Source organism: Zonotrichia leucophrys, chromosome 26, assembly GCF_028769735.1.
Source record: "Zonotrichia leucophrys gambelii isolate GWCS_2022_RI chromosome 26, RI_Zleu_2.0, whole genome shotgun sequence".
In the NCBI taxonomy this organism is placed as follows: Eukaryota; Metazoa; Chordata; class Aves; order Passeriformes; family Passerellidae; genus Zonotrichia; species Zonotrichia leucophrys.
The window spans coordinates 5841172-5910126 of NC_088195.1; the positions used below are offsets into that span (position 1 = coordinate 5841172).

Below are 68955 nucleotides of genomic sequence, written 5' to 3' on the forward strand. Positions count from 1 at the left end.
GCTCACTGCTAAGCCACAGGGCATGGATCCCCTGCCAGGCAGCAGCCCCAGCTGGGAACTCCCAAACCTCTACATGAAGACATTTCTCCATGTGAAGATCCTGACATTTTTCTCTCCATTCATGTAAATGAGTGTGTTCTGAAATGTTCCTCTCCTGGCATCCTCATATGAGGAACCCCCTGAACTTCTTCACTGTGCAGAAAGAGCACAGCCTGGGAAGCCCCTGAGTGCCTCAGCAGTGTGAGGAATCCATCTCACTTCTCCTTACAGCTCATTTTCATGAGTGGTTCTGTTGTACTCCACTGTTTGTTGACTTCAACCTCTTTGGCAGGCAACCACCTTTTGTCTACTCACAAACCACTTGGACGTTGGTTGTTATGCCTTTAGCAAGTTGTTCCTCAAAAAAAACCAACAAAAAGCTGGCTTGCCTGACCGTGGTTTCACATTTCACTTGCCCAGGTTCCCCTCCTTGGTGTTTGGACACGGTTTTGGCTTATTCAAAGATATCACTTTACCTCCAGCCAGCTCCCACGCTTGCTGTTCACAAACATTTGCTGTAACTCTGCTCCAACCTCTATGAACAGACAAACACGCTCACTTTCTGCCTCCAGGGTCATATTTACACAACATCCAGCAGGTTATAAAGGCAGGAGATAAAGCTGTTAGAGAACAGCCAGAGGAGGGCTAGGAGGGTGGTGGAAGGGCTGCAGGGGCTGAGGGCATGGTCAGACCTGAGGTCAGAGCCCACTGGGGGCTGCAGCTCTGATCTCTGCTCTCTGTGACAGTGACAGGAGCTGAGGGAGCAGCTGGAGCTGGGCCAGAGGAGGGTTAATTAGATATTAAAAAAAGGTTCTTCCCCCACAGGGTGATTGGGCACTGAAGAGGCTCCTCAGGCCACAGCCCCAAGGCTGCCAGAGCTCCAGGAGGATTTGGACAACACTCTCAGGGACAGGGTGGGATTGTTGGGGTGTCCTCTGTATGGCCACTTCCAGCTCAGAAACTCTTCTGATTGCTAAATTTTAATTTCTTAATTTCCTTACTTTTTTTAGTTTCTTAGTTTTCATAGTGTCCCTCTTTTGCACCTAACTATTGCTGCTGGTTTTCCTGTCCTAGAGATCTTTGTGGTCCTCAGAAGAACATTTTGGCCCAGGTTTGTCGTCCTGCGGGTAAAGTCAGGTTAACATGTACACTGAGCCTGGGATGAAGGAAGTGTCTGTGTGACTGGCTGGGTTTGGAAGTACCAGAAGGAACTTTAAAGAGGAAAATTATGAGTGTGGCTTGCACAGGGCACAGTCAAGACCAGGAAGATGCTGAGCAATCTGTTGTTTGCATCAGCCCAGATGGCTGGACTTTGATTTGGGCTGGGGTGTTGGTAACCCCAGCAGGAGAGCTGTGCTTTGATAATGGGAGGATGGCCATGAGATACAAACACGTCCCTTTCATCATCCTCCTCCCCTGACACCATCATAGCACCTGTAAAGGCACCACAGCAAGGAAACCAGCCAGAGGCAAGAATCCAGCCTGGCAGGTGGATCAGACACTCCATGATAATGAAGTTCCTGCAGGGTGTAAGATGAGCTCTTGGCACCGTGTGCTGTGGCCATAAAGAGAACCCATGACTGTCGCAGACATCCTTTATGGAAAATCCTTTCCCTAGGATTTTTCCTCCTGAGAAGCTGGAGGCCTCAGGACAAAATGTAAACAATGGTTATCTGCTGCTGTGGAATGCAACAGGTGCATCTGTGATTGGTCTCATGTTGGATGTTTGTAATTAATCAATCACAGCCCAGCTGGCTCAGACAGAGAGCCGAGCCACAAAACCTTTTATCATTCTTTGCTATTCTATTCTTAGCCAGCCTTCTGATGAAATCCTTTCTTCCATTCTTTTAGTATAGTTTTAATGTAATATATATCATAAAATAATAAATCAAGCCTTCTGAAACCTGGAGTCAGATCCTCATCTCTTCCCTCATCCAAGAACCCCTGTGAAGACCATCACACATGAGCCACAGTGAGGCCCCAGCTAGCACCATCCTCATCCCAGGGCTGCACTGCTCTCCTGGTCACACCTGTGCAGGTGAGTGTGAGGGACACTGGGGATACACAGTGGCAGTGACTTAAACTAATGCTGGTTCTTTTGCTTCTTTTCTGCCTGGGTCAGTGTTGGGATTGAAAGTGCTTCAGATGATAGTTCATGTTCAGACTCAGATGTTTATTAGTTCTTATCTCTGTCATTTTTTATGTTCCCACACATGGCTGGACAGGCTTCACCCAGGAGAAGATCCCTGTGGTGTCACCCCAGTGCAGGGCACAGGAAAGGGGCTGCTCAGGGGACACCACTACCCAGCAGAGATGGGGCTCACAGCAAGGTGCAGGTGTGTGGGGGAATGTAAGAAACCCCTCAGAAACCTCCAGGCTTTGCCCTGGAAAGATCTACTGTGAGTTTTCCCTACCTAGGCTGAGAGAGAAGACTTCCCCCATGGTGCTGTGCAGCACTATTGCCAATCTACATTAGATTGCTTCCCCCACTGGCCAGTTGACCCTGCCCACCCCAACTGTTCATCCCCCATTTCCCCTACACATTGCTGCCCTTTGCCCTGCCCTGTGCCCTCAGGTCATTGCCACTGACCCCACACTTAAACCAGTGCACAGCACATGGTTGTGTCTTTGTCCCTATTTTCCCTTTGGTGTGCTGGAATAAACCTTCACTGGAATTTATAATGCAAAAGGCCCTTCTGCCTGTCTGTGCTGAGCTAGCCATGGTGAGTGTGGTGTGTGAACCTGACTGCTCTCTCTGAATGTTTACCCAAGCAGCTTTTCCACAGGAGATGCTTATTGGGAAATAGCAGCAACCACCATCCAAACCCCACGTTGCTACAGGTGTGAGCATGAGGGCTTGTGGCCGTGTCACCTGCAGGGAAAGACATCACCCACAGCCTGGGAGATCCCCTGCATCGTGGGTCGTGTTGTTGTCCTTTTGTTGTCCTTGCCTGCCACCCCATCCCGCCTGCATTCCTGCAGCCTGACTCAGGGTTTGCAGATACTGCCCACGCCTGCCCGGCCACACCGAGGGCTCAGCCCCTCCTCCTGGCACAGCAGCTGGGCACAACTCGGTCAGCCAAGGTCACAAAGGTGTTTGGAATCAGGGAAAGGGGAGGGAGGAGTATGGGAACCATCATGGAAAACCTGGAGCTGCAGCAGATGGGTTTTGCAGGGCTGCTGTGAGAGGAGACCTCTGCAGTGACACATCAGCATCATTCTGTCAGGATATCCCAGGCTCAGCAGCCCTCCAAAGGAGACTCCAAGGAAACCACAGCAACACTGAGTGACTGGCAGCCAGCAGTTAATGCTCCTTGTCACTTCTCCATCCCTGAGTGGGAAAAGACCAGTGGGATTGGAAGGGTCCTTCCATCTTCCAGGCTGAGGTTAGAAAATTTCAGCATCTGCAAATACTGACAAGAAGAAAAGGGAGCAAATAGTGATAGGGAAAAGAGAAAAGGTCATTTCAGCAAATTGTTCCATTTCAACAAAGCTCAGAGGAGGAGATGCCTGAAGATGGGTCTCCAGCTTGAACAGGATGTGGGACCAGAGGTGTCTCTGCCAGTGGCACAGGAGATGAGATGGGATGAGAAAGGCACTGTAGGCTAAAGGCCATGTTGGACAGCAAAAATTGCAGAGCTTTCCCCAAGTTCCAGGGACTGTTTGTGTCTGATATTGCCCCTAAAAGCAGGTATTGTCCCCAGTGAACTGGTGACCTCCTAACTGGGACCATGGCACTGATCAAATTATGCTGGTGAACATCAGAGCAGAAATGCAGGAGGGGCAAGGACTTCCTTCCAAGCACGCACCAAAACTCAGGGCCAGACCTTGATGTCAGGGGGTTTCTATTTTGAGTGGAACTGACTCAGTCTCTCACACTTCTCCTGGTCTCTGTCAGCCTCTCTCCACCCCCAGCCTGAGGTGTTTGCACAAGGGGCACGGCTGGGCCTGAGGGCTGAGACACAGCACAGGGCTGCCACGTCAGGTCTGCTCTGCACGGGCTTCTCTCAACTGGCAGCGACAAAACAGGGCTGGGGAAGGTTCTGGATGCATCAGTTATTATTGTTATTACAGGATCTTTCACCTCCAAACATTGCTCTCTTCACCTTCTACAATACTCAGCAGAGCTGCTGCTTTTTAGCTGTTCATTCTCATTGTGGGTGTCTTTTCTGACTGCTGTCTGTTAAAGTGTTGGGAAAGGAGGAAGACATGGGAATCTGCTGGCATCTCCTCATGCTGCAGGAGTGGGCTGGCACTCTGGGCTGGCACCAGTGTCCTTGCACTGCCTGGCAGCATTGGCACCACCTGGCAGCACTGACACCTGCCTGGCAGCATTGGCACCACCTGGCAGCATTAGCACCTGCCTGGCAGCATTGGCACCTACCTGGCAGCCTGTCCTTTCCCTGGTCCTGGAGCCTGACACAGCACTCACTGAAATACCTGCCCATGGTATCTTATCTGCCAGCCTGCTGCACACTGGGATGTCCCAGATATTCCATTCCATGGGTTCCCTACATCCACGGGCACACAGGGCAGGAGCAGCCTGGCTGTGCCCCCTGGCTCTGCTCAGCACTGGCCCTCTGCTCTCCTGTCCCTTTTTGGGGGATCACTCAGACAAAGGGATGTGAGGTCCTGAGGTGCTGGAAATCCTGCAGAGCTTTGTCATGTGATATTCATGGAGTATCAGCACTTGGATCCTTCTCTGCTGCTGTCCCTTCTGACCTTGCTCCCTGCTGGAGCCCCAGGATTGCTCCTGCACAGGGACAGCACAGAAATGTTTCAGTGTTCTGAGTGTTTCAGACAGGAGAGAGAGAGCTGCCAGGCTGGGCAGGACATGGCCACCTGCATGGCCACCGTTAGGACTTCAGACAGCCTGGTGGAACCAAGGGAACCTTCTGCCCCAAATACAAATCATCCCTGCTGGGTTTGCAGCCAGCCCTGGGCCCTGCTCCAATACAGAACCAGAGAATCTCCTGTGCTGGAAGGGACCTACGAGGATCATGGAGTGCAACTCCTGGCCCTGCACAGACACCCCAAAATCTTATCCTGTGCATCCCTGAGAGCATTGCCCAAACACTCATTTACAGAATTCACAGAACTCACATAATCACAGAATCACCAGGCTGGAAGACATCTTGAAGATCATGGAGTCCAACCCAGCCCCAACACCTCAACTCAGCCCTGGCACCCAGTGCCACATCCAGGCTTTGTTAAACACCCCAGGGATGGTGACTGCACCAACTCCCCAGGCAGAACATTCCAGAACTTTATCACAGAGCTCCTGGAGCTCTGGCAGCCTCGGGGCTGTACGCATTCCCTGGGGAGCCTGGGCAGTGCCAGCACCTCTGGGGAAGAGCCTTTCCTGAGATCCAGCCTGAGCCTGCCCTGGCCCAGCTCCAGCTGTTCCTTCAGGTGCTGTCACAGGAGAGGATGTGGTGCCTGGGGCTGGCTCTGTCCCCAGCTGGTGCCCCTGGCTCTGAGGAGTGGGCAGGAAAGGTTCCTGCAGGATTTGTGGGCAGCAGACTGTGCTCAGGCTCTGCTGTCAGGGACAGGGACACAGGGTGAGGAGCCTTCCTTGGAGGTCAGTGGCTTCTCCCCGGGAAGAGGAACCCAAATCCTGGCAGGCATTGGACATGTGCCAGCTGAGTGATCTCTCAGCAGCTCCTCAGCAAGTGCCCAAAGCTGAGAACAGCAGAGACCTCCCCCAGCTGCAGTCACGAGTGCTGTCAGCACCGAGGTGCAGTTGTTGCTGCATTGCCTCACATCACCCATGGTGCTGCCACACCTGGGACATTCCAGCAGCATTTCGTCACCTGGTGACTCAGGGCCTGGCTTGGCTCTGAGCTGGAGCTGTGACCTGACCCTAGGGACAGTCTCTGCATGGTGCTGGCCCCTGTGGCACTGAGGAGCTCCAGGCCCCTGTGGGCTGCTGGCTGAAGGCCCTGTGGGCCAGAGAGTCAGTGCTGAGCAATTCGCTGATGGGGCTGAGTCACTGCAGAGAGGGGAAACTGCTCAGGAGGCCTGGGGATCTCTGCATCCTCTCCCTCTGGCTCTTGTGCTGCCACAGCCATGGGTGACAGCCCTGTTCTGCAGCTGGCAGGGCTTGGACCTGGCATGGATGGTGCTGACAGCCTCAGGAACCCCAGTTGCACCTCTGCTGATCCTGCAGGTGTTGGGTAGAGCAGCTCCAACACTGTGGAGCACATCCTGCCCACCCCTGGGCAGGTCCTCATGGCTGTCAGGTGGGATCCCACAGTGCAGAGAGTCTGCAAGGTAAAAAGCTTGGCAGGGAGGTTCTTCCCTTCCTGCATCATCCTACAGGCATCCCAGGCAGAAATAGAGCTTTGTAGGTAAAGGCTTAGGATATTCCCTTCCTGTCCTGTGCCCTGCCCTGAGCCTGGTCTGTGGGTACCCTCAGAGCTGATGGTGCTGATGGTGTGCAGCTTTGGGCTGAGCCTGGTCTGTGGGTGTCCTCAGAGCTCATGGTGGGCAGCTTTGGGACCTCAGGGGGCTCCTGCTCCCCAAACCATGCAGCACCAGCACTGTGCAGTGCCCTGCAGTGGGCACAGGTACCAAACTGCCATGGCAGAGCACAGATGGATGCCTGTGTCCTCCCATGGCCTCCAAGGAGCCTGGCATAACCCTTCCCCACACTTGTGCACAGCAGTGGGGATGGGACCTGCTCCATGCTCTGAGCCCTGACTGGATGTGGCTCCAGCAAAGCCTCTCTGGCCCCAGAGCAAGGGGGTCTGTGTGGCAGGGCCACATACTCATGCAATTATTCAGATAATAATGACAATATTTAGAAATAATTACTCCTTTCTTGATTTTAACCAGTCCTAGCTGCAGACAAAGTAGGCAGAATGTTTCAGTCTATAACACCAGTTATCATTACAATTAATAAAATGTGGACATTTCTATGTATCTTATTTCTTATGAGCCCCCCCAGGTCACAGCCAGGCTGGGACACAGCCATGCCCTGTGCCAGGACACCTCCAGGACAAGGACAGGTTTTGTGGGGCCAATATATGTGATGGTGACCTTAGTGGGGGCAGAATGGAACCCCCCAGCCTGGCTGAGGCTTGGAGAAGGGAATGCAGTGCCAGGGTGTGGGCACAGCTCCCCACCCTCATTTGCATGTGTGCAAAGCAGGGAATTTTCCACCAGCCAGCAGCTGAAGTTTCTGCAGGGTGACCTTTGTCCCAGGCAGGCTGGGAGCCCAGGGCAGCTGACAAATGTCACCGTGGTGCCCTGTCACTGTGCTGCCCCAGAGCTGGGCATGCAGGGCACTGTGTCCTGTCCCCACACCCTGGCACTGCCAGCTCAGCTCAAAACCAGCAGGACCCCCCAGATCTCCCCAGGGAGGGCCCCCAGTGCCCCCTGCCCACCCTGTACCAGCCCCTGGTGCTGCCCCAGCCCTGCAGGGAGGGCTGAGCTGTGGCACAGGCTCTGTGGGTGGCACGTGAGGGACAGACTGTGTCACTCTGGGGTCACTCAGTGCATCACAGCATCGGGGGCTGCCCGTGGGTGCAGGATCTGGGCAGGATGGAGAAGGTGAGCTGTGTGCTGGAGGGCTGGCAGTGGGACAGCCAGGAGAGGCCACTCAGGAGATGAAGAATGTGGGTTGGAGGTGTGGATGGAGCCCCTGCAGATGGGACACCTGGGGTCACCACCCGAGGGGCTGGTGGGCACTGCAGGCATGAGGTGCTCATGGAGCCCCTGGAGGCACCTGGGCCCCTCCCAGAGCTCCCAGCCCACCTGGCTCGGTGCTGGGCACAGACCCCTCCTGCAGGGCAGGTGTGACACTGGTGTGACATTGGTGCCCCTGGTGCCAGCTGTGCCCCCAGTGCCAGCTGTGCCCCCAGTGCCTTTTGAAGTGTCCCTTGCCCTGAGGGGCACACAAAGCACAGAGTGCCCTGCACCACCTCCCCTCACAGCATTCTGAGGAAACACAAACAACAGTGTTCACAAAGGACAGTGTTCCCAAACAACAATATTCCCAAACATTAATGTTCCCAAAGGACAGTATTCACAAATCACAGTGTTCCCAAAGGAAAGGACAGTATTCTCAAATTACAGTGTTCTCAAAGGACAGTGTTCATAAAGGAAAGGAAAATGTTCACAAAGGACAGTGTTCACAAAGGAAATGTTTCCCAAATTACAGTGTTCTCAAAGGACAGTGTTCATAAAGGATAGTATTCCAAAATTACAGTATTCCCAAATGACAGTGTTCCCAAATGACAATATTCCCAAACATCAGTGTTCCCAAAGGACAGTATTCACAAATTACAACACTCCCAAACAGTGTTCCCAAATTACAGTGCTCACAAAGGGAAGGACAGTGTTCCCAAATTACAGTGTTCCCAAAGGACAATGTTCCCAAAGGAAAGGACAGTGTTCCCCAGGGACAGTGCTCACAAAGGACACTATTCATAAAGGACAGTGTTCCCAAACAACACTTTTCACAAACGACACTATTCCTAAAGCACAATGTTCCCAAAGGACAGTATTCACAAATGACACTATTCCCAAAGGACAATGTTCCCAAATGACACTAATCCCAAGGGACAGAGTTCCCACACGAGTGTTCCTGGAAGCACAAATGTCCTTGACTTTTGCCCAGAGGCAAGACCAGCCAGGGCAGAGCGTGGCTGGCAGCAGAGCCGTGCCTGGCTCAGAGCTCCATGGCAGCGAGCTTTCCACAGGAGCTCCATGGGCAGAGAGCTTTCCACAGGAGCTCCATGGGCAGGCTGGTTCCACAGGAGCTCCATGGGCAGAGAGCTCTCCACAGGAGCTCCATGGGCAGAGAGCTTTCCACAGGAGCTCCATGGGCAGAGAGCTTTCCACAGGAGCTCCATGGGCAGGCTGGTTCCACAGGGGCTCCATGGGCAGGCTGGTTCCACAGGGGCTCCATGGGCAGGCTGGTTCCACAGGAGCTCCATGGACAGAGAGCTCTCTACAGGGGCTCCATGGGCAGGCTGGTTCCACAGGGGCTCCCCCAGTGCCAGAGCAGGTGGGGTGCAGCAGCACAGGTGACCCCAGCCCACACCAGCTGAACTCAGCTGAACCAGCTCTGCCCCCAGAGCTCCCCGTGGTTCTCTGGAGCCCCAGTGCCAGCAGGGCTGGGCCCCCATGGCTGCAGGGGCTCACTGAGAGCAGCCAGGGATGCTGCAGCACCCTGAGGGTGGTGCTGGAACAGGGAGTGAGCACATCACCTCCAGCAGGATGGCTCCAGGGCTTTGGGGAGCTGCTGCAGCCCCTCCTGTGCAGCTGCCCCCCAAAGCCCAGCTGGCACAGCTCTGGAGGCCCTGGGCACACAGGGGATGGCCAGAGTGGGGCACACAGCAGCAAGGGAGCAGGAGGTTCACCCACAGCAGGGAAAAATGAAGGATTTCTTGCTAAAGACAGAGGGACTGAAATGACACAAATGGAGAAACCAAATACTCATCCCAAAAGAAAGGTGGAGGACTTGAGGATGGTTTATTTTCTGCACTTGGGGGTATTTTTGCTCCAAGTCACATTTTTGCCTTTTTGATTTTTCCCTGACATTTACAGGGAGCTTTAAGGTGAACCACCAAGGGGAGAGCTCACAGCCTTTCCCAATGGCCTTTTGCTGCTTGCAGAGCATTGCTGGTTCAGTTTCACGTGCAAATGCTGCCTCTGCCTGAGCTGACCTGGCTGTGGGCTCTCGGTTCCTCTGGGAAAGCAGCAGTGCAGCCCCTGCCCAGGGCTGGGAACACTTCCCTGCACAGCCCTGCAGTGCCTGGCTGGCCCTGGGCTGTCCCTGGGACTCAGCTCCTGCTGGGGCTCAGGGAAATCCCTCTGTCATTGGGGTTTCCTGTTGTAAATGGGTTTGGGTGTTCCTGTCCTGCAGTGACTGCTGGGACACCCACGCATGGAGTGGGGCTGGAATCCCACAGAGGATCCCCCAGAGGATCCCCCAAAGGTCCTGGGGGCTCTGAGCTCACCCCAGCAGTGCCACGGGCAGACAGGAGCAGCTTTTCATCATCTCCAGGAGCAGGGGAGGAGAAACTGCAGATCCAGAGCCTGTGCTGACTCCTGGTTGGCACCGGGGTGTGCAGGGCAAACACTGAGGGTGCTTCACTCCCCAAAACCTCAATTTCCACTGCCCACCATCCCCCATTGCAGGGAGCAGTGGCAGAGCTGGGGCTGGAGGGGATGAGCTTCTCTGACTCCCTCCTTGTCCCTGCAGGAACCCCCAGGATCCCCTCTCCTGTTCCAGAAGCCTGGTAGGGTGTGGGGTCACTGATGGGCACCCCAGGGTGTGAGATCAGTGCCATGGGGGTCACTGATGGGCACCCCAGTGTGGGGGATCAGTGCCAGTGTGGGATCAATGCCATGGGGACACTGATGGGCATTTCCAGTTTAGGGGATCAGTGCCATGGGGACACTGATGGGCACCCCCAGTGTCAGTGGACAGGCTCAGCTTTGTGCCCCGGTGTCACAGGGCTGGCACAGACATTGGGTGGCCTCAATGTCCCTCTATGCAGGACAAATGACAGAAATGCACAGGGTGTATCCCTGAGGGACCCTCAGTGGTGCCCGCAGCCTCCAGCAGCCCGGCCCGGCTGTGCCCGTGTGTGTTTCTGTGTTTGCTGTGTCCCCTCCCTGCCCTCTCGCTGCTTTCCTGGCAAACAGGCGTGGCCAGCCCGGTTATTGCCCTGCTCCCCAGCCCCGCTGTTTGCTGGAAACAAAGGGAACGTTTTCCTCCTCCCACGGGCTCTGTGAGCCCCACGTGCCCCGAGTCTGCAGCAGGAGAGGAGCCAGGGATGGCAGCTCACACGGGAATGATGGGGAAACAGAGCAGTGTCCCCTGTGCCACTGCTGCAGGGCCACCAGGACAGCTCTGCTGCTGTGTGTGTGTGTCACAGAGAGCTCTGCAGAAGGCTGGCTGAAGCCTCGTGGGGTTCTGACATTGATTCTGAGTTAAGAATGAAAGATGTTTTCATGGAGAGAGCAGGGGTGAAGGAGTCTGAGCCCTGCAGGGCCCTGGGAGGGCTGAGCTGTGCTGGGTCTGTTCTCACTGCCAGGGGCTGATGGGGAACTCTGCCAAGGCCAGAGGGGTGGGCAGCTCTGTGACATGATAACCCCATTGGAGAGGAGCCTGGGGTCATGGACAGGAGCCTCAGGGACAGGGTGACAGGTGCTGCACGCCTGGGGACAGGGCAGCTCGTCCCAGCCTGAGGCAAGCGGCTCAGCATCACTGGCACAGAGAGCTCCTGGCACAGATGCTCCTCACGCTGCACACAGGCAGCTCCATCTGCCCTCAGGGGACCCATCCCCACTGCCATCCATTCCCAATGCCCATCCATTCCCAATCCACTGCCCATCCCATCCCACTGCCCATCTCATCCCATCCCATCCTCTGCCCATCCCCTGGCCATCCATTCCCAATCCACTGTCCATCCACTGCCATCCCAATGCTCCATCCCCATCCCATCCCATCCCACTGCCCATCTCAGCACCAGCACCACCCCTGCAGCCACTTCTACCTTATTTCTACCCAGCCTTTCAAACTTTCTTCATCTCAGCCATTCTTGCGAGCTTGGATTGGAGCAAATGGCCTGGAGAAACTCTCCTTTCCCTCAGAAATTCCCAGGAAAAACTCTTCTTTCCCCCAAAAATTCCCAGGAAAAACTCTCCTTTCCCTCAGAAATTCCCAGCTCAGTGAGCAGTGGCAGAGGGACCATGCACATCTCACCCCACTGGGCTCCTCCAGAAGGGAGATGCTGGACAGGAGAGCCCAGGGGGATCCTGCAGGGCAAGGAGGGACTCTGAGAAACCCCTCAGAGGGTTGGGGGTCCCAGCAGTGCCCACCCACTGCCCCTGGTGTCCTGGTGCTGCACCCTCATCATCTCCCCACCATGGATCAGATGTGTCCCTGTTCCACCTCCCCAGCACCTGGGGAGCTGTGGGGGTACCTGGGCATGGGGTGAAACAGATCCCAGGTGGTTTTGCAGATCCCCACGTGGTTTTACAGATCCCAGGTGATTTTACAGATCCCCAATTGGTTTTACAGATCCCAGGTGATTTTACAGATTCCCAAGTGGTTTTACAGATTCCCAGGTGGTTTTACAGATCCCCAGATGGTTTTACACATTCCCATGTGGTTTTGCAGATCCCCAGATGGTTTTACAGATCCCCAGTTGGTTTTACACATTCCCAGGTGGTTTTACACATTCCCAGGTGATTTTACAGATTCCCAAGTGGTTTTACAGATTCCCAGGTGGTTTTGCAGACCCCCAGGTGGTTTTGCAGATCCCCAGTTGGTTTTACACATTCCCATGTGGTTTTGCAGATCCCCAGACCGTTTTACAGATTCCCAGTTAGTTTTGCAGATCCCCAGGTGGTTTTACAGAATCCCCAGTTGGTTTTACAGATCCTGAGGTGGTTTTACACATTTCCAGGTGGTTTTCCAGATCCCCAAGTGATTTTGCAGATCCCCATGTGGTTTTACAGATCCCTAGGTAGTTTTACACCTGCCCTTGGCTGCAGCAGAGCTCTCCTGTCCCTGAGAGCAGCTTTGAAGAGCTCCAGTCTGTTGGGTGGTGCAGTGCAGGCTCAGGAACCCTCCTGACCCGTGTCCCTGTTCCATCAGAGAGTTTGGAATGTGTTCCTGGTTTGGAATGTGCTGCTGGGGCTGTCCCTGGGATGTCAGTAGTGTGTGATTTTTATTCAGATTTGTCCAAACCACAGAGGGCTGAATGAAATACCTGCAAGGGGGATGGAGGAAAATCCTCTCCTGGGTTCCAGGGGAATATTTGGGCTCTGGTGAGGCCCCTCCCAGGAGAATCTGCCAAACACACTCTCATCTCCCAGGGAACAGCCTGACCTGTGAGAATCCAGCTGGAGGAGATGAATGTGCCATTGCCAGGCAGTGTCAGGGCTGCTCTGGGCCAGCCTGGTTCCAGCTCACCGTGAGCCGCTGGAAACAGGGAGGGGAGGAAGAGGAGGATCCCAAAGGAGCAGCTTGGGCAGTGATTCCGTGGTTACAGAGCCAGCCTGGGGTCACCCCTGTGCCTCTGCAGTGTCACCTTGCCCCAGTGACCCCTCCTGCTGTCTCCGGGCAGCTCCGTGACAACGCCTGGCCCTTGTGCAATGCCATGGAATGAAACTAAAAATAAAAAAATAAAAAGCTCAGCTCCTGCAGAGCACCTGGCTGCCAGCACCTGGCAGGAGAGCGCTGCAAGGGCTCCCTCCTCCGAGCTGATGGGACACTGAGGGAGGAGCTGCTCATCCTGCTCCTCTCCTGCCTCTGCTCATGCCCTGCTCAGCAATCTGGGAGATGCTGAGGGGTGCTGGGGAATATTGGGGGGTGCTGGGAGGTGCTGGGTGGGTGCTGGGGGGTGTTAGGTGGTTGCTGGATGGGTGCTGGGGGATGCTGGGGGAATGTTGGGTGGGTGTTGGGGATGTTGGGTGGGTGCTGGGGGATGCTGTGGGGTGCTGGGTGCTGTTGGGGGTGTTGGGAGGTGCTGGGTGGGTGCTGTGGGATGTTAGGTGGGTGTTGGGGGATGCTGGGTGGGTCCTGGGGGTGCTGGGGGGTGCTGTGGGATGTTGGGTGGGTGCTGGGGGATCTTAGGGTGCTGCTGGAGATTTTGGGGGATATTTGGGTGCTGTTGTAGGGTGTTCAGGGGTGTTGGGCGCTGCCAAGCTGCCCATCCTGGCCCTGGCACAGGGGGTGGGTTCTGCCCAGGCCTGGCCAAGGCGCAGTGCCATCCCCCCTGAGCCTGCTGTGGGCACTGGTGCCCCCATCTCTCCTGCCTGAGCCTTGCAGAGGGAGCTGGGGCAGCGCTGGGGTTTGCTGAGGAGCAAGTTCAAGTTATTCATCCTTCATTTAACCCTCTGTGTGCTTGGCTGGCCGGGCTGCCCCTGCCCTGGCTCTGCTGGCACCCCGGGCACTGCGCTGTGCCCTGCTCAAACTGGACCCAGTTCAGCTCCTTGGGGCATTTTTTCTCCTGGGTCATTTCAGGTACAGGGCAGTGGATCAAGGGCAGAGCAGTCGTGAACCCTGACTCACGTGAACTTTCAGATTCCCTGGAATCCTTGCAGCCTTTGAGTCACCTGTGGGGATAGTGACACACTCCATCCACTATCAGAGGGCTAAAAATGCATTTTTATTACAGTCTCATGATATTTATAACCAACATTGTTCGCCAGAACCTGCCTGCTTCTCAATAACACCTGTAACCCAGTTGGTTAATCAAGGAACCACCCTTTGGTAAACACCTTACCAGAAAAACAACTTATTCAAAACACCATCTGCAGATTGTTCACCATTTGTTTACCATTCTTTGCCTCCCTAAGACTTCCCAGACCAATTCATGGGAAGGCTTATCTGCCTTTCTGTGAGCAGGCAGTCACATCCACAGGCACCTGAAGCTCACAGGAGTGCTGTGACATCCTTGGTTCTCAGGGAGCACAGGCTGTTCCTCCCCAGGCCAGTGATCCTCTGAGGCTGCAGGTCAGACCTTGGGCACTGCCAGTCTGCTCCTGTAGAGCCCAGCAGGAGCCAAAATCCTCCTTTTCTCATGAGGATTTCCAAATGGTGCTCAGAACTCAGAGCATTTGAGAGTCAGAGAGCAGCACGTGGCTGCAGAAGCAACGTGGGTGATGCCTGGTGAAGGCTGAGCTAAAACAGAGGCTGGACAGAGCTAAAGAATAAAGTAGGGATTTATTAGGAGGCCTCAATGGATACACCTTGGGCAGCACAAGAGCCCAGCAATTTACATTTTATCTGGGGCAAAGCAACCTTATAGAAATGCCACTACTATGGCAGAATTGTGCCTAAAGACAAAAAAGCTTTTGTTCTCTATTGCAGCTTATTAGATACCCAAGGCATTGAGTATAAGTTTCTACTAAAAGCTAAAATCTATATTCTAAATCTATATTTCTATTTCACTTTGTAGCTTTATATATCTCAGTTTCTCCAGGGGTTTCAGTTCAATCCTTGTGCTTAGATTTCCCTCCAGGCCTGTGCCCTGAGGGGCTTGTACCAACACCAGCCAAGGCTACAGCCCAGGTGAACCAAAATGCATGACAGGTCATGGGGTCTCTCACTTTTATAAGTTTTGGTCCGTTTGCATATTGGGGTTAATTGTCCAATTACAGATTTAACCCATGAAGTCCCATCCTGCTTGTTTTTCTGTCTTTAGTTCATGTTGTTTGTGCTCTTGGGCTGATGTTTGGATCATTTGTCCTTGGTGCCCAGCTGGAGCAGGAATTGTTTTGTCTCCCTGCTCTGTGCACAGAGCTCACCATCCCCTCATGTGAAGCCCAGACCCAACACTAAAGCAGCATAGAATGTGAAAAATAGAAAAACTAAACCTGAGGCATCATGAGAGGGAAGAGCCCTCGGGCAGAGCTGGGCCCTGGCTGCCCCTGCCTGTGACACTCTGAGGAGCAGCTCCAGGGCAGGGGGGATGAGGGGTTTGTGCTTCACTGAGCCCTCTGATCTGGGGGCGCTCACTCCTCCTGTCTGTGTCAGCCCAGCCCAGCACCCAGTGCCAGCTGAGCACAGCGTGGCTGTGAGTAGAGCAAGGGACCATCCAGAATCCTGAGGGGATGCTGGAGGGATATTGGGGAATATTTGGGGATACTGGAGGATTTGTGGTGATGCTGGGGAGAGGTTTGAGGATGTTTAGGGGATATTGTGGGATATCAGGGGGATGCTGCAGGGCTGTTTGGGGATATTGAGGTAGATGCTGGGGGTGTCGGGGCTGTGGAGATGCTGGGAAGAGGGTGTTTGGGGGATGTTGTGAGATGTCGGGGGGCTGTTTGAGGATGTTGAGGGGATGTCTGGGGGATGCTGAGGCAGATGCTGGGGGTGTCGGTGCTGTGGGCCTGCCCAGTCTGGCCGCTGTCCATCTCCCGGGCGGTGGGTGACCAGCAGAGGGCTCGGCTCCCCTCCAGCCGCTTTTTGCTGCCCAGCGCTGCCCGGGCTCGCAGAGCCGCGGCCGGAGCCGGAGCGAGCGGCGGTGCCGGAGCCGCGGGGGCTCGGAGCGGGCACGATGGCATCGCCAGCACCGCCACCGCCACCGCTGCTGCTGCTGCTGCTGGTGCTGCTGCTGGCCCCGGGGGCCGCGGGGATGCAGGGCAGGGCTGGCCCGGGGCAGGCTGAGCACAGCGCCCCGGTACCGGAGGGGATGCGGGGCAGGGCTGGCCCGGGGCAGGCTGAGCACAGCGCCCCGGTACCGGAGGGGATGCGGGGCAGCTCCGAGCACGGGCAGGCTGAGCACAGCGCCCCGGTACCGGAGGGGATGCGGGGCAGCTCCGAGCACGGGCAGGCTGAGCACACAGCCCCGGTACCGGAGGGGATGCGGGGCAGCTCCGAGCACGGGCAGGCTGAGCACAGCGCCCCGGTACCGGAGGGGATGCGGGGCAGGGCTGGCCCGGGGCAGGCTGAGCACACAGCCCCGGTACCGGAGGGGATGCGCGGCAGCACAGAGCACGGGCAGGCTGAGCACACAGCCCCGGTCCCCGCGGGCAGGCAGCGGCAGCGGCGGGGCACGGAGGAGGACTCGCGGGCGGTGCAGCAGTACGGGCCGGGGGTGCGGGTGGAATTCCCGCGGCCGCTCAGCTCCGGCAGCCTCCAGCCCACCCGGGCCCTGCTCCCCTCCAGCACCGACCCCGGGGTCCCCACGGAGCGGGACGGGCCCGAGCCCCGAGCCAACCTGAGCACCGTGTCCGACCGGCGGCTGCAGATGCACAACCCGCTGTACCCGGTCACCGAGGGCTCCTACAGCGCCTACGCCGTCGTGTTCCTGTCCCTCGTCGTGTTCACCGTGGGCATCGTGGCCAACCTGGCCGTGATGTGCATCGTGTGGCACAACTACTACATGAAGAGTGCCTGGAACTCCATCCTGGCCAGCCTGGCTTTCTGGGACTTCCTCATCCTCTTCTTCTGCCTGCCCGTGGTCATCTTCAACGAGATCACCAAGAAGAGGCTGCTGGGGGACGTGTCCTGTCGCATCGTGCCCTTCATGGAGGTAAGGGCTGCACGGGGCCCCAGGGATGCAGGACTCAGCTCCTGTCTGCCCCCTTGCTCTGGGGCAGGCTGTGGGGCTGCTGGCCTGGCACAAGGACAGCCAGAGATCCCTAATGGGGCACAGGGAGCTGAGGGACAGTCCCCAGTGCCCTTCCCTCTGGCTCTGCAGGCAGCACTGATGCTGCCAGGGCTGGGAAAAGCCCATCAGACCTCATCCAGCCAGCACAGGGATTTCTGTCAGCAGGGTACCCCCATCTGTCTGTTCCTGTCCCACCCCAAAGCTGGGGGCTCAGCCCTGCAGTGTGCTGGCCACTGTGGGCTGCTGAGGATGGCCCAGGGCAGGGGGCTGCAGGTGGAATGGGACAGCCCAGGAATGAGGTCTGGAAGCCTGAGATCTGTGTTTGTCCTCACACCTCAGGGAGAGCCAGGCACCACTGAGGAGGGCAGAGGGACTGTGGGGACAGGGGATGGACAGAGGGGCTGTGGGGACAGGGGATGGCAGAATGAGCAAAACTGCCCCAGAGGGCAGGATTTGGGCTGATGCAGGAACCCACCCTCAGTGTGCTCGTCTCCCATCCTCGAGGGAACCTTGGGGTCCAGCTGTGCCCTGGTGGGACAGACAGACCTGCCTGTTCTCTGTGATCAATGCCCCGTTTATCAAAGGGTGCAAACAGCTGGAAGAGCTCAGGGACAGGGCCAGGTCACTGAAGAACCCCTCAGGCTTGGTCAGACCAGGGTTCAGAACTTCCCCTCCCCTGGGCATCCACCCCAGTGCTCTGGGTTCCTGTCTGCTCCATGCCCTGCCCCAGAACAGTCCCCTGTGACAGTCACCTGTGCCAATCCCCTGTGACAGTCACCTGTGAGTTCCCTGTGACAGACCCCTGTGACAGTGCCCTGTCCATGCCCAGGGTCTGCACTGTGCAGGGCTCCCTGGGCACAGCCCTAAAGCTCCAGGAGTGCCCCTGGTTCCTCTGGGTGCAGGGGGATGGCCTGGGGTGTCCCTCTGAGCACAGCCCCAAAGCTGCTCAGCCCCAAACCTGCACAGCCCCAAACCTGCACAGCCCACCCCAGCATGGGGTGTTTGCTGGGGGAGCCCTGCAGCCCCCCTGTGCCCCTGCCCAGCTGGCATTGCTCCTTTCTGAGGTGTCCCACCCCATCCTCTCACTAACTCCAGTGTTTGCCCCAACCCTGTCCTCCACCTCAGGCTTCCAGCTGCATCTGGGTGCACTCAGAGAGGGGCAGGAGTTTGCCCAAGGGAGGGCTGATGTCCCCAAAACAGACCCTGTTTTGAGGAGGATCTGAGGAAGATCTGCTGCTCATGGGCTCCCTGTGCCCCTGAGAGAACCCTGGGGGTGGCACCAGCAGGTTCGGGGATTCAGGGTGCCCTGGGACAGCTTGGTGCCACAGGAGTCAGGGATAGGAATGCTGGTGGGATGTTGGTGCTGCAGAAGGATGAGGGTGTCACAGGTCCTGCTGGGGGGTCCTGCTCTGCCCTCCTGCCCCCCATTGCATGGGCAGAAAGAGCTCCAGGGCTTCAGCTGGTGGAGCTGCAGGAGCCACAGCCAGGCCAGAGCCAAATCCCAGCAGAGTCAGCTCGGAGAGGGAACCTCTCTGGAGGCCAGGGCTCCTGTCTGTCTGTGTGCTGGGGCTGTGGCTCAGGCACTGCAGGGATGCTGTGGGAAGCAGATGCACCCTCAGTGCTCTGGCACAGGGCCAGGCTTTGGGAGCAAAGCTGGTCACAGGGGCTCCTGGGGACAGGCTGTGTGCAGGGATGTGCTGCACTGACTGATGCCACCATCAGTGCCATCCCTGCCAGGGCACTGGAGATGGGTGCTCCATAGCACCAAGGGCTCCAGGAGAGATGGAAGAACCCTGGAAGGGTGTAAGGGGAGGAGGCAGCAGCACAGCAGCACCAGGGGCTGCAGGAGCCAGCCATGGAGCAAGTGCAGTGTGCTGGGTGCTGGCTCTGGGCTTTGGGCAGAGGAGCTGGGACATGCTGGGAGGTGCTGCTGGGTGCAGGATGGGGCTGGTGTCCTGATTCTGTGTCTGGGGAGATGCTGCTGTGCATAACTGAATGTGCTGCTGAGTGCTGGCATCACTCTGGCCATCAGCTGCTGCAGTGCCCAGCCCAGGGCCAAGGAAAAGGCTGGGGGGTCAGGGGGGGCAGTGTTCCAGGCTGTTCCAGGCTGTTCCCAGGGCACCACGTGGAGCTCTGGGAGGTTTCCTGAGTGCTGGGAAGGTCTTTCAGCACGGGTTTGATGTTTGATGGCTTCGTGAGGCCAGGAATGGCCCCAGCACTGGGACACCAGCATGTGACTCTGCCATCATGCTGGCCAAGGGCTGTGGGACTTGGCTCCCACTCTGGGGCTGGGAGTGCTGGTCGGTGCTGGCCAGCCCTCCCAGAGCCACAGCGAATCCTCTCCCTGCCCTGGCCTCCTCCTCTGGCAGAGGGGATGTTTTTCTTGCTATTCTCAATGCAGCGGAAATTGCCCCAAGCTGATCTGGGACAAGGGCGCCTTCAACTCGCTTGGCCTGTCCAGGCAGGCCTTGGGAACCTGGGAGCCCTGGGAACCCTGGTGGGTGTGATGGGCCCTGCTCTGCAAGAGCCATCCAGAACTGGGGAAGGAAGAGCCTGAAGGACAACCCTGTTGTTCCCACCTTGGCTGGATGGACAGACAGACAGACAGACATCCAGCTAAACTTCTCCCTTCTGCAGAAAAGGGAGCTGGGCAGGGACTGCAGGGGCAGGGGACATTTTTGTCCTTTCAGGAGTCACAGAAAAGTGGCTCCAAACCCTGGGATGCAGCCACAGGCTGCGACCTCCCTACAGCCTTTGGAGGAAGGGTGGTGGTCTTAGGTAGCCAGGTGTCACAGACATGTTTCATGAAAAATCCTTTCCATAGGGTTTTTTCTCCTGAGAAGCTGAGAGGCCTCAGGAACAAAATGTAAACACTGATTATCTGCTGATGTAGAATGCAACAGGTGCATCTGTGATTGGCCCATGTTGGTTGTTTCTAATGAATGGCCAATCACAGCCCAGCTGGCTTGGACTGTCTTGGTCAGTCACAAGCCTTTGTTATTCATTCCTTTTCTATTCTTAGCTAGCCTTCTGATGAAATCCTTTCTTCTATTCTTTTAGTATAGTTTTAATATATCTATATTTTAATATAATATATAAAAATATATTATGATTTATATATAATATATAATTTAATATAATATAATATAAATAATTTATATTATATTTACATTATATATATTATATTATATATAGCATATTAATATAACAGTAATAGAATATATAATATTGAAATTAATATATAATATTATAATATAATAATTAGTACATAGTATTATATTAAAATTATAGTCAATAATAATTTTATATATTATATTAATGAATAATGTATTATATAAGTTATATATATAATATGCATTATAGTCAATAATAATTTTATATATTATATAACATATATATCATAAATCAAGCCTTCTGAAACATGGAGTCAACATTCTGGTCTCTGCCAGGGGTTTGCCCGCAGCCTGGCAGAGCCAAGCCCCCTGTGATGTCCCTGTTGTGCCTCCTCCCTGACCAGGTCTCGTCGCTGGGGGTCACCACGTTCAGCCTGTGTGCCCTGGGCATCGACAGGTTCCACGCAGCCACCAGCCCCCAGGCCAGCACGCGGCCCATCGAGCAGTGCCAGTCCATCATCGCCAAGCTGGCCGTCATCTGGGTGGGCTCCATGACGCTCTCGGTGCCCGAGATCCTGCTCTGGCAGCTGGCACGGGACACGTCGCCCGTGTCTGGCGTGATGAGCGAGTTCTGCACCATGAAACCTTCGTCCAACCTGCCTGAGTCCATCTACTCGCTGGTGCTCACCTACCAGAACGCCCGCATGTGGTGGTACTTTGGCTGCTACTTCTGCCTGCCCGTGCTCTTCACCGTCAGCTGCCAGCTGGTGACGCGGCGCGTGCGCGGCCCCGACAAGAAGGGCGAGAGCCGGGGCGCCAAGCAGGGCCAGGCCGAGGGCCACCTCAACTGCACCATCATCGCCCTGACCGTCATCTACGGGCTCTGCACCACCCCCGAGAACGTCTGCAACATCGTGGTGGCCTACATGTCCCCCGACGTGTCCAAGCAGACCTTGGATCTGCTCAACCTCATCAACCAGTTCTTCCTGTTCTTCAAGTGCTCCGTGACGCCCGTGCTGCTCCTGTGTCTCTGCCGTCCCCTGGGCCAGGCCTTCATGGACTGCTGCTGCTGCTGCTGCGAGGGCTGCGGCCCCGACGGCTCCTCCAGCGAGAGCAGCGCCGACAGCAAGCTCAAAACAGAGATGTCCTCCTCCATCTTCTTCGACAAGCCCCGGGAGACCCCCCCGCCCCTCCTGGCCCTGGGCACGCCATGCTAAAGTGCCACCAGGGAGCCGTAGCGATCGTTTCACCACCTCCTCCCAAGACCAAACCTTGTTCTGCCATTAGTACTCGTGTCTGGACGTGGAACAAGAGAGAGACGGCTCAGGGGGCTGCGCCGTGGGCTTCAAAGCCAGCATGGGGCAGGTGGGATTGAAATGCCAGTCCCCATGGCTACCCTGGTGACCCTCTTGCCTCTGCCCAGAGGTCAGTGAGGACAGCAGCACCCTCCTGTCCCGGCTGCCTGGCCGGGCTCCCCGGGGCTCTGCTCTGGAGATGGCGTCGTGCCGGAAAGGTCTCACCTGAAACTACAGAGGCTGACCATGATGGCTCCCAGAGGACACAGCAAACACAAACTGCCCTCCTCCTGTCCCCTCCCCTCCTGCCAGCCCCTCCACAAGAGGAAAAGGTCCAACTGGTCGTATCCCACGGATCCAAGCCGTGCCCTGTATGAGCTCAATAAACCAGTAACCTAGAGCACGTCGTGCTTGCAGCCGCTGGCACTGCTGGACTGAGCCCTGGGAGCCCCTGGAATGGTTCTTCCCTAAAACTGGGGGGCTCTGGGGTGGGCATGGGCAGCTGGGGGGCAGGGAGCAGCCAGGGAAGATGGGGAAAGGCCCCCAGCCCCTTTGCTGCCTCCCTCTGGGGTGATGCTGTGAGAGGGTGCCCTCTGAAGTGTTGGGTTTGGGGTGGTTTGTAGGACCTGAACTGGTCTCAGTAAAGTCCAGCCAGCCCAGCACAGGACTGAGGTACCCCCCAGCCTGGTTCCCCATGTGCACTCTGCACAACCAAGGTGCTGCTGCTGGGCAGTGCTGCTGGGCAAGATGATGTGTGACCACCACCCCCAACACCCCTTGGGGTGAAGCATCTCCCCCAAACTGCCCCACAGGGCTCCTGGCCCTCCTCCTGTGCCCATTGCAGGCACAGAACTGTCCCAGGAGAGCGGTTTCAGGGCACCAGGGTTTCCAAGCCCACATGTTCCCAGCAGGGCCGGGGGGTCAGGGAGCAGGGGGGTCAGGAGCAGGCGGGACGGATCTGCCCGAGGGCAGCCTGGCCACGCAGCCCCGTGCACCGGAGCTGTTAGAGCTCCTTGTCCCGGGGGCTGGCAGCCACCCAGCCCCGGAGTGCCAGCGAGAAGGAGCCGGTTGCCAGGGGCAGTGAAAGGCAGGGGCTCAGTGCGGGCTTTGTGCGCAACACCCACCGGCCCCGCGCGCGCTCCGCTTTCGCACAGCCGTTTCCAGGGAAACAAAAGGCCCAGTTTTCTTTTGAGAGCACAAAACTGGGTTTTTCCTTTCATCCTCCTCGCTGCGAGCCCGTGCGGGGCCCCACGGTTTGGGAGAGGAGGGGTCTGGTCTCGGCCCAGGGATGCAGGGGGCTCATACCCAGGCCATACCTTTGGAGTGCCCATGGGGTCAGCAGGGTCCCAGGAGGGTCTGGGGGCTCTGGGCTGCTGGGGGAGGGCACCTCTCATGTGCCTGCTCCACATCGCTCCTCCTGAGCCTGGGCCAAGCGTGAACAAAGCCAGGCTTGTGCTGCAGGCGTGGGGAGGGGCAGGGGGTGCGGGCAGCACTGGCACCGTGCCTGTGGCAGCACCCCCGGGCCAGCCCTGCTCCCACCCCGGGGCAGCTGACAGGGCAGGGCAGGGCCACCCCAGGACCCCAGCAGCGATGGTCACCCCCTCCTGGGGACATGGAGGCACCTCCAAATGACACAGCAGCCCTGCAGCAGTGGGCACAGCCCCCAGAGGGAGCAGGAGCACTGCAGGACCCCAGACCAGCAGGGCTCTGCAGCAGTTCTGAGACACAGAAGGTCCAGAGGAAGCTCCATGGATGGAGTGCCCAAGCTGGTCTTGGCACTCCAGCCAAGAAAACAAGGATCTGATACCATCAGAGGTGCCTCCTCAATGGCCACACAGTGCCCAATGGCACCCAGGGGACAGGGACCTCCCTCCCAGGCAGGGCCCCCAAGGATGGTGGCAGGGATGATGAGGAAGTAACGTGGCAGCAACCACAGCCGCAACGCAAAATTGTTAATTTATTATTAGGAGGCAAAAAAATTGTACAGTTACAAGAATCATTTCCCAACAGAGGTCAAATCTGAGTCAAAATATCTCTTACAAAAAAAAAAAAAAAGGGAGGGTGGGGGGGAGACAACACTTTACAAGTCGTTAAATTAAAAAAAAAAAAAAAAAAAGAAACCTCTCTTTGTGCAATTCTGCAAAAACAAGAACAGAAGGTAAATTCCCAGCCTGACACCCTGGAGCCCAGTGGGAAGGGGCTGGGGGGGCTGCAGGGCCCCCACCCTGTGCCCCAGCCCTGCACTGGCACCAGCACTGCCTCCCCTGCTCACCCAGCTCCAGTGCCAGCCCAGTGCCCCAGACTGGCCCCAAAAAACCTGGCCAGGCCCCAGCCCATGGCACAGACATGGCACAGCCTTTGTGCACACACAGACCTGACCACTGTCACCACAGGCCCTGCTGGCCCTGCCCCACAGCTCCTGTGCCCCCCAGCCAGGGCAGCAGAGCAGGGGGAAAATGGGGAGGGGGCATGGGGGAGGGAGGAATGGGATGGGGAATGGGGAAAATGGGAGGGGGAATGGGGGAGGGGGAATGGGGAGGGGAAGGGAATGGGGATGGGGAGGGATGGGAATGGGGAGAGGGAAATGGAGTGGGGAATGGGGAGTGGGGAGAGGAAGGGATGGGATGGGGGAATGGGAGTGGGAATGGAGAGAGAGGAAGTGGGAAGGGAGAGGAAGAAGTGGAAATAGGGAGCAGGGAATGGGGAGCAGGCACAAACAGCAGAGCACAGGGAGTAGGAATGTGGAGCAAACATGGGGAATGGGGCATGGGGAGCAGGGAATGGGGAATGGGGCATGGGGAGCAGGCACAGAGCACACCCCTGGGTCTGTGAGCAGCACTGAGGGTGCACAGATATTTCTGAACATCTCTCCAGGTGCCTCCACGTGTCCCTCCCTCCCTCCCTGGCATCCCAAGGGATGTGCCTGGCCAGGGCAGAGCCAGCAGCCCCAGCTGGGCACAGGTGATGCCCCTTGGCACGTGGGGAGCCAGCTCAGCTCCCCTGGGAGGTTACAGGGGACAGGTGGGCTGCAGGTGCCAGCCCCAGCTCCCCCAGGGGCTGCTGGCACTGCTGGGCCCCCAGCACTGGCACCAGTGCCCCAGATCATCCCCCAGCAGCCAGGCTGGGCACTGGGCAGGATTTGGCCAGGCATAAGAGCAGGGGACATGTGGGGCAGGGGGACAAGTGGCCCTGGACCCCAAAGAAGGCCTGGGGAAGTGGAGGCAGCCGGGGGAGGCTGATGGCAGTGGCTTGTGGCCAATCCCTGTCCCCCAGAGGGGTGAGGAGCCTGCAGGTGGCATTGACACATCCCCCCAACCCCAAACCCGAGGCAGGCGGGGCAAGGTGGGCACCCCCAACACCCCCAGGGTGGTCCTTGCCTGGAGGCAGCAGCAGGACACCCAGAGAAGGGAAAGGGGAGCCCCAGGGACCAGCCTGCAGCTGGCACAGCCCCATCCCCAAGGGCTGCCTTCTGCTACCACCCTCCTCCTCCTCCTCCTCCTCCTCCTCCCAATGCTGACCCCTGGCTGGCCTTGGGGAGCCCCAGCTTTCCTACTGCTCACAGGGCCCAATTTAATAACAGCACTATCCCTTAAATTAAAAAATTAAAATATATATACATATATATATACTGTATACACAGACAACAACAGAACAGTGCCAAAATGGAGGAAGAGAGGGCAGGAGAGGACAGGGGACAGGAGGGCAGTCAGACATCTTCTTTACAATAAAAACAAGGACTCTGCCCCAATGTCAGCAGAGCCTGGGGTCCCCTAAAAATACCCATCGAGAGAGAGAGCTGGAGGTACAGAGCAGGAGGGAGAGGATGGGCTGGGACAATGGCAGCTTCCATCCAGCCAGGGCCCTCAGCTCCGCCTGGACTTCGAGTGCTGGATAAGCCACTGTAGGGTGATGTCTGCAGAGGCAAGGGGACATTAGAGCCTCTGTCTCTGGCTGTCACCTCCCCCTGTACCCAGCTAACACCCCCCATGCCCCCAGCACTCACCAATGTTGTCCTTTTCTTTGCAGGAGATGGAATAGCAACAGATCTCTCGGTCCTGGATGGCAGAGAGGTTCCTGGGGAAGGGAGCAGGTCTGGCTGCACACTCTGGGCTGGGTGGGGTGGCCATGGCAGACACCCTGGGCAGCCCCTGAAGGGTCTCTCAGGGCTCTGAGACAGGGCACAGGGCAGGGCAGCACCTCCCCAGGAGCTGTGTGTGGGTCAGGCACCATGGCTCCATGCCTGGGGGGGCTCTGGGGGGGCTGTGTGACAGGGCAGGAGGGACCCGACCCCACAGAGACCCCAGCCACCAAATTCCACATGTCCCCCCAGCCCTGCAGAGAGGCAGGGAGGTTTTGGGAGGGCTGGCACCTTGGCAGCTGCACAGGGGCAGCAATGGCAGCTGCACAGGTGCCCAGGTCTAGAGGTGCTCTGGAAATGCTGGGAGTCACTGCAGCATCCCAGATTTCCCCTGTGGAGGAGCCCAGTCCCGCTGTCAGGGCAGTATCTGGGGCACACCAGCTCCAGCAGGCAGTGCCACGCTGTGCCAGGCCCCCACGCCACCGTGTGGCACCAGCCCTGGCACTGCTGCCTCCAGCTCCTCTGTGTCTCCACAAGGTGTCACCTCAGACATCATCCTCAGCCACTCGTGTCTGCCAGCCACCCAGGCCCACAGTGCCATCCCAGGCCCTCAGTGCCACCCCAGGCTCATGGTGCCACCCCACATGGGCAACCCTGCTGGGGGACACAGCAGAATGGGGAGGGGTCACACTGTGTCATATCTCCTGTGCCCGGGGGACACTGGCACACTGTGCCACCCCCCTGTGCCCAAGGACGTCACACTGTGTCACACCCCCTGGTCACACTATGTCACTCCCCTGTGCCCCAAGGGACACTGGCACACTGTGTCACACCCCCTGTGCCCCAGGGGGACACTGTGCCACCCCCCTGTGCCCAAGGAGGTCCCACTGTGTCACATCCCTGTACCCCAGGTGACACTGGCACACTTACATCTTCTCAATGAGCTCCTTCTCATCCAAGGCACCGGGCAGGTCCCTCTTGTTCCCCAGGACCAGGACCTGCAGGGCAGGACAGGAGACACCTGAAGCCACCAGAGCAGGCAGGGACCTGCTTGTGCCAGCACACAGCCCTGGCTGCTCCACTGGGATGTCCCAGGCAGAGAAACGCCTTCAGCAGCCCTCAGGAGGCAGAGCACTTCAATTAACTGCCTTAATTAGCCCTGCACAGCATCTCCTGGGTACTCCCTGCTCCCAGTGCTCATGGCCCCACAGTGTCACAGACATCTTTTATGGAAAATCCTTTCCTTAGGATTTTTCCTCCTGAGAAGCTGAGAGGCCTCAGGAACAAAATGTAAACAAGGGTTATCTGCTGCTGTGGAATGCAACAGGTGCATCTGTGATTGGTGTCATGTGGATGTTTGTAATTAATGGCCAATCACAGTCAGCTGGCTCAGACAGAGAGTCCAAGCCACAAGCCTTGGTTATTCATTCTTTCTTTTTCTATTCTTAGCTACCCTTCTGATGAAATCCTTTCTTCTATTCTTTAAGTATAGTTCTAATATAATATATATCATAAAATAATAAAACAAGCCTTCTGAAACATGGAGTCAGATCCTCATCTCTTCCCTCATCCTCAGACCCCTGTGAACACGGTCACACCACAGCTCATCCTCTCTGCAGCATCTGCTGTGGCACCAGGACACCCTCCCAGGAGCCTCTCCTGTCTCTGAGCAGAAAGTGAAATGTCTGACACTGACTGCATCCAGCAGGAGCCAGCCCTGGGTGCTGGGCAGACCCCACAGTGCAGGCAGGCAGCCCAAAGCAGACCCAGCTGTTTGTGTCATCACTGGTGTGTCCCTCGGAGCAGCCATGTGACTGTCACCTGATGGGGCAGTGCCAGCCTGCACTGGGCTCTGCAGCAGCTCAGGGTGAGCATCTCCCCCAGCCTGGTTCCATCAGGAGCCTCTCTCAGAACAGAGTCTCCAGAGGCCTGGGACTGCAGCCTGCTGTGTCAGGAGCTGAATTTAGCGGGCAGGGACATTGGGGATCCGTGGCAAGTCTTCAGTTAGCTCCTTCCAAAGGATGCTGATTTGGAATGGATGGATGGTGCACAGCCCACCCCACTGGTGTGGAGACCCTGGAGAGCATTCCTTGGTCTAGGGAGACACAAGAAGCTTCCCTCAAAAAGCTGTTCGACCCCACTGGCTCCTTCCCCTGTTCCTCTGTCTGTTCCTGTGTTCCTGAGCCACTCCTTCCCTATTCCCTGACTGGCCCTCACCTTTTGTTCCAGATTGCAATGCAAGATGTTTTTAATTACCATCTGGATGGCAGATTATCTTCTGTCAAGTGGGCAATTTGCCTTATCTCTCTCTGAGTGATCACAATCACACCTCCCTCTGAGGGGACATCTGCTGATAACAGCTATTGAATGTCCCTGCATGGCTGATAAGAACTACAGCATCCCATTGGGAGATGTGAGCCCAGAGGGAGGAGCCAAGCATTCCTACCCAGATATAATCCAGAGGTTTTTGAGTTTTCTCCACTGGATTGCCCAGAGGAACAGCAGCTGCCTCTTCTTCCACTGGATCTTCAGAGGCAGAGACTGCACCTTTCTCCAGGATCCCTGCTCCAGCAGAACCAGCCCTGACACTGCAGGAGGGCTGAGCCACAATTCCAATGGGACTGCTGCCAACAGCCTGACCCACAGGGTGTCAGGCTGGGTTCTGACTCTGGCAGTGTTGTTCTAGTGTACTGCATTGTTTATTTTATCCTTTTAATTTCTTCCCTATTAAAGAACTGTTATTTCCTGCTCCCATATTTTTGCCTGAGAGCCCCTTAATATAAATTTATAGCAATTTGGAGGGGTGAGGAGGATTTACATTCTCCATTTCAGGGGAGGCTCCTGCCTTCCTTAGCAGACTCCTGTCTTTCCAAACCAAGACACCTTTGTACTGCCCAAGACCAGGGTCAGTGCCCAGGCCCCTGGAGAAAGCAGAACTCTCCAGGTGTGTGTGCTGGGACCTGAACATCTCACTCCACATCTGTGGATATTATGCAAAGTCCCTTTTTGCTTCTTTAGCCTGAACTTTACAAGCAGCAATTCAGGCTGCAACACACAGGTAGAGCACACCTGTGACACGTCCCACCTCTTGCACCTTGAGGGGAAGGACATCCTCATGCATTGATGGATGGGCACAGGGGGTGCTGAGAGCAAAGGGACCTGACCCAGCTCGATGTGACAAGGGCAGGCTGGAGTGTGACCTGGATGCTGTCACAGCCCCATGTCCCACCTCCTGCACCTGTCACAGCCCAGCTGCCCCTCTCACAGGAGACAGCCCCTTCCTGTCACAGCACAAATCAGTGCAAATCCGTGTGAGAGGAGATTTCACCCAGGGGGACTGATCTGTGCTGTCTGCCCCAAAGGTCCCTCTGTGTGCCTGGCCCAGTTCTGCCCTAGGAAGTGTCACTGTCCCAGCTGGTCCCTCAGAGTGCAGCAGGGAAGTGATGGCTCCAAGGAAGGGGAGCCCTCCCTGGATGTTCTCTGCAGGCCCTGGCAGTGCCAGCCTGGGCAGCAGGACTGAGGCTCACCGGGATGCCCTGCAGCTGGGGCTTGTCCAGCAGGTTGTGCAGCTCGTTCTTAGAGGCCTCGATCTTCTCCTGGTCAGCAGCATCCACCATGTACCTGCAAGGGAAGGGACAGCCCTGAGCACAGGTGCCCAGATCTCCATGCTGTGTCTGTGCCACCCCAAACCTCCTCCCACAGCAGCTCACTGGGAACAGGGCCAGCACATGGAGGGGGTTGATAACAAGATCCTTCCACCTCTTCCCAAGGATGGCTGTGGAGCTGAGAGCCCCTCATGTCTCTCAGAGTGGGGGAGCAGCTCATCCTTGTCTCTGCAGGTGACAGGGTGGGTGAGGGAAGGCCAGGCAGGAGCTGCAGGACACACTTGGTCTCCAACATGCACATGGAGCTGCCATGTAAACACCCAGGGCAAGCAGAGCAGGCAGGAGAAGCTGAGGATGCAGAGGTGACAATGACCCAAGAAGGGGAAGGACCTCCTCATCTATTGATGGATGGGCACAGGGGGAGCTGAGAGCAAAGGGACCTGACCCAGCTCGATGTGACAAGGGCAGGCTGGAGTGTGACCTGGATGCTGGCAGGTCCTTTGGTTTCCTGACAACCACAAGGGCCAAAATTCTGACATTATGGAAGGGAATCTTGGGAGGGACCATGGAGCACGAGGATGTGAAGCTGGCGGCCACCAATGCTCCTCTGAGCAGAAGGGGAGATTTGGGAAAGGATTTTGTTCTTAAAGGCCAATTTTTATCCTGCACATGATGTCAGTGAAGCCAAAACTTGGGTGAGCAACTGATCAAAGCAGCCTTGAATTCAAAGATCAGGAAGCTGGGAGAGAAGGGGTGAGAAACACCACCTCATCAGGCTTTGGGGAGTTATTTAAAAATAAGAAAAATAGGAATACATTCCACAACAATGTCCTTTGCTAGGAAGTTCTAGAGGCAGAGATAAATCCTAGCTAGTTTGTAAAAACCCTAAGACAGCTCAGTTCACTTTTGCTGAGGCTCCAAATTACTTTTAAAAGTTATTTAAAAATAGGAAAATAGGAAAAGCACTAACTACTAAAGTGCTTAACACAGGAAAATGGGAACCTGTGCCAAGAGGAAAAAACACCCCCAGGGACAGCCCCAGCCCTTGACATGTTGGGCACAGGGGGGAGCTGAGAGCAAAGGGAAAGGCACCTGACACAGTTCAATGTGATGAGGGCAGACTGGAGTGTGGCATGGATGCTGACAAGTCCTTTTGTTTCCTGACAACCACAAAATGATGACATTATGGAAGGATGCAGCAAAAGGAGTGAAAGGACAGAGATTTTGTCATTTCCAGCAAAGCTCATTGTAATAAAAAGTGTAATAAAAACACTCTGCAGGTCTGAGGCCATGTCCCAACATGCAGAACAAGCAGTAAGGTTTAGAATTGGGAAGGGCAGCACAGAAAGCAGCCCTCCAAATCTCAGGGGATGGTCACTTGGGAAAGATCCCATAAATCTTATTTTCTGTCTGGGTTTAAGTAACCCCAGGATGGTGTCCCAAGACCAGTATCTGTCCTTTGGAACAGGCAAGCTGCTTCCCATGAGTGCCTTGCTATGCTCATCCCTGGACTCCCTGGGATTGCTTTTCCTGCACTGTTTGCAAGCAGGGGACAGCCAGGGACACTCAGATTTGCTGACTCAGGAGCAGGTGAGACTCCTGCTCTCAGCACAAGATTTATCTGGCAGCACATGAACATCCTGAGCTGGAAAGCAGCCTCTCCTGTGGGAAGGGCTGAGCCCCTGTGGTGAGCAGCCAGCACAGAGAATGCATGGGAGCCTGGAAACGGGAGCTCTGAGGAACAGAGCAGGACTGAGGGATGCTGCAAGGGAAGAGGAGGGTCTGGCACAGATGGAGGGACCTGTGTAGAGCCCATGTACACATCAATCCCCAGGGGAACTATCTGGAAATAAGGAGGCTCCAGGGGGACTTGTCTCTCCAATTCCCTGACAGGAGGATGGAGCCAGGTGGGGGTCAGGCTCTCCTAAAGAAACAAACAACAGGACCAGAAGAAATGGCCCCAAGTTGGACCAGGAAAGGTTTAGGAGGGATATCAGGGAAAATTTCTTCTTTAAAAGGGTGGTCAGGCCCTGGCACAGGCTGCTCAGGCCAGTGGTAGAGTCACCATCCCTGGAGATATTAAAAAACCATTCGGGGATAAATATGGTGGTGTTGGGTTCATGGTTGGACTTAATGATCTCAGAGGCCTTTTCCAACCTTCATGACTCAGTGATGATTCAGTGATTCCAGCTCCTGACACTGGTGTCCAGCTCATGCAGCAAATGCACCCCAGCAACCCAGGGTGGGGTGATGCCCCCAGCCCCTGGCAAGGCTCAGCAGCAGCAGCAGGGGGTGACAGCAGGACTCAGGGACACTCACACAATGACAGGGGGTGACAGCAGGACTCAGGGACACTCACACCATGGCAGAGGGTGCCAGCAGGGCTCAGGACACTCACAGGATGACAGGGGGTGACAGCAGGGCTCTGGGACACTCACACCATGGCAGGGGGTGCCAGCAGGGCTCAGGATACTCACACAATGGCACTCACTCCACGGCAGTATCGCTCCCACATGCTGCGGAACCGCGGCTGTCCCCCGATGTCCCAGAGCTGTGACAGGGACATGGCACTGTTACCCTGGCACTGTGCCCAGCACCCCACACCCTTCCTCCCCTCCTGGGGCATTCTGGCTGTGCACCAAACCTCAGAGAAGGCTCCTGATCTGATAAAGAAGGGAGAACCCTCAGGCAGGGGAGCTGGAGGATGCTGAACCCCCTGTGGGTGCCTCTGCTGGCACAGAGGGACCCCTGGCCCATGCTGGGTGCTCCTCCCCATGCCCATCACACCTGCTGCCATTCCCCTGAGGCATTTCCCATTTAAGAACATTCAGCACACTCCCAAAGGTGTTCCTGCAGCAGCCAGAGGTCCCCCAGCCAGCTTTTCAAGCCTGTCCAACAGCTATTTCCCAGTACAACCCCAGCACTTGAAAAATCCAGGTAGAACCCTCCTCTTCCTCTGCTCCCAAGGCAGAGACCACCACTGCAAGCCATGACCTGTTTTTCCCAGCACTGCCACCCTTAGCAAGGTGACCACATCCACAAGTTCCTACCAGTAAGCCAGAGATCCAAGGAAACCTCCACTGGCTCTCATTGCACAAGTCTGGATCTCCTACAGCCCTTCCACCACCTCCTCTGGTGGGTACCTGCAACCCTAACAGGGCAAAGCTTTCCCTTCCAGGTGGTGGAACCACAATCCTTGGAAATGTTAACAAAACACCTGGATGTAGCACTTGGACACACAGTTTAGTGGTGAACATGGCACTCCTGGTTGGACTTGATCTTAAAGGGACTTTGCACCCTTAATGCTGCCATGCTTCTATTCTGTGAGCTGCAGCTGGGATCCCTGGAATTCTTCCATCTCCAGAAGAAGAATCACCTTCACCCTTCATCCCAAGAGCCCTCACCAGCAGTAACAACAATCTTACCTTTATGGTGACATTTCCTTTGGTGATCTTCCTCATGTTGAAGCCCACTGTTGGGATCATGTCCTCATTGAACTGTCCTGACTGCAAGAACAAGGGGGGACAGCATTAGGAGGTGGAGGATGGGGCCAGGGCAGCAAGGCTGACAGCCTGGGATAACCCCAAGGCTCTGCCCTCCTGCAGGTCCACACCAGGAGCACAGAGCCCAGGAGACAGTGCCACCAGGGCCATGGGAATGCTGCTCTTTTCCAGTGGGAGAAAGCCTGGGGGCAGAGGGAAGCCATTGTGTCATTGTGCCGGGCTTGCTGAGCATTTTGCATGTAAATCACACTCTCTTTGTACATTTTTGTTATTATTAGTGTTGCTCTCAGTGTCTTCTTATCTCGTTTCTGTTTCTAATAAATTGTTCTTATCTCAACCCATCACCTTTGCCTTTTGTGCTTCCAGCTGGAGGGGAAGGGAAGCAAGAGGCAACCAACACCTAACAGGAGTGGGAGCACCAAACTGGGGAGTACCAAACTGGGGAATACCATTCCTAAACCACACTCTGTGGCTGCTGCAATGGGCACAGGTGCCCTGGGTGCCCCAGTGCAGCCCCAACCCTGCAGCCAGCTGCCACCCTCAGCCCTGGGCTCACTGCTGTCCCCATGGGCTGGGGCACTGCCCATCCCAGCTCTCTCAAACCCTTTGTGCAGGAGGCTGAGACCTTGCTCCTCTGCAGGGACCTCAGGTGAGGCAGCCCTGGAAGGACTCCCAGGGTTTCAGGCTGGGCTCCCCACCCAGGGAGGCACCTCCTGCTCCAGCTTCTCTCCAGCTGCAGGTCCTGGGGGCACCAGCATGGTTCATGCTTCTGCTTTGGATCATGCATGGCCCAGCTCAAACCAGACTGACTTCTGCTTTCAAGTGGGAGCTGTCTGCACTGCTCCCCCAGTTCTGCACCCTGCCTGTGCTGGGTCACTTGGGGATCACAAAGGGCCCCCAGAGCTGCTCCAGTGCAGCTCCAGTGTCTGCTGAGTTTATGCAGCAGATGATGAGATCCCTGTGGGGCTTCAGCAGCCCAGCCTGCTGTGGAACAGGTCAGGCTTGCTGGAGCAGTGAGCAGGAGCCATCCCTCTGCTGGGCCCAGCACTCACCAAGGGGTCCTGTGAGAAACAACCCTCACTTTTAAAATGTTAAAGGTTTATAAAATCTGTACAAAAATACAACAAAAGGACTAAATAAGGAAAAATTATAGTGCTCAGAGTCCCTGTGACTATCAGCCACATGCTTATCTTCAAAATGGATGCTCCCCCTTTTATATCTCTAGACCCCCTTAAAATCCTGTCAGTTAACCCCTTCCTTGCTGTCACTTTCTTGCACCTTGGATGGAGCTCAGGTGTTGCCATAGTAACGAGCCAACCCTCCCAATGCCCTGAGCAGCAAGCCATCCCATAATAACAATGAGAGGGAGGACACATCACAGTAACTCAACTCTGCATCTACAAAACTTCTCTTAACACACACAGAAAGTTCACCCCTCATTGTGAGAGCCACCATCTCATCACTCATCTCTGACAGTCTGGCAAAGCCCACCCCAGTGTGCTGCTCAAATCCCAGGGCTGCAGGATGGGCCCAGGTGCAGCAGCACAGAGGGACATCACAGGCAGTCCCAGCAGGGATGTGGCAGCTCTGGGGCAGGAGAGAGGAGCTGGCACAGCCCTTCACCTCAAACCAGAATTATGGCCTGTAAATGCATCCTGGGGGATGCTGGGGAATGCAGAGGAGCCAGTAGGGCAGGATGTTTGACAGCCAGGATAGTGCAGCCTTGGGGATTTCAGCCATCAGTGCCAGAAACCTGCAGGAACCACCAACCATGGCCAAACTCATCCTAGCAGGTCTTTACTGCCTTAAAATCCTCAGTTTCTTGAAGGCTTTTCTCTTAGTTAACACAAACCTCAAACAGGAAGTCAGTTTATGCTATTTTGGCATAAACAGATTTTTGTGCCTGGCTGAGCCTGTGGCTCCTCCAGATGCACCACATCAGCAAGTCCTCAGGGATTTCCTGAGCTGTTCCAAAGGCTCTGCAATACCCCCTGCTTCCCCTTTTCACATCCCTTTTGCATTCAGCAGCACAAGCCAGCAGCCAAGGGGTGCTCAGGCCATGCTGCACCCACACAGAACTGTGAGGAAGGGCATGGGGAGAGGAGGGGAGGCAGGCAGGGATCCACAGGGCACATCTGCTATGGGCTGAGGTTTAACACACAGCTGAGCTCTGTGAAATTAAAGAATTCTCAGGCTTTGATCAGTGGGCACAGAGAGCAATTGCTGAAGAGCTCTTGGAAGCTGCAGACACTTCCCTCAGGGATTGCAGACACATCCTGGCATCTGCTGGCTGTGCAAAAGCCACACTAGATAAGGTTCCCATGTGACAGAAGTTTCTTCCAGGAAGGGGTGAGCTGCAGGAGCCAGGAGTCACCTCTTCCTTCCCCCACAAGTGGGACAGAGCATGTCTGTGTGAGTGAGCACAGCCCTGCTCCTGCCCCAAACCCCTCTCCCAGCCTCCAGGCTGTCCATGGAGCCACAACAAAACTACCTGAGCTGTCCAGAACAGGCTGAGCAGGGAATGCAAGGCACTGTGCCCCAGCATGGCTCCCACGTGCTGTCCCAGCACCCACAGAGGCATCTTGCACATGCTCCTCCTCCATCAGCTCATCCTGCATCAGCTGCTCTCTGAAAGCAGCTCTCAGTGCTGGAAACACAGAGTTTCCTCTTCCCTCTCCAACCATCCTGATGCTGCTGCCTTCAACGCATTTTCAACTCCCTGCAGGGTCCAGCCATCCACAGCTCCACTGCCAGGAAAGCAGGGAGCACCCAGATGGAGACAAGCAAAAGCTTCACTGGACACATTCTTCCCCCAAATTCTGGTTATGTAATGGACATAGCATCCATGCTCACCCTGAAGATGATGCCAAGCCACACCAACTGCTAAACAACAGAATTCAGAGAATTCAAGAATGACAGAGTTGGAAGAGACCTTCAAGATCGAGTCCAACCCAATTCCACTGGGAAGCACAAAAATTTCGGAGGCAAGATGGATTTTGTGGCCACAAATAGCAGATCAGGTCTTTGCAGACTCCAGTTCATTGCTGGTTTTACCAGGGTCACCCACTGCTCTGCCCAAACCACTCTGCCTTGGTGCCCTGCCTGGAAGGCAAGAGACCTTTCTGCCCAACCCCAGTTGGGTCACTGGGAGAGGTGGCCAGAATTCAGCTTTTGCCAGGGCAAAGTGAAGGGTTGTTATAAGTGGTGTCCCCAGGTCATGCTGAGCCCATCCTGACACATACACGTGTCACTTCAGCCACCACCCCGGCCCACACAGGGTTGGGAACCTTGGCTCACTGGCACATGCAGAGAAGCCACCTCAGGCTCCCTGCTCCTGTGAGCAGCACACAGGGCTGAGGTGGCCAGGCCCTGCTCCTCACTGTGGTGTCACCCTGTCCCAGCACAGGATGGCACTGGAGTGATGTGACCTGCTCTAGATCCATCACTGCAGGCTGCTCTGCAGCCCTGCTCCCCAGAGGGCAGAGATGGCAGAGCTGGAACCCAGCCCTGGCTCTCTGCAACTGTGTCTCCATCACCAGAGTATGGCCCTCCCTGGGACAGAGGCACGAGCCCAAAGCACCTTGGCTGGGTGTCTCCCACCACTGCCTGGAGCATCCCCAAAACTGCCCAGCCTGGCACTCCTGCCAGGTGGGACTTGAGGCCCTGCTAAACTCTGTCTCAGCTCTGAAAAGGAGGGAAAATTTTATATAAAAATATAAAAAAGAAGTCTTTTATGATGTGAGAGGTGAGGCTGTGGCACAGGTTACCCAGAGAAGCTGTGGCTGCCCCATCCCTGGGAATGTTCAAGGTCAGGCTGGATGGGGCTGGGAGCAAACCAGTCCAGTGGAAGATGCCTGTATGTGACTGCCAATGGTGAGGGTGTTGGACAAGGTGATCTTTAAAGGTCCCTTCAAACCCAAACCACTCTGGGATCCTATCTCAGGAAAGCCACATTGTCCATTTCTCTTGGCTCATATTAACAGAGCTTGCAGCAGAAGAACAAGACCATGCCTCAGCCAGATTCTCCTCCTCTTCCAGGAATATGGAGAAAACCTCCATAAAACCTGACACCTTCTGCATTATGAAGGTAAGGAGCACAGACACACCTGTGGAGGGCCCAGGTGTGCATCTGAGGCAGAATGAGAACCCACAGCCACCTCCCACCCAGTGGGGCATACCCAGAGCTCCTGGGAGAGGTGGGTGACAGGACAGACCAGTGCAAATGCATCAGAACATCTCTCTGCTACTTCCTCAGCACCTCTCTGCTCTACCCCAGCAAACCCTGGGCACCTTGCACACCTGGAGCTGCACATTCCCTCCCAGGCTCATCCAGGGCACCTCCTGCCCAGGTGGGTCAGCTGGCTGCCCAAGGGGTCAGTGTCTCTCTGAGGAGGGGTGGGAGCAGCTGCTGAGCTCTGCAGTGCTCTGAGCCACTACCAGGCCATGCCTTCCCTGAGATCCCTGCTGGAGAGCTGGCACCTGCCCCACCATCCACCATCCACATCCTACCTGGAGCCATCATGAGGCTGATGTGGTTTCACAGGACGGGTCAGGCTGGAAGGACCACGGTGGGTTACCTGATCCAACCCCCCTGCTCAACCAGGCTCACCCCACAGCTCTGGAATGTCCCCAGGGACGGGGGCTCCTCACCTCTCTGGGCACCTGTTCAGTGCACAGTCACTGCACAGGAAAGAAGTTCTTCCAAATGTCCAGGTGGAACTCCCTGGGCATCAGCTCCTGTCCATTCCTTCTGTGCCAGTGCTGGGCCCCAGGGAGCACAGCCTGGTGAATCCTCTGAGCCCTCCCTGCAGACACTGACAGACACTGATGAGGGCCCCTCTCAGCCATTTCTTTTTGGCTGTTTGGCTCAGCAGCCTCAGCTCCCTCAGCCTGTCCCCATAACAGACATGCTCCAGTCCTGTCAGCACCTTCACAGCCTCCACTGAAGTGGCTCCAGGAGCTCCATGTTCCCTCTTGCAGCACTGTCTCATTCAATCACTTTCCAGGCAGGGCTGGAGCACAGGATGGTGCCCCAGAACCCCCACCACATCTCCAACACCCTGGCACTTGTGCCTCCACTCTCTTGGAAGGCTCCAGCACAGGTAGAAAGCATGTGATGTTAAAAAGCAGCAATGCTCTCTTGTTCTAACCACAGCCTGCACTGACAGGTTTTGGGCCCCAGCACCCTCTGAGGAGCTCTCAACACCCCTGAGTCACCCATGGCACCACCAGACTGCAGAAAAGGCAGCTAAAAGCCCACTAGCTTCAGGGTAAATCAAGACCAGATGTGTATCTACAGTTCTCCTTGCAGGAAAGACTTCAAGCCTCAGCTACCAACAGCTAGGAAAAGAAAAATAAGTCCTGAAAATCAAAGTTCCCACCCCAGGCAGGTGACCCAGGAGGTGTCACCCTGATCACAGCTGCCTTCAGCAAAGCCCTTGTGGGGCACAAGCACAGCCTGGCTGCTGGAGGGAGCGCCCACCTGCCAGGGAACCAGAATCAACTTCTCAGTCAGCTGCAGCTACAATTCCTGCAAGAAAAGGCTGGTGCCAACCCCCAGAGCAGCTCTGGTCCCAGAAAGGACCTTCTGCCTTCTTGTGATATCTCTCCAACACCCCAAAATCCCACGCTTCTCCAGTTCAGGTTTTATCCCCTCACAAAGCCCAAATCACAGCTATTTCCCCTTCCAACAACCCCACTGCAACACCCTAAAGCCAGGCACCTCCAGACTTTGTCAGGCAGTTCCTGTTGAGTTGGCGTTTCCTGTGCTATGCTCCTGTTTCACTGTGCCCAACAAGTCCTTCTTTCCAGGATATCTTCTCAAAAGTGGGTGCCCCTTTTTGTGTCCATCTGCCACAAAACTTGAACTTTCCAAATAACTTGAGAGGCCAAACTCAGCACCCTGAGCCTGACTGCTGTGTGAGGGTCTCAAACACCCCACAACAAACCTGGCAGACCAGCAGGCCATGGTGCCAACTCCAGCCACCTCAAGAGCTGCTGTAATTCCCCAAAATTCATTGTGCCGGGCTTGACACCAGCAATCCTGGCTAGGCAGAGAGTCCCAGTGCATGGGTCCTGCCAGTGGGGTCTTGCCCACAGTTAAAGTGCCAGGTACAAAGTATTTGCTCACAGAAGCAAACCCCACAATGCTCACAGTGAGTTCTGTCTGCTCCAGATGTGGCTGGGAGAGGAGGAGGCACATGGGGAACAGGGAACTGAGGAACACCAACCCTCAGGGTTGTCCTTTGCAGGCAGAACAGTGCAGCAGCTCTGGGATAAAGCTCCATCACCCTTCACAGCTTAACTGGGTGATTAAAACCAACACTAAATTAGTTTGCCATTTTTAAGGTAGCCTGAGTGCTGTTAACAGGCAGCAGCACCCAGCAGACCAAGAGCAGGAGCAGCTCACACGTGGCACCACCACGTCCAACCCTGCCATGGGATTACAAAAATTGACTATTAAACATGCAAATGGCAGGGAGAGGTCTCACAAAAATAGGATTGGTGTTCAGGGTCACTGCCCCAGATGCAAAATGCTCCCTGACCCCAGATGCTGGTGTTGGTTTATGGGAGGAACCAGCAGGAGACTGGAGCACTGAGAAGTGACTTCCAGCAAGAGAGCAGGAGTGCCACCATCTCCAGGATGAAAAGCATTTTGGGGTGTCCTCTCTCTGCCCCTAGACACTTCAGGAAGGACATTTATGTCGCTCAGCACCTCCCAAAGAGCATGGCTCCAGTGCAACAGAGCCTCCATGAGCTGAAAATCCCCTCTGAGAGCCCAGCAGCTTCCAGCACCCTGAGCAAGCACCAGCAACTCACTCTGTGGAGCCATGGCAGGCAGACTTCGGAGGGACCAGGGACCAGTGGGGGAACCAGGGCGGATCTGCATCCACCTCCCTCCATGAACAGCCCAAACCCACCCTTCAGGATCCTCCCGCCCTGCACCATCACTATTGAGAGCCCCAGAACAACCCAAAAAGCCGGAGGGGAGCCTGCCGAGCATCCCCACGAGTGAAGCCACGCCCTGGGCTCGGGATCCAGGACAGCAGCTCCCGAAGCTGTGCTGGATGCAGGGAGCCCGCGGATGAGCAGCGCGGCCAGGGAGAGGCCGGGGCTGAGGGGCCCGGGGTGGGATCGCTGCCCTGCCCCGCTCGGTGCTGCTGCAGGAGCGGCCCGCACCCACAGCACGCTGCTGGGTGAGGCACCTCGTGCTTCCCGAGGAAGGAAGGCAAACACCTCCACACCGGCCCCAAGGGAAGGATCCCCGGCCGCACCGAGCGCGGCAGGGCCGTCCTGAGGCGGCGGCAGCGACCATGACAAAGCGCCCGCTGCTGCTATGGGACCGAGAGCGGAGCTCCCGCAGTGCCCGGGCGTCACTGCCCGGCCCACAGGGCACCGACACCGGTACCGACCGCTGAGCACGGCCGGGGCTCCGGAACACAGGGCAGGGCCGAGCCGGACCCGAGCACTCCCTCGGCTCCGGGGATGTGGGGAGCAAACGCTGCGGATGGCCTGGGCTGCCCCGGGCCTGCACCCTGCATCCCATACTGTGCCCCACCCTGCACCCCACCGTGTACCCCACTGCTGTACCCCACACTGCAGCCCACCCTGTGCCCCACACTGCACCCCACTGCAGCCTGTACCCGACACTGTACCCCACTGCTGCATCCCGCACCCACAGCCTGCACCCCCTCCATAAAGGCATTTTCAGGCTGGAGTGCGATAGGGTGGAGACGTTCTGAGAATATCCAGGGGTGCAATGGGGACATGCAATGGGGGTACAATGGGGATGCAGTGGGGTTACAATGGGGATGCAATGGAGGTACAATGGGGGTGCAATAGAAGTACAATGGGGGTGCAATAGGGATGCAGTGGGGGTGCAATGGGGATGCAATTGGGATGCAATGGGGTACAATGAGGTTACAACGGGGGTACAATGGGGATGCAATGGGGGTACAATGAGGGTGCAATGGGGGTCCAAGGGTGAAGCCCTGGTGGGCACGTGACCCCTCGGGGATGGGGCGATGCAGAGCGTCCCCGGGCTCACCGCGATAACGTTGACGAAGGTGGTCTTGCCCGAGTACTGCAGCCCCACCAGGGTCAGCTCCATCTCCTCCTTCCAGAACAGCGCCCGGAACCAGTCCAGCAGCTTGTTGAAAAGCGCCAGCATGGTGCCGGCCGGGCCGGGCCGCGCTAAGCGGGGCCGAGTTGAGGCGAGCGGAGCCGAGCCGGGCCGGGCCGAGCAAAGCGGAGCTGGGCCGGGCCGGGCCGAGCCGAGCGGGGCCGAGCCGAGCCGAGCGCGGCCGGGCCGGGCAGGGCCGAGAGAGGCCGAGTGAAGCCGAGCGAGGCCGAGTCGGGGCGGGGCCAGTCGGGGTGGAGCCGAGCGGAGCCGATCGGGGCCGAGCGGAGCCGATGGAGGCCGAGCCGCCGCCGGTATTGTCCGCGCGCCGCGGGCCCTGCTGCCGCACCGGGTGGGGCCCGCGCGCCGCCTCCCCCGCCCCGCTGCCGCGCCCCCTGCCGGCCCGGAGGAGCCGCTGCACCGAGCGGCCGGGCCCCGGGACAGCACGGGCACACCGGACAGCCCGGACAGGCCGGAATATCCCACAGCCCTGCCCTGGTCACTGCCGGCATCCCCGACCCTTGGTAACCCAGGGCTCTTCAGATCCTGAGGAGGGGAGTGCACCCTCAGATCCTGAGGTGATGGGTGCACCCTCGTACCGCTGTACCCCACAGCCCTGCACATCCCCCCGAGCCCACCCTTGCACCCCGACACACCTGGACCCCAGCTCCCCTGCACCCACAGCCTTCCTGCAGCCCCAATATCCCCCAGCCTGCACTCCTGTGCCCCCAGCACCTTTTCACCTGGTGCCCGCTGTAGCTGGCACCTCCACCTCCATCACTCTGTGCCTCCCGTGCTAGTCACCTGCACCCAGCACCTCCACCTCCATCACCCCCGTGCTGGTCACCTGCACCCGGCAGGTGCATTCCCTGCACCCCTGGCAGTGCCCTGGCACAGCTGGCACCAGCCCCTCCAGCCATGCCATGGGGCACACCCCAATCCTGCACCTGTACCTGCACCCCAGCCCCCCAAACACCTGAGAGTGCCACTGGGAGCCCTGGCACACCCAGCAGGGCAGAGCCAGCCCGTGGGGCTGCCCCTCTGCCCTCCTGCCCTACTGTCCCCCTGGTGTCACCTGCCATAGGTACAGCCGCGGCAGGAGCTGCCCCTGGCCATGGGTGCCCCTTGCCCAGGGCTGGTGGCATCCAAAGGAGTTGTGCCAAGGGAACACCAAGGGTGGCAAGGCCCCAGCAGGGCCCCTGGCTCCTGAGGCTCGGGGAGCACCAGTGGGTGAGGGGGGACTTGGAGCTCCAGCCCTGAGGGAGGTGCACCTGCTCTGATGGGAGCTCCATGGGCACAGGGAGGACCTCATCCACCTCCTGTTTTCTTCAGTGGTGGGACAGTCACTGCTTTGGTGCCTTTGGAGGCTGTGCTTGGCCTCAGGCCTCGGTTTCCCCAGGTGATGTGTGTGTGATGGTTTGAGTGCAAGCTGCAGGGGTGCAGGGATGGTTTGGGCGCAGGCTGCAGTGGGTGCAGGAATGGTTCAGGTGCAGGCTGCAGGGTGCAGGGATGGTTTGGGTGCAGGAATGGTTCAGGTGCAGGCTGCAGGGTGCAGAGATGGTTCAGGAGCAGGCTGTAGGGATGCTGAGGGTGCTGGGGGTGCAGGTGTTTGAGGGGTGCAGGCAGTGTGAGCAGTGTGGGTGGGGGAGATGCAGGGTGCAGGGGTTGCAGAGGTCCTGGGGTACTGGAGGGTGCAGGGTGTGATCAGTGCAGGAGAACTGGGGGTGCAGGTGTGGGGTGTGTAGCAGAGCTGGGTCCAGCAGCCAGGGTGGCACTGGGGTGCAGGGGGTGCCAGGAGCCCCGAGCAATGCCACAGAAGCTGGCAATTCCCACCTGCAGAACGAGACACAACCCAAAGGCACAGCTCCCTCAGAGGATGTTCCTGTGAGAGCCGTACCCAGCCTGCTGCCTCAGCAGCCTTCAGCCATCAGGCTCAGCAGTCTCTAAACCCTCTTGCCTTGTTCCTGCTCAGCTCTGCTGGGCTGGGGGTGCAAATCTGCCTTGTGGCTATGCCTTGGCTCTGCTCTGCTCTCCCACACAGGGGCTCCCTGGCTGTGCCACTCCAACAGGGCTCATTCCATCCACGTGGGGTTTGAGCCAGGCCTAAAGCAAGGACTGACACACCAGGCTGTTTGCAGTTCCCTCACAGCAGGTCCTTTATTGCAGCAGCTGCTGGTGCTTTGTGAGACACAAAATGCTGAATCCACTGCTGGAGCTGCCTGAGACAAATGGGTGTGCACAGGAAATGGGGAAACTGGGTTAGAGCTCAATTCACCTCACAGCCCTGACAATTAATGGTGGGGAAGTTTCCCTCATGTGCTATAAGTCACAGGGAAGCTGACTTTATTTTTGGAGACAGAAAGTGTTTTGCTCTCCAAGCTGCTGCAGCCTGCTCAGGATCCCTGTGCTCCTAAAGGGAGGCCTGGGAAGCAGAAATATCATTGTTTTCTGTAATCACCCCTTCAGAACTCCTTATACCAGTGAAAAATTCATAATCTTCCAAATCTTGCATGGAATTTCTCCTTGAAGATATTTTTTTTCATAGAATAAGAAGATTGTTCAGATGGGAAAAGTCTTCTGATATCATCGAGTCCAACTGTGATCCCAGCACTGCCATGGTCACCACTGAACCGTGTCCATGGGGACTCCACCACTGTGCCAGGGCCTGGGCACCCTTTTGGTGATGAAATCTTTCCTAATATCCAATCTAAACTGCCTCCAGTGCAACTTGAGGCCATTCCCTCTCCTCCTGTTCCTGATCCCTGGGAGCAGACCCCAACCCCCCTGGCTGCCCCCTCCTGTCAGGAGTTGTGCAGAGCTACAAGGTGCCCCCTGAGCCTCCTTTTGTCCAGGCTGAGCCCCTTTCCCAGCTCCCTCAGCCCCTCCTGGTGCTCCAGACCCTTCCCCAGCTCCACTCCGTTCTCTGGACATGCTCCAGCACTTGAGGTGCCTTTCTTTTCATGAGGGGCCCAAAACTCTACCCAGCATTCAAGGTGGGGCCCCATGAATACAGAGGGAAATCAGATTTTTGATAAACATTCCAGCCCAAAGAATGTCCCTACACCAGTTTGGGGCTTCCCCCCACGCCAGCATTCCTGTAGCACTGAAGCTGTTAGAGATTGCCCCTGGGTGTTCCTGCAGTCCCTGCCACAGACACTGCCCATCCAGTGCCCAAACCAAACTCACCCCTCACAGCAGCCACTACAGCTCAGTTGTTGACCATCCCCACACTGGGAGATACAACCAAATGAGCAAAACAGATCATTTTCATGCACTATCCCCACTCCACCCACCCTATTTCCCTTATTCCCATCAAGGGGAGTCAGCCCTGACAGGTTTGGGGACATTTGGCTGTTTCCCAGTGGTTTGAACCAGGGTCCCAAGCCCTACTCCCTGCAGAGGGTCCGTGGTGGCACCTGCAGGGGTCACCCAGCAGATCTGGTCCCTGTGGCTGCACCCTCGCAGCACTGTCCCAATGGTGTCCCCCCATGGTGTCCATGCCAGAGCTGGGGACTGGGCAGCAAGAGGTGGCACCACCCCAGGGCCTCTCCAGACCTGAGAGCCCCAGACCTCTCCAGAGCATGTCTGACATTCCCAGAGGGTTTGATGTGGTTGCTCAACCAAATTCCTTAAGGAAGCAGAGCTCAGGGCTGTGCCAGCCCACATGGGTGAGGGGAGGCTTTTCCTGGTGCTCCCCTGGTTGAGTTTAACCCTCGCTTACCAAGGAGCAGCACCAAGAGCTGTCACTGCCATGTCCCTCAGTGTCCCTGGTGCTCCCAGCCCCCAGTCAAGCCTCCCTCTGGCTCTGGGTGCTGCTGTGGGCCTCATCCTCCATGGGCTCCCACCTGCTGCAGGTGCTCCCATGGGGCCCTCCTGAGATCCTGGCACCCCAGTGCTGCCTGGAAATGTCAAATTGTGCCCTGAAATGTCTCCTTTCCAGGTCATAGTTTGGTCACTGATTACTTGGAGTCCACAGGTGCTGTTGGAGCCTGTGGTTACCATCCCTCACCTGAGAGCAAAGCTGTTATTAATTAATCAAAATGCTTGCTAGATTTTGGCACATGCTCTGCTGTCGGATCTCAGGATCTCAGTCCTGAGGTGCCGGGCCACCAAGACCACCCTTGGGGGGCTCGGGACTCCTGGAATGTTGCCAGAAGTGTCTGGTGGCTGGACTTTGGTCCTACACGGGAGACGACACCTGCATGAAGATAAGAGGACTTCACTGGGGTGAATGGCGAAAAGATTAGTTAATTAGAGGGTGAGACACAGGGTTTAGGATTTATGTACAGGGGGGTTTAGAGAAGTAAGATGGAGGAATTGGGGCGTGTCCTGTCCTTCTTCTTCTTCTTCTTCTTCTTCTCCTCCATCTTCTTTGGTGATGGTGACACTTTGGGATTGGTTATTACTAAAAGTGCACCGAGCAATAAGAATAAATGGTATTGGGGAAAAATGATAAATATTGTACACGTAACAATGGGTATAAAGATAGGTGGCTGCCTGGAGGGCAGCACAGTGTGCCCATGGCTGACTGCTGAGCAGAGCTCTGTCGGGCTGAAAGAACATCTTTTAGATAAACAATTAATAAACATAAAAACCGAAAGAAGAACTGAAGCCTCTTCTCGTCTTTTGATACGCGGGCTGCCCCAAGGCCACTCCGGGCCTTTCCAGGCCCTTCAAACAGCCGAAAACCCGACACTCTGCCTTTCCAATGACCTGCTGAAGCAGTGCTGTGTTTGACGGCATTGAAGCTTTCCACCAGCTGCAAGTGAATTTGGAGCATTCTGGGTCTACTTGCCACCACCAAACTGGTGTGTGTCACAACAGTGATGTGTGCCATGTGGCCACCATGCTTTATTCCTCCCATCCCAGTGAGTTGTTGCAAGGACTACCAGTCTGGAAAACCCCAGGCCAAATTTACAGTTATGTGGATAGGACAGGATCTTATATCTTTATACCTAATATATTTTCTTAGATGTAAGAAAGAAATGTTTCTCAAAGAGGGAGGTGAGGCCCTGGCACAGGCTGCCCAGAGCAGCTGTGGCTGCCCCATCCCTGGAGCCAGGTTGGACTTGGAACAGCCTGGGATGGTGGAAGGGGTTGGGACTAGATGGAATTGCAACCCAAACTGGTTTGTAACTTTATGGAGGAAGGATTTTTCCTGAGCCCTGGGCAGGAGCTGGCCTCCTGGGGACATGGTTATCAGGACACTGCAACCCAGGGCCCCCAGCTCTGCCAGGCTGGGCTGTACCTCCTCTGGAGCAGGATAAGGACACCTGGGACCATACCTGGGGTTTAAGGAGGGGATTGAGGAACAGCAGCAATCTTGGCTATGCTAAAATCCTTGGCCAAGTTCAGGGGCTTAATGCTAACTCAGGGCATGGGAGAGCACAAGATTTTAGAGAGATTCCTTTTCTCTGTCTGCTGGCACCCTGTGCTCTTTATGAACCTCAGGCAGTTTCTCAGGACACAGCCAGAGCAGCTCAAACCTGTCACAGCACATGTCACAGGTGAGATGGCCACGACACACAGAGTGTCACCATGCAATATCAGAAGGCTTCAACCCATACAGAGCAGCACCACATCACTTCAGAGGGCTTCAAGAACTGGCCCTTCTTGTTCTTTAGCCCACCCTCATGTTCATGCGTTGCCCCTGTGTGCCCTCTGTTCCCTCTGTGGTTGCTCAGCACACCTGGGCACTCCATGGCTCAGTGCTGTCAGTGCTGCTCACAGCTGCACCCACTGGGGATGAGGCTGGGCCAGCCCCACTCCCAATGACCCCAAAGTGAGCTACACAAACCCTGCTGCACCCCTGACATGGGCTGAGCCCAGGGAGGGTTTGGCAATAGCACAGGGGATGGTTCAGGGGGTCAGTGCATGGAGAGAACTCCCACAGGGGCCAGGTGAGTGTGGAGCAGATGGAGCTGGTAGAAACTGAGATCAAAGGCAGGAAACCTGCTTAACTGATCATAATCTGCATCAGACAGCTGAGCTGGAAAAGCTCCCAGCACCTGATGGGGAATCTGGGAGGAGGTGCCAACACCCCTGGCCCAGCTGGGATCCTGCTCCTGCTCCTGCATGCCTTGGGAAACCCTCAGGCCTGAGCCTGCCCTGAGAGCTCTCCTCTGGACAGCAGACTGAAAGCAAGAGGAAAATTGTGTGTCCTGCTGTCCAGAGAGTGCAGGAAAACTGTCCAGGTGCAGTTTGCAAGTCTTCAACTTCTCCTGCCTGATGGCAGTGGGTAATGAAAGACTTGAGGAGGGGGATGCTGAATAAAGCCCGTCTGACAACTCAAACCTCTATGGGTGCCTCAGAGACACCATTAAAGACAAGTGTTACACCAAGTTACCTGAGAAGGCAAAGTCCTGAGCCATGCATTGACCTGCAGGGAGCTTGCAGAAGCTCCACAGCCTCTCTAAGTGCCTGAGTATCACACAGGAGTCCCACAGAGAACACAATTCCCCCCCAAATGTCCTGGCTGGGCAGGCTGGGGCTTGAGGAAGGGCTGAGCTGGCACTAGGAGCAGGGGGATTTCTCTGCCAGGGTGATGGAAATGCAGCAAGTGAAAGGATGGCACTTGAGATCTGCTCCTTTTCCTGCTACTGGGCCAGGAAGCAGATTTGCTCCTGGTGCCAAGGGAGGGAAGTGGGCAGGGATGACCATTGGGCAGCAATTCAACTGCATTTTGGGGAGCCATGGAGGGGGAAGGTCATGCACACACATGTTCCAGCAGGAAAATTGAGCCTTTTCTCCTTGGATCTCACACTGGGTCATGTCAGGGCTCATGACATGGGTGGGCACAGACTGGGCATTTCCCATCTCCTTCCCAGCCCTCACTGCCCAAGGGGATGTCCAATGCCTATTGGCAAGGGCAGCTTTGAATACCTTTATAGTACTTCAAAATACTTCCCAGAGTATTTCCATCTCCATGCTTTATGACAAAATGTTTTTCCATTTTCTGTATTTTCCCCCTGCATTTATCAGTTAAAAAGACAACCTAATAAAGCCAAATATTATTTTGTTCTGATTTCAGAAAAAAACCCCAAGAATTCATAATTTATGGAACAAAAGGCAATTGGGAAGACATCACTTGCAAACTGCACTTGGGAATCTCCCCTGATAGAGAGAGGAGAGGTCTGGGTTGGATATTGTGGAAAATTTCTTCCCTGAAAGGTGCTCAAGCACTGGCACAGGGTGCCCAGGAAGGTGGTGGACTCACCATCCCTGGAGGTGTTCAAGAAACAAATATATATGGAAATTCATGATGCAGTTTAGTGAGCTCAGTGGGGTTTGATCAGAGGTTGCACTCGATGATCTTGGAGGTCTTTGCCAACCTTTATAATTCTATGATTCTGCTTTAAGGCTGTTGAGGAGGTGTTGGCTGAAGGTGGAGAGGAAAGCAAGCTGTGGAACGCTGTTAGTGACTGTGCACCAAGCCATCAAGGTGTGTCTTTAGCCAGAAGAGCTTCAAGGAGCATGTTTGGAGCAAGCCCAGCCCTGCCCACAAGGATGCACAGCCAGGACAGAGGCTCTGTTTATTTCAGGGTAGTTCCACCAGTGCTGTGTCCGACAGGGTGGACATTTGTGTGCAGCTGAAAGGCAAACCACGCTCCCAGCATCTGCCAGCTGCAGTTCCTCCACACAGCTTTCTCTTCTGGGTCAGGATCTTGCACCTCTCAAAAGCCAAAGCTGCTTTCCGGGGGTGAAATCTGCCTGGAGGCAGCAGCAGTGGCCATGTGGAGCAGCCAGTGCAGCACCTCACCTTGCTCATCCCCAGGGTCCAAAGCCACAGTTGGGCTGGCTGGGCTGTGCTCATCCCGAGGGATGCTCATGCTGCTGCTCTGTGGCCTGGCAGCATCAGGAGGGGTTTTGGTGAAGGTATCCCCAGGCTGGTGCAGGAGAGGTCCGAGCAGGGAGCCACAGGCCCGGCGGGAGCCCTGCACTAGCGGGCTGCCCCCTCTGGCAGCTGGGAGGCGTAGAGAGCCAGCGTGTGGTGGAGGAACTGGTACTGCTCGCTCGTCTGGATCATCCCACCCCTGCAAGGGAAAGGCAGGGCTCACTGACACTTCACAGACACAGAACCCTGCTCCAGCTCTCTGCTCCCAGGGCACAAACATTCCCGCTGCACCAGCTGTGTCAAGATGCCTCTGAAACAGGCAGCAGAGCAGCCCAGAGAATAGAGGGGTTCAGAAGCATTGCTGGGCTGTTCAAAATGAGATTAGCAGCTGATTTGGTGCTAATTTTCACCTGTACTTCTTGAAAAGTGGCCAGGTGGAGTGTTTCTGGATTTAGTGGCTGAGCAGGAGGGGAGGAGCAGATGGCTGCCAGGTTCACAGCACCTCTCCCTCCCTTGTGTCCTCAGCTCAGAGCTACAACAGCTCTGACTGCAGAACCAGCCTGGGACTGGAAATTGTTTGCTACCCACACACCTGCTTCTCCCAGCTACCTGTCTGGTTTCCAGCAGAAATCGTGCCTGTGCCCCTTGGGATGCCCATGCCCATGTCTCTGCCACATCCCTCCCCCAGCCCTGCTGTCAGGCTGGCACCCAGCAGGGAGCCCCCTGCCCGGTGTACCCACCTGTCTATGCGCAGATGGCACACGATGCCCAGGATATCCACCTCCCCCGTGTCCTGCAGCTGCTGGCACCCGATCCTGGTGGCAATGAAGCAGCCGGTGCGGCCGATGCCCGCGCTGCAGGGCAGACACAGCTGTGAGCACCCTCAGCACCCACTGCCTGTGCTGGAATTGCTGAGCTGCTGCACTCCTGGATTGGGATCTCTGCCTAGAGGGATGCTGGGTCCTGGCCCCAGCTGCCAGACCAAGGTTCTGAGCCAGGCCCCAAATCCATGGGCTGAGGTCGCTCTGCCATGGCAGGGAGCTCTTGCTGTCTGGCACAGAAGGCTGAGGCTGCTCTGCAAGCACAAAACTAGTCTGTGCCCATCCTTGTGCAGTGCAGGGGGCTCTGCAGCCCCTCCCCTCCCAGCTGGGCTCTAACCCCAGCAACACCTTTGCACTCAGCCTGCAGCAGTGCATGCTGCATGTTCCCTAGGGACAGCTGGGCGCTGTGCTCCACTGTCCCCAGATTCACTCAGCAAGGAGAGAACAGGCAGAGGCCACCTCCCGCAGGAGGGTTGTCCTGGAACATGGCTCCACATCCAAGCCACAGGCTATGCTGGGTGGCACAGGCAGCAGGAATGGGTCAGGTTCAAAGGGACCAACCACGGAGTCACCTAGTTCCTACTCCCTGCTCAAGCAGGACCTTCCAGAGCTGGAGCTGTGGGTGTAGGGTAGGGCTGGTGGCTGAGTCCCAATGCAGACCCCTCCTGCTCCCACCCTGCTGGACCCCAGTGCAGGATATGCCACTCTAATGCCACCATTGAGCTGCCAGGACAGCTCTGCTGTGGGTGGCTGTGCCCTGGGATTTCTGCACCACCTGGGACCTGTGTGTGACAACTCACAGGGGATTGACCCTGGACAGAACAGACAGGGCTCAGTGAGGTGCAAGCTCTTACCTGCAGTGCACCACGATGGGCCCTGGGCTGGCTGCAGTCTGCAGAGCCTCCTCCACCTTGGCCACCAGGTGCAGCAGGGGCTTGGCTGACTCAGGTGTCTGCTGGTCCGGCCAGGAGGGGAAGAGGATGTGCTTGACCTTGCGGCATTCCTTCCCAAGCTTCTCCAGCACAGCACAAAGAAAAATGGGGATGTGAGGGCATGGGCCAGATGAAATGGGGAGTTCAGCTCAGCAGAGCTCAAGCAGCCTGCACCCATCTCAGCCACTCTCCTCCTGAATCCCTCTTCGAGCCTCTGCCAGACATGAGGGAGAGACCCCAGGGCCAGAGCCAATGGATGTGTCCCATCCCAGAGGATGAGAACAGATGCAGAGTGTTCAAATACTGTCCCAGAGTCCAGGCACAGCAAGCCAGATCCTCTGGCTGGTGTCAGCTCAGGGTGAAACAGAGAGCCCAGTGACACAGTGCAAAAATACCAGGCTGGTGCTGCTCTGCCCAGCTGACCCTTCTCCTCTGCACCCCAGGGCTGGCTCCTGCTCCCTCCCAGCCTCCCCAGGCTCTGCACACCCCTCCTCTGGCAGGGCCCTCCTGAGAATCATGAACCCTCCTCTTTCATGTCACAGAGCATTGCCATCTCACCAGAGATGCCAGGGGTGCCAGGGGCACTGCTGGGCCCCAGGTGCTCCCTCTGTGCCCCCAGGATGAGGCTCAGACCCACCTGGATGGAGAGGTCCCGCACCACGTACTCCATAGACTCGCTCACTGCCTGGACATGGATGGTGAAGGGGCCGTAGGTGCCCTCCTTCTCAGGCCAGTAGTGGACACATTTCTGGAGAACAAGGCAGGTTTGTGGCTGTGGAGATGCTCAAGGCACCCAAGGACCCTCCTCGAGGACGTTTGAACTGTGCTTGAGTCAGTGCTCTTGGGAGGGATCCTCACCTTGGGGGCGGTAGGGGAGTGGGGAAGGTGGAGGTAAAGTGGTACAAAGGGAAAGCAAAGAAAGGATGGATCCCTATCCCTGCACCCTCTCCCATGCCCTGCCCTGGCTTTCAGGCCCCAGGGATGTGTATCCCTGCTCAGCCCAGGAAGCTTCCAGACACAGTAGGACCCAGGGCACAGGGAGAGAAGGGAGAGAAGGGAGCAAGGACATGCCAAGGAAAGCATTTCCAGCTCTCAGTTCCCCCAGGCAGGTGCTGTTGGCTCCCATCCCAGAAGCAGAAGCAGTGAGCAGCAGTGCCCTCTCCCCTGGGCTGGATCCCCTGGCTGAGAGCTCTCAGCCCAGGCAGAGCTCTGGGGGGCCAGAGGGCACTGCTGCCCACTGCTGCTGCCCCATCCCTAGGGGCTGCCCTAAACCCTTTATCCAGCTTTCACCCTTTATTATCCGGCTGGTAAAGAGAGCCCAGAGCACACAGCAATGAGGAGGAAAACCAGATAGGGCCAAGGCTGCAGCCCTGGGGATCTCCTCCTCCACTTGTGATTCATCACGGAACCCTCTGAGACAGAAGCACAGTGAGTGGGTGCACGGCCCCACATGTGGCCTCACACAGCCCTCTGCTGCCATCAGCACCCCCTCCCGCTGTGCCCAGGGCTGGGCAGGCTCCCTGGTACCTCCTTGCGCTCCTGCAGCTCGGTGATCATGACGATGAGAGGCGCCTCCTCCTGCCACACCATCTGCCAGAAGTCGCTCACGGTGTTCAGCAGGGGGCCCTGTGTGGCGATGTACTCCCGGGGCCGGCCCGCGTAGCCCTGCCGAGCACAGCCTGTCAGGGACCGGGCCACCCTGAGGGCACCCTGAGGGCAGCGGGGCTGTGCCCAGCTCACTCCAGCCCCCACCACGCTTTTCTCCTCTATGCTTCAGAGGCTGAGCTGCACGTGCTGTTTCCTTCTAAACCTGTCCTTAAAATGCTTTTACAGATCTGCTGAGGAGCCACCAGGCATCCTCCCCACCCCACTGGTCCCATCTCCAGGAGCAAGTCCATCCTAGCACACCCAAGATCACTATCAGTGTGACATTAGCTGATGGATGCCTTGGCAAGGCAAAGCTCACACAAGGAGTGCACTCCTCACTGGGGGAATTTCCACAGAGACAAACAGGAATCTCTGCTTTACAGCTCCAGGCATCCTCTGCCTCCAGACATTTCTCATGGTATAAAATTGCCAAAGGTATGGAAAATCCAGGCCTTGCCAGCAATCTATTAATGCTTTGGTCTCACAAGAAGTCGCACTGGCCCAGCTAAGAGACAGGAATATTTTCAGGAACATTTTGCAGAGCCCTAATTTCATGCCTTAAAATGATTTATTTTTCCTAGGAAAAGTGATTTTCCAATCAAGAGTGTCATTCCCTGGGGGTGTCAACCCTGGGAATTCCACCTTCCCCCCACAGCCATGCTCAGAAACATTTCATGGAACACCTCAGCAGGAAGAGCATCAATCCCAGGTGGGGCTGATGTGATCAAACACCTGCAGAGCCCTCCCAGATTCCTGTGCCTCCCAGGCATGCCCAGGCAGGCTGGCGTGCCAATTTTCTGATGTGCCCACAAATTCCTGCACTGCTACACCTCTGAGGAGGCAAGGGGAAGGAAGGGTCAGGAAATACCAGCTGCACACAGGGGAGAGTGGGCACAGGTGTGTGCAGGTGTGTGTGCCACAGGGATGGGCAGTGCTTGTGCATTGCCGGCAGTCAGGTGAGACAGGGGGAATGCAACAAGAGATTTTGGAGTTCTGGATGCTGAGAGTTTTAAACTTTCTGTGCTGACAAACTCTGACCCCCAGGAGAACACTGTGTTTGACTTGGGCGTGTAGAGAGAGCTTCCAAAGCTGATTGATAGCACTAGGACAATGTGTTCAGTTAGAAGTGTGTGATTTCACTGAGTAGAAAATTTAGAGTTTTAGAATACAATAATATATACATAACTAAAATGGACTACAATAATATATATATATATAACTAAAATAAACTAGTTTTAAACCAGTTACTGGTCCTTATTCTTCACTTTCTTCTTTGTAAGTGTTAGTGTTTTGTAATTAGACAAAAAAGCCCACACTGTGGACTTTGAGTAATCATTTGAGTTATTGAGCTAAAAGTGAAAATAATTTAGGTGTCATTTCTTAATGAAATAGTTTAACCTTAAAAGACCTTGTAAAGAAAATCCCAGCATTCCTGGGTGTCCCACACCTAGGATGTAGGGACAGGGTGGCAGTGTCACCTGCTGTGCAGCTGCCAGGCTGCCTCAGGAACACACAGCTCCTCTGCTGCCCGTGGGCAAACTGTCCCTGCAGCTCCCAGCAGCTCTGGGCACAGTGCTCCTGTCTCAGGGAGCTTTCACCCTCCCTGCTGGGTGCTGCTTGCTGCTGTGGGTCTGAGCCACAAACAGCACCAGAAGAGAAATGCTCCTGACTGCCCTCCTGACAGCTCCACCTCCCAGGGGTTTGTGTGTCATCCCAGCCAGCACTTCTTGTGGGCTGCTTGTCCACATCCTGCTTTCCCTCATGGCTCACTCACAGCACCCAGAGTCCCCCTCTGCTTTTCTGGCCCTGGGCAGCCCCAAGGGCTGGGTGCTGCAGTGAGATCAGTGGCTCAGCCAGAACCTGCCCCAAGGGCAAAGCTGGTACCTGGCTCACAGAGATCCCATTCTGACAGAGACTGCAGCCTGGAAAGGTTTGCACAGGGATGGAACCAAAACTAAATTGTCTATGTAACACTCTAGGGTCTGGGGATTTCTCAGTCTCTGGAAAAGAACCCACCATGTGCTAAGCATAAGCCACACCCCATTTTAATTAGCTACCTTCCTGGGAAATTGCAGCAAGCTCCCTGAGCAGAGAGGAAGTCCCAGGATGAGTGAGGTTTGAGGATCTCTGAGCTGCCATAACCTGCTGACACAGCTTGCCTCCCATGCCTTTGCCAGACAATGGGCCAGTGTGTGAGGAGCAGATGGAGAAGCCACTGCCAGGGAGCCTTTTGGGGTGTTCAGTGTGCCCAGGAGCTGAGAGCAGCTCCCTTGTGAGACTCTCCCACCACAGGAGCAGTGTGTCTGCCCTGTGCACATGGAGCCACATCTCCAGCTCCAGCAGGGGTGGTAAGTTAAACCTGCAGCCGCAGGGCAGCCACAGGAGAGCAGGTGGCAGTGCCCCAGCATGTGTGACCAGTGTGGCACCTGCAGCCTGATGCCCTGAGAGCCCTGGGAGGAGAGGACACTCACTGTGATGTAGTTGGCATTTATGTAGCTGTCTTCCTCCTGGCTCCCAGCCCTCCTGAGGCAGACCCGGCTCTCAGGATCTGAAAGATGTCACAGGTCTCACCCAAGGGACTGATCTTGCCCATCCTCCCTCCTCCACCCCAGGGGCTGGAGCCTGAGTCCTCCTGCTCCATGCCATGCCCAGAGCTGTCTGCACCCTCCCCCAGGCCTGTTCTTGTCCCACTTCAGCCTCACTCCCCTGGCAGGGCACAGCCCAAACCTGCAGGTGCCAGAGTGAGCAGGTGGGGTGACTCACCTGCAGTGATCCCCAGGACATCCACAGAACCTTAAAAGATTTTCTAAAGAAAAAACCCAGCATTCCTGGGTAATCAGAGCCCAGCTGTGCCCCTCCACAACTCCCTCAGCCTTTACCCTCCCAGGACCATGCCCCTGGGACATGGAAGGCCCCAGGAGTGCTGCACACCTGGGTAGGAGCAGCTCCCCAGGTACTCCAGCACTGTGCACACCCCTGCAACACAGGCAGCAACAGCACCCAGGGGTGCCCACCCCAGTGCCAGGGCTGCTCTGAGCCACCCCTCACCCACAGGCAAATACTGGCAAAGGGACACAGTGGCACCTACTGGGGAGAATGGTTTTGTATCTGTCCTTGAAAGCACGCCCAGGGATTTCCAGCTCCTCCGGACTCACGAAGTTGGGTGGGATTTTCTGCAGGGGGAGAAAACAGCCATGAGGAAAAGGCCATTGCTGCCACTCATGTCCCCTGGTGGTGGCACACCTGGCTGCCCAGCAGAGCAGAGCTGGCCCAGGGGCATCAGCAGAGATGCCAGCTCCTGGGATGAGTCCTGGCTTTACTCCAGCTGTGGTGGGACTCCTTCCAGAGAGGCAGTGCTGGGAGAAGAGCACAGCATGGCAGGGCAGGACAGGGTTTTGCAGGGACCCCAACAGGACACATGCGCACCAGGGACCAGGTGGGACCTGGGCACCCCTCCCCTGTCTTCCCACACCTCCTGCCCTCCCCCTGGGGCTGTGGGGCACAGCTGGGCTCAGAGCCCAATGTTCAGCCCCACCACTGCCAGCCCCTGGCACCCCTCCTGCGAGGAGGGATAGGGAAAATCATGATCATCGCACCGAGAACTCCTCCTGGAGCTGTGCCAGACTCTGGGCGTGCTGCTGGAGCTCCTGTTTCCTCAGCACGTGGCTGGATGTCCTCAGAAACTTCAGTGTGATGTCCCGTGGCGTGCAGACCGGCTGGATGGGCTCCACGTTCCCCAGAGAGCTCATATCCAGCACTAGTGACACATTGGAGCCCCTCCTGCAAGGCACAGGGTCCCTGGCTGACCTACTGCTACCCTGGGACAGAAGGACAGCCCACCCCACTGCATCATCAGCTAAAACCACCCCACACTGAGCAAAGGGCAGATGGAGACCCCAGCAGACTGAGGAACAGGAGCTAGCTGAACATTTTATGATTGATAGCTGAACATTTTGCCTTTCTGCTGGGAAGAAAAGTCCCCTGAAGGACTGAAGGTGTTGGGATTTATCCTGAGCTGCCTTCACACTCAGAGCTGGCAGCTGCAGGCAGAGGGCTGGCAAAGGAGTGTCACGGGAGCCCTGGGATGAGCAGTGCCATGGGTACCCCGAGGCACACTCACCTCTCCTGGAGCCGCACGTGCTTCTTGGCAGGGGGACTGGGCTTCTCTGCCTTGTCCATGTCCTCTGCAGCTGCCTGAGCTGCCAGGCTGCCCCTATGAACTCTGGAGCACACCAAGCAGGCTTGGACCATGCTGCAGCAAGCACAGAGCCCTCGTCCTGAAGCACAGCAGGGCAACACAGGGGGGACTCAGCTCCTGGGAGAGCATGGAGCCATCAGAGGAGAAGCAGCTGGAAAAGAAAAGTCAGATGTGAGAGACACCACAAGGCTGGATGGAGCCCCCATGATGGTCTGCGAGCAAGGATGGATTTTAAGTGCTCAGTTGTCCTGGAAGCAGGACCCCCAGCCCCTGTATGCAGGCAGATATCCTGGAGAGCTGCCAGCACAGTCACCCTCCCTGCAGCACTGCAGCCCACACTGGTGACCAAGGCACGGCACCAAGGGCCACCTGCCTCCCCTGAGGGGAGGACACCCACTCTGTGGTGGCAGGCACAGCCTGGCCTGGGGGAGCCCCAGATGCTCTCCACCTCCATGGAAGCACATGCCCTGTGTTCCCAGCCCTTCCCCATCACATCCCCCTGCTTCATCCTGGGGACATGGTGGGGACTGGGAGCTGGAATGTCTGAGCACAGCAGTGCTCAGCAGGTGACATGAGGTGGCTGTAGCCACTGCACAGAGCCTGGCCATCTCCTGCTGCAGGGACACACAGACCAGGCACCCTCTACAGCCCCATGGCCCTGGGACAGCCTCCTCCGTACTGCAGGTCACAGAAACTGTCGAGAGGAAACTGCTTTATCTGGGTCGTTGAGCAAAAGGCCATGGGCAGCCCAGCTGGGGAAGGTGCCAGACATCCTCCTTCACCAGGGCTGGGGAGGTGCAGGTGATGCTGACTCACCTCTGGGCACAGTTCCTTATGGTGCAGGCAGCGCCCTGGGATCCTGAGCCTCCTCCTCACCCCCTGAGCCTCCTCCTCATCCCCTGCTTCCTCCACGAGCAGGAGACAGACCCAGAGACAGGGAATGATGCAGAGTCAGAGCTCTTGGGGGGCAAAGAGTGGGATCCCAGGCAGCCATCTGCTCAGGGAGGTTTTGTGGAGAGCTGGTGTTCCACGTGGTGGTTGGGAACACAGCTGGGGCAGGAGCTGCTGCCCAGGATTCCCTGCTGCCCAGTGGCATTTCTGAGAGTGGCAATGCCACCACTGCCACTCACACCATCCCCATGTCCTCAATGCAGGCAGGACAAGAGCAGCTGCTGACCAGAGACAGCCCAGGCTCACATCCCAGTCTGGCCAGGAACACCTGAGATATGCCAGGGAAGCACCTCAGCTCCCATGGCCTGCCCAGCATCCTGGCCTCCATGGCGCTGCCATCCACACACAGATGCCCACCACCCTGGCACAGGCCTGGCACTGCCTGGGGGCTCTCCTGCCCAGCCTGGTGCCCTGAGGGCTTTCCTGCCCAGCAGCCTGGCACTGCCTGGGGACTGCCCAGGGGCTCTGCTGCCCAGCCTGGGGCCCTGAGGGTGCCCTGGGGGCTCTCCTGTCCTGCTTGGTGCCCAGGGGCTCTCCTGCCCAGCCTGGTGCCCTGAGGGCTGCCTACCTGCTGCCCTGCCGTGAGGGCTCCTCGGTCCTGCTCCTGGCCCAGGCCTGTGGGCACGGCACGCTCGGCCTGACAGCACGGTTTGAAAGTGTTCAGGAAGCCGCTTATCAAAGGAGCTGCTGCCTCTGCTGCTTCCTCTCCCTCCTTCTCCCCCACCCCGGCAGCCGCCCACACACATACCGGCCACAGCTCCGCAGCTCGGCCCGGCCCGCCCGGCCCTGCTCCCCCCGGCCCGCCTGCCCCGGGCACGGCCCGGCCTCCCCGGAGCCCCGGCGGGCTCCACAGGAGCTCCATAGGGCTGTGGGGTGAGCTCGATGGGCTCTGTGACACGCCATGGCCACCCTGGAGGATAGAGGGATGGGCAGGAGCCAGCCATGAGGGCAGGAGGTGTGAGGCGGGCTCCTTGGCATGGTGAAGTGGGGCTGCTCTGGGCGCACCACAGCCCCTCAGGAAGCCAGGGTGAATCCTCCCATGGTGCCATGAATCCCTCCATGCTGCCATGAATCCTCTCATGCTGCCATGAATCCCCCCATGCTGCAGTGAATTCCCCCCATGCTGCCATGAATCCCCCCATGCCTGCTGTCCTCTTGCTCAGGCCATGCCCTGGCTGTTCCCGATCCCCCTGGAATGTGCCAGGGCTCACTCAGTGCCTCCCACCCTCCATGCCTGCCCGTGTGCTCCTTGTGCCACCCCACCATCCCAACCCCTGCCCACGTGGGGACAGCCCTCTGCACCCACGACCACCCCTGGGTACCTCAGGTAGGACAGGTGGGCTCTCCCTCCCCAGCAGGGAAGGGCAGGGGTGGATTTGGGGTCGCAGGTCCCTGGGCCTGGCTCAGGTAAGCCAGGTCTGCCCCTGGGGCACTGCACATCCTTCCTGACACATCCCCACTGCTCTTCCTGTTTGCTCGTGCCGGGCTCTGCAGCTTCCTTCCTCCTCAGCCCCCACCCCGCTGTGCTGCAGCAGCTCCTCCTGCACCCCAACAGCCCCACAGACCCCAAACCCTTCCCTGTGTCTGCTCCAAGGGCTGCTCTGGCCACAGCCACCCCAGCCCAGCTCACTGAGGTGACTGTGCTGTCACCTTGCTGGAGAGCTGCGTGTCTTTGCACACCTGTGTATTTGCAGGTGTGCCAGAACAGCTTCCCTGGGCAACCCTGCCAGTGCCACCCATTGCCGCCCCGTGCCACCTGAGGGCTAGGACATCAGAAGGCCCAAGCACCAGAGCAAAGGGCAGGGCTTGGCCAGCAGCAGAACAGCCTTATCCTGCAGAAAAAGCCACCAGCACCTCTGTCTTACCTGCAGATCCTAGAATGGCCAGAGGATAGACTGAGGAATTCTCTGTGCCCTTTGTGGGATGGAAGAACACATCTGTAAGGCCTAGAGACAGCCCCATCACACACTGCTCTTTCTTCCCACTGTCCCTGACAGAGCTCAGTGCTGGGATGACCAACACTGAGGCACTAAACAAGGTGTCTGCAGAAACTTGCTCCCAGTAGGAACCAGAACAAACAAACAAGGATCTATGCTGGAATAACAGGCTGCCAGACATGCAGAGACTTTCTGAGACTGGGACTGGGTCTGTGCTCTAAGTGTGGAGGGCACCTCTCCCATCTGAGTGGCTTTGAGTTCAAGGGGTTCCTGAGGATAGAGTGTCTCAGGTTGGAAATGAGGGTGTGTGTTCTATCACCATCTGTCAGAGCTGGGGGCAGTTCTCTGCTGTTCATGGGACAGTTTTTTCTTTATCTCTCCCACAGCCAATCCTCCCTCTAGGAGATCTCTGCTATCCATGGCCAGTGAGTGTCCCTGCAGGGCTGATCCAATTCCAGCATCCCATGGGGAGATGCTCCGCCCAGGGGAGGAGCCAAGCATTCCTACCTGGATCCAATCTGAGCCTGGCACAGCACAGCAGCCTTTGCCCCCTGCATTGCCAGAGGAGCAGCTTTCTGCTGCCCTGCATGGCCAGAGGGAGCCCGGGCCCATCTGCAGCAGCCCTGGAGCTGCAGAGGAAAACTCCCCCCTTGTGCAGGATCCCTGCTGCAGCAGAGCCACAGCTGGCACTGCAGGAGGGCTGAGCCCCCATGGGATGGGGCTGGGACACCACCCTGACACACAGGGGGCAGGGACTGTTCTGATTTTGTCAATGGGGTTTTGTTTGTTTGTTTGTTTGTTTGTTTGTTTGTTTTTACTATTGCATTCGTATTTTCATTTTCCTGATAAAGAACTGTTATTCCTACTGCCATATCTTTGCCTGAGAGCCCCTTAATTTCAAAATTGTAATAATTCAGAGGGAGGGGGTTTACATTTTCCACACCTGCAGGTGTCCCTGGTCACTCATCAGTGCTCATCCCTGCTGGTGGGCAGAGACCTCAAGCAAGGAACTTCTGACATGCCCTCCCTCCTTCCATTCCTTTCCCTGGAATGCACCTGCCTGGAGCAGAATGCTGCCAGCTGGCTCCTCCTGAGGGACCCTGGCTGGGCTCACAGAGGGGTCTGAGCAGTGGAGAGCAGAGAGCTGGGGGATGCTCTGGCCAGGACTGTGCCTTTCGTGTGCAGCCCTGCTTGTCCCATGTCACATCACAAGCTCTGCAGCATTGGAGCAGAGCTGCTGGATCCTACAAGCAGGGACTGCTGGGGCCAGGGCACACCTGGCTTTGAGGGGAGACAATGTCCAGGCTGGGGGCAGATCCCAGCCCAGGGTCAGTTTGCTGTAAGGACAGGACCAGGACACCAGGACAGCCACTGCAACCTGGTGTGAGTAAAAAGGAACATGACAGTGTCCAGGAGCAAAATCCAGCAGGGGATGGGAGGAAGCAGCACTGAAGGAAATGGCTCCAGGCAGGTCACTGCTGTGCCCCTCACCTTCCTGCCTCCCTCCCGTGAGGTCCCAGAACAGGAACATCCCTTGTCCCCCAGCATTCCTTCCTGCTCTGACCTTGGTGGCAGTGGGGTGTCAGGGGTGATGCCCAGAGTGGTGCTGGGAGGGTTGGTGATGGAGGGATGCGCATGGAGGGAAGAGTCCCAGCTGTTACCACACCAGCCATTCACCCTGACCCAGCCAGTGAAGTGCCAGACATGGGATCCCCTGTGTCCTCTGTCCATGGACATCTGTGCATTAGGATTATCTGTTGGGATGTTAGGACTCAAGAGTTCTGTGGCACAGTCTCAAGGGCCTTGAAGAGTCCTTATAGGTATGGCTTTACTTTCAGCAAGATATGGGGTCCCTATGGAGTTGGTGCTCTGGAAAGGAACATCTGAATTTATCCCTGGTACTTGCTGTTTGTTCACTTGCATTTTAAAACTCCCCTTCCATGGGGTCATCTTGCACCTCTGGCCATAATTTCATAACCAGTTCCCTCTGTGCAAAGAGCACCTTCGAGCTCCAGACTGGGACCTGTTTTCCCACTGATGACCAGCCAATCCTTATGCCCATTTCTGCCCTCCAGCCTCGTGGGCATGGGCTCTCTCACCCAGCCTCCCTGCCCTGATCCACACCCCAGCACCTCTCTCCCCTCATCCTGTCCTCACAGCACTGCAGCCCCAAAGTCACCTCAGCACTGCCAGCTCAGTGGCAATGCTGGCACCCAAAGCACAGATACTGCCCAACAATTTCACTCCCCAGGGCTGCCAACCACACCTCGGCTTTGTCCCACCAGGCCCCATCACCTCTGGGTCCGGCTCTCAGGAAGGGATGGTTCTGCTTCCGTAGGCACGGCTGGCAGTCAGGATGTCCTGCAGGCTGCTGGAAATGAGCCCATCTCCTCCGCTGCCTGAACATCGCTCGCAGGCTTGAAGGTGAAGCAGCTGCCTGGGGACGGAGCAGGCTGTGTGCCAGCTGCCGCCAGGGCACAGGAGGACGAGGAGGAGGATGAGGACGGTGCAGCCATGCCGAGCATCCCGCAGAGCCGCCCGGGGGCAGCGAGCCTTCGGCCCCTCACCTGTGTCCGTGTCCCCCGCCCGCCGGCCCGGGCACTGCCCGGGGGCTCAGGGCAGCAGCCCCGCCGATGGCTCCTCCCGAGAGCGGCTTCTCGCTGCTCCAGCGTCCTCCAGGGCAGCGCGTTCCCAAGGACAGCCCCGGCAGGAGCATCCTCCGGGCGGGCTGCGGAGCTCAGAGCTCAGCGCTCAGCGCTGCCTGCGAGCCCGGAGCCCCGGCATCCCACCGGGACCGGGCTGATCCCGGCGGATGCGCGACCTTTCCCCGTGGCCGGTGCCGCTCTGGGCAGGGTTTGCTCCTGTGCTGTGCCTGGCTGGAGCTGGCAGCAATTATGGAATGGCTGGTTCGTTTTGCCAAGGCACTGCCGCTGATGCTGCCTGCCGTCTCCTCAAGGAGAATCAGAGGAAGAGTTTAGGACCTGGATTTCCTGCTTAACTCTGGATTGTTTTCTTTGAATCACTCGGTTTGTTCAGCCTACAGAAGAGGAGACTGAGGGGAGACCTCGCTGAGCTCTTCAACATCCTCATGAAGGGCAGTTCCAGTCTCTGCTCTCTGTGACCAGGACAAGAGGAAACAGCTGGATCCAGTGTCACAGGAGGTTTAAATGATTAAAGGAAAAATGTTTTCACCCGGAGGATGGTTGAGCACTGGAGTGGGATCCCCTGGGTAGTGGTCACAGCTCCAGACCTGTCTGAGCTCCAGGAGCATTTGGACAAAGCTCTCAGACATGGTGGGATTGTTGGGTGTCTGCAGGGCCAGGGGTTGAACTTGATAACCCTGATGGATTCCTTCCAGCTCAGCATATTTTATGGTTCTATGACTGCTGAGTGGAACCATGTTTGGTTTCTGGAACTAGATACTCTCCTGTATCTCCTGCAAACAAGCTGAGCTTTCCTCCAAATTTGCCAACAGAGCAGCAGAGCTGGGCTGCACCAGCACCAGCACCACTGGGATGGGCTAACACTGATACAGAGCTGGTGCTGCTGTGGACTAAAGAAGGTGCCTTGGCATGGGAACAGTTCCCCTGGGAAAGGCGATCTCCAGAGTGAAAGTGCCTTATATCAGCTTGGTTTGTTCCTCTCCTCATGTGGGAAGAAACTCCTCCTGTTCATTTTACAGTGTAGTACTGTTCCTGAGGCAGGTGTATAGAATCAGGAAATAATAATAAATAATACATAGGAAATAATAATGAGGTATATAATCAGGAAATGACAGAAACATTAAGGTTGAAAACTCCCTCTAAGATCATTAAGTCCAACCATTAAATGACGAGTGCCATGTCCGCCACTAAATTGTGTCCCCAGGGGGTGAGGGTAAAGGAGATCTAAGCCTGGACATGGGACCAGTCCTCAAAGGTGCTGAGACTTTGACACTCTAGCCAACAAATGCCAATGGAGAAGCCACAGAGGGCCAGCAAGGGCCACAGAATGACCTGGTTACCAGGACAGCCTGCTGGGGACACACCTGTGGCAGCACCTGGCTCATCCATGTGTCACTTGGGCTTGTCCTGTGCTTTCCTGGGTGCCTCCAAGAGAACTGTGCTTTTAGAAATGCTGTCAGGAAAATGCTGTGTGCTTTGGTTTTCCTTGGGGAGTGAGCTTGCTTGGACACCTGTGGGCTGGCTAGGAGGCACACACATCCTCTTGGGAGGCTCCAGGACACAGAACTGCCTGCTAAAAAAGGCTCCCAGGAAAAGGACACCCCCCAGCTCCTCTCCATCCTCACAGCACACAGGGCAAAGCAGGTCTTGTGGGAATCTTTAAAATTAGAAGGTTTTTAGAAAGTGCAAAAGGCAGGCATCAGAGACAGCAGAACTGCAGTTAGAGCTAAGCAGCAGCCATAAGGTTTATCAGCAGAAAAGTAAGGACAAATAGAACAATGGTCTGTGTATTAACACTTGTCTAGAATAACTCCCTAAGCTCCAGAAAAGTTTACCTAGTGAGATATTAGGAAGTTCTAAGCTTAATAATGGAGCTCTGTGCATTATGTTTTAAGGCTTACAAGCAAGTATTGTATTTGAAATAAGCAAGCATTGTTTTAACCAAAGGTACCTGTGCTTATAGTGATTGGATAGAACTACTGTCAATGTGCTTCTGCTTTGTGTGATTGGTCAAAAAACTTATAAAGTGAGTTGTAACATTGAGTTCTTTGTCTGTTGCCTGGGATGTGAGCTGATGGCATCTTCCCATTGTCATAACCATGTAATGAGACTGATGCTGGAAAATAAAACAGCTCAAGACATGTTCCTAGCAGTCCCATTCCATATGTGGTTTGTACAGAGACCCCTGACCAGCAATAGGTCTCGGTGAAAAAGGCACAAAAAGGCCTGAAAGTCCTCAAGATTCATCATGTTATTCCTATCCTGGGTGCCTTGGCATACTGCAGTAGAGTGTTATAGATGTATAATGAGATGATTGGCTCTCATAATTAAGGGATGACTATTGTGTGAATATTAAGAAAAGTTTTAGTGATGTATAGCTATGCTATTGTAGTTCAGATGTCCTCTGTTCTCCCCATAGTTCCCTTTCCCCCCTGTATTGTTGCCATCACACAGCCTGGGCTGTGTAGGACAGGTACAAAGAAGCTGCACATGTGTTCCTTACCTGGGGCAGGTGGGAATGGAAAAGCTTGGTGCTTAGGGGGTGAAGCCTGGCAACACCTGACCCCCAGTCCAGTTACAAGAAAGCAGTCTGCACTGATAAATGGCAAAGAAGAGCTGACTGACAGACTTTGAGAGAGGCCAGGGCTGGCCCCTGCAACCCCCAGGGGTATAAAAGCCTGAGCATCCATCTTGAAGATGAACTGGCCACGTGGTGTCCAAGAGAGCAGTTCCCAGCGCTGAGAGTTTTTCCTTATTTAGTCCTTTGTTGTACTTTCGTCAAGGTTTAATAAACCTTTTCAAACTTTCAAAGTGAGCAGTTGTTTCTCACAAGTGGAACCTTGGCAGCCCAGCTGGCTTTACCCAGCACAGCCCTGTTGGGTTTGCCCGGCTCAGCCTGCTGAGTTTGCCCAGCACAGCCCTGCTGGCTTTGCCCAGCACAGCCCTGCTGAGTTTGCCCAGCACAGCCCTACTGGATTTGCCCAACACAGCCCTGCTGGCTTTGCCCATCAGCCCTGATGGCTTTGCCCATCAGCCCTGCTGGATTTGCCCAGCACAGCCCTGCTGGATTTGCCTATCAGCCCTGCTGGATTTGCCCAGCACAGCCCTGCTGGATTTGCCCATCAGCCCTGCTGGGTTTGCCCAACACAGCCCTGCTGGCTTTGCCCAGCACAGCCCTGCTGGATTTGCCCAGGACAGCCCTGCTGGCTTTGCCCAGCACAGCCCTGCTGGCTTTGCCCAGCACAGCCTTACTGAGTTTGCCCATCAGCCCTGCTGGGTTTGCCCATCACAGCCCTGCTGGGTTTGCCCATCACAGCCCTGATGACTTTGCCCAGCACAGCCCTGCTGAGTTTGCCCATCACAGCCCTGCTGCCCCAGTCCCTGGGCTGCTCCCTCGTGGGGACACCAAGCCTGGTGACCTCTCAGCAGTGCCATTATCAGTGACAGGAAACGAGCTGGGCAGGAGGGGCAGGAGACAGAGCCCCAGAGAGAAAGGAAGCGGTTACAGAGCTGTCACTGCTGCTCTGATGCACGAGGAGCTGCGCCCACGCACCCACGGGCACGGGGAACGGCGCTGCCCTGTGTGATACATGTGATCCAATAATTCCTGCTAAAGCAAAGTGTGAAAAACACCAATAGCTTGTTTTTAAAATGTTTTTAAAATGCTAAGAGTTTAATAGTAATAAAATGGTTTTAAAAATAGTAAAACAATTAGAGTAATAATTATTTGGATAATTTGAATTATGAGACAATAGAAACAACGAGTTACAGACGTCCAGGTATCTTTTTCTGGGCAGCATAATCCTGAAAAAGGACCCATGTTAACAGAGGATTAACCCTTAAAAACAATAACCTGTTGCATATTCATACACTTCATACATGATGCATAAATTCCATTCAAACACAGGATTCTGTCTGGTCAGTGTCAGCTTCTTCCTCCTAATCCTGACGTCATCTTCAGCTCTGAGCAAGGTGGGAAGAAGTTCATTTCTTCTGATAATGGAGCAATAAATTCTTTTTCTTTGAAAGATTCAGGTGTCCTGTGGCTGCTATCTCAGTGTGAGTCCTTTCTTTAGGAAAAAAAGTATCCTACATAGCATAGTTTCTATTTTAACATTATGTTATAACCTAAAACTATATTTAACACACTAGTTAAGAGAATTAATACAGCATAACTTTCTAACACAACACATATAATATTCATTTTAATATTTGAGAAAAGCCAATCATAAAATATGCATTTTTCACAGAAATTAAAACCACAGCATTCTGTGTACAAAGGCAGTGTTGGGCAACAAGCAGTAATAGGCTACATGATAAGAATGGAGATTGCAACACCAGGAGGACTCTGTCCCCAGGGATGAATATTTCAAGGGATTTTCTTCTGTCTGACAAGACCCCAGCAGGAGGCATTTGATAGGCATCATCAGAAATTTGTCCCAGAAAGTTTTCACCTGACAGGATTCCAGCAATTATCCACCAGATCCGGGAAATGTGTCAGGAAGAAAGAAAAAACTACGATAATATATAAAATATGCTAAAATATGCTAAAGAGGAGCCCCTTCCAGAGCCCAAAAGCCTGTATAAAACAGACTCCAGAAATGATATTTTGGAGACCCACAGGGATTTTGGTGTGTTAGAGGCCAAATCCTGAGTCTCCCTGACTCTGGATCACCTGACTCAGAGTCAAATTTCTTGTGGCTTTTTCCAAATTTATACTTTGATGATTTAATACATTTCCTTCATTATTAAGTTGGAGTATTCATTTATAACAGCCTGTTACAGTCAAATTTTCTGGAAAACTCTTTTTGCCCAGGATTTTCTCCTGGGAAGCTGAGAAGCCTCAGAGAAAAAGGAAAACAATAGTTATCTGATTTGTTTCTCCTGTGTTTTGCTCTTTTAGAATATGTTTAGAGATTGTTTACTAACAGGTGGTTATTTCATTAGTTTCATGTGAATTGTTTTGACTTATTGGCCAATTACAGCCAAGCTGTGTTGAGGCTGTGGAAAGAGTCACGAGTTTTCATTATTATTTTTTTAGCCTTCTGTCTGTATCCTTTCTGTATTGTTTAGTTTAGTATTCTTTAATATAATATAGTATCATAAAATAATAAATTAACCTTCTAAAAACATGGAGTCAAATTCAACATTCCTTCCTGCCACGAGGCACCCCACAAATATAAAGCTGCCTTCCTGCAGGCTGGGCTGCTCTGGGGTCTCCAGGGAGGGTTTGTGCTTGTCCTGATTTGAAAGGCACACATTGGAACCCTGGCTGCTGAGAATTTCAGACTTTCTGTGCTGGCAGGCACTGACCCCCAGGAGAACACTGCACTGACCTGAGGCTGTGGAGAAGCTTCCAAAATGGGATGACAGAACTGGAATTCTGGGTGTGCAGTTTGAATAGAAGTGTGTCATATCACAGGGTGGAAAACTTAGAGTTTAAGGTTTTGGAATGTAGTAATATAGGTAAAGAAAGATATAGTAATATAGATAAAGCTTCATCTTATTCTTCATAAGTTTAAGTGGTATTGTAATGTAATGTAATGTAATGAAATGTAATGTATGTAATTAGATAAAAAAGTCCACATTGCAGCCCACACATAGTTAGTTATTAGTAAATTAGTTATTACTAATTAAATATTAATTATTCATTAATTATCAATTACCATTAATTAGTTATTAGTTATTAGTTATTAGTTAGTTTTTTTAAAATAAAAATAATTTAGATGTCATTTCTTAATTAGATGGCTTATCCTTAAAAGGCCTTGTAGAGAGAGAGACAGGGCTCCATTTTTAGTTTGTTAGAGTGAAGTGCTGTAGAACTCAGGGTTTGTGAGACTGTGACAAAGATAAGAACTAATAAACATCTGGGTCCCAACAAAAAATCACACATTTAATCCCGACCCCAGCAAAAAGAATTTAAGGCTTGACAAGCACATATCCTCTTCTAGCCTTTGATAACAGCTAGAAAAGGGCTTAAAATAGCTCACACTCAGCCAGTGTCTGCTGCAGAAAAAGGTGTGGTGAGTCCAGCCAATGGCAAGTTGTGGGAGTTGGATAAACAGAAACTTCTACAGATACTGAAGGATTTGATTTGTTATAAAAGTTATTAACTTAAAAGTTAATAAACTCTCATAAGTTTATTAAAATTATGATAAAGCATATGTGTGTACCTGAGTGAGAAGTCCATTGAATAAAAATAGCAGTTATACAGTATAAATAATTTAAAGTGATGAGATTAATAATAAATAATTAAAAGTGATAACAAAATAAACCCTGTAGCAACTATCTATTAGTTTAAAAAGTTATATATTACCCTATAACAAAGAAACTTGTGACTACTTTAAACTGCAACCAAATGCTTACTCCTTTAAAATCTCACAGCCTCTGAGACTAATATTTATCTAAACGATAAATCATTCTTAACCCAAAAATAAGCCCATCCCTTCATTACTAACAACAACAATAACAAGTGAGTCACTGCTCAGGGGTTAAGATTCTTAACCTTGCTAAGGACAGACTGTACATGCAGCTGCCTGGGGCCAAAGGGCCATGGAGGATGTGCCAGCAGCTTAAATTTTAGGGAAAAAATCTTCACTGAAAGGGTGATCAGACACTGGCACAGGCTGCCCAGGATGGAGACAAGGCAGGTAAATGTGGCTGCTGTAGATGAGTGATGAGATGGTGGCTCTCACAATGGAGGGTGAACATTCTGTGTGTGTTAAGAGAAGTTTTGTAGATGTAGAGTTGTGTTACTGTGATGTGTGCTCCCCCTCACTGTTATCATGGGATGGCCTTGCTGCTCAGGGCATTGGGAGGGTTGGCTCGTTACTATGGCAACACCTGAGCTCCACCCAAGGTGTGAGAAAGTGATCTGCACCCCTGGACAGTAAGGAAGGGGTTAAGTGACAGTAGTCTAGGAGGGGCTGGAGATACAAAACAGGGAGCATCTATTTTGAAGATGAGCACATGGCTGGTAGTCACAGGGGCTCCCAGCGCTATAATTTTTCCTTATTTAGCCCTTTTGTTGTATTTTTTGTTAAAGTTAATTAAACCTTCAAAAATTTCAAAAAGTGAGCAGTCATTTCTCACATGGCGCTTGGGGATGTGGCTTAGTGGTGAGCAGGGCAGTGCTC

The 68955-nt window shown here is 55.4% G+C and overlaps 3 protein-coding genes across 7 annotated transcripts; 1 reads left to right on the forward strand and 2 right to left on the reverse strand.

Moving 5' to 3' along the window:
• Positions 1-15984: 15984 nt before the first annotated feature.
• On the forward strand, positions 15985-21931 carry GPR37L1 (G protein-coupled receptor 37 like 1). Its single transcript, XM_064732891.1, has 2 exons — positions 15985-17045; positions 20641-21931. Exons 1-2 carry the CDS (start codon positions 16068-16070, stop codon positions 21451-21453), a joined length of 1791 nt encoding a protein of 596 aa, XP_064588961.1. The 5' UTR covers positions 15985-16067; the 3' UTR covers positions 21454-21931.
• Positions 21932-24218: 2287 nt separating this feature from the next.
• Positions 24219-41162, reverse strand: ARL8A (ADP ribosylation factor like GTPase 8A). The gene is made up of 7 exons (XM_064733130.1): positions 40765-41162; positions 32640-32720; positions 31692-31765; positions 29137-29230; positions 26540-26607; positions 25535-25605; positions 24219-25444 (listed from the first exon to the last, which is right to left on the reverse strand). Exons 1-7 carry the CDS (start codon positions 40885-40887, stop codon positions 25395-25397), a joined length of 561 nt encoding a protein of 186 aa, XP_064589200.1. The 5' UTR covers positions 40888-41162; the 3' UTR covers positions 24219-25394.
• A 7193-nt stretch (positions 41163-48355) lies between these two features.
• On the reverse strand, positions 48356-62096 carry PTPN7 (protein tyrosine phosphatase non-receptor type 7). 5 transcript variants are annotated; one of them, XM_064733217.1, is made up of 11 exons: positions 61452-61708; positions 59085-59133; positions 56191-56419; positions 55667-55850; positions 55159-55243; positions 54542-54618; positions 51951-52088; positions 51061-51171; positions 50346-50503; positions 49411-49524; positions 48356-48869 (listed from the first exon to the last, which is right to left on the reverse strand). In XM_064733217.1, the coding sequence occupies exons 3-11, from the start codon at positions 56319-56321 to the stop codon at positions 48776-48778; spliced, it is 1092 nt and encodes a 363-aa protein (XP_064589287.1). In that variant the 5' UTR covers positions 56322-56419; positions 59085-59133; positions 61452-61708; the 3' UTR covers positions 48356-48775. The 5 variants fall into 5 exon arrangements, with proteins under 5 accessions (XP_064589287.1, XP_064589289.1, XP_064589291.1 ...); XM_064733219.1 differs by lacking the exons at positions 59085-59133; positions 61452-61708 and adding exons at positions 57788-57856; positions 58542-58669; XM_064733221.1 differs by lacking the exons at positions 59085-59133; positions 61452-61708 and adding an exon at positions 61724-62096.
• Positions 62097-68955: the final 6859 nt, after the last annotated feature.

Coding starts and splice junctions, on each gene's coding strand:
- GPR37L1 (XM_064732891.1), top strand. CDS start 16,068: ATGGCATCGCCAGCACCGCCACCGCCACCGCTGCTGCTGCTGCTGCTG. Junction 17,046..20,640: donor GCATCGTGCCCTTCATGGAG/GTAAGGGCTGCA, acceptor CTCCCTGACCAG/GTCTCGTCGCTGGGGGTCAC.
- ARL8A (XM_064733130.1), bottom strand. CDS start 40,887: ATGCTGGCGCTTTTCAACAAGCTGCTGGACTGGTTCCGGGCGCTGTTC. Junction 25,606..26,539: donor AAGGAGCTCATTGAGAAGAT/GTAAGTGTGCCA, acceptor TCCCTTCCCCAG/GAACCTCTCTGCCATCCAGG. Junction 25,445..25,534: donor CAAAGAAAAGGACAACATTG/GTGAGTGCTGGG, acceptor TTGCCTCTGCAG/ACATCACCCTACAGTGGCTT.
- PTPN7 (XM_064733221.1), bottom strand. CDS start 56,321: ATGGTCCAAGCCTGCTTGGTGTGCTCCAGAGTTCATAGGGGCAGCCTG. Junction 54,619..55,158: donor ATACAAAACCATTCTCCCCA/GTAGGTGCCACT, acceptor GACATCTTTCAG/ATCCTGAGAGCCGGGTCTGC. Junction 51,172..51,950: donor AGCTGCAGGAGCGCAAGGAG/GTACCAGGGAGC, acceptor CTTGTTCTCCAG/AAATGTGTCCACTACTGGCC.